This window comes from Pelobates fuscus, chromosome 9 (genome assembly GCF_036172605.1).
Source record: "Pelobates fuscus isolate aPelFus1 chromosome 9, aPelFus1.pri, whole genome shotgun sequence".
NCBI classification, from domain to species: Eukaryota; Metazoa; Chordata; class Amphibia; order Anura; family Pelobatidae; genus Pelobates; species Pelobates fuscus.
Window position 1 is genome coordinate 74,276,124 of NC_086325.1, and position 72,089 is coordinate 74,348,212.

At 39.1% G+C, this 72,089-nt stretch overlaps 2 protein-coding genes across 2 annotated transcripts; both read right to left on the bottom strand.

Annotated features, from left to right (window-relative positions):
* Positions 1-1,276: 1,276 nt before the first annotated feature.
* Positions 1,277-13,148, bottom strand: LOC134572162 (homeobox protein CDX-4-like). The gene is made up of 3 exons (XM_063430965.1): positions 12,722-13,148; positions 3,773-3,918; positions 1,277-1,483 (listed from the first exon to the last, which is right to left on the bottom strand). The coding sequence occupies exons 1-3, from the start codon at positions 13,146-13,148 to the stop codon at positions 1,277-1,279; spliced, it is 780 nt and encodes a 259-aa protein (XP_063287035.1).
* Positions 13,149-44,084: 30,936 nt separating this feature from the next.
* Positions 44,085-58,129, bottom strand: LOC134573650 (homeobox protein CDX-4-like). The gene is made up of 3 exons (XM_063433437.1): positions 57,688-58,129; positions 46,798-46,943; positions 44,085-44,315 (listed from the first exon to the last, which is right to left on the bottom strand). The coding sequence occupies exons 1-3, from the start codon at positions 58,127-58,129 to the stop codon at positions 44,085-44,087; spliced, it is 819 nt and encodes a 272-aa protein (XP_063289507.1).
* Positions 58,130-72,089: the final 13,960 nt, after the last annotated feature.

Below are 72,089 nucleotides of genomic sequence, written 5' to 3' on the forward strand. Positions count from 1 at the left end.
GTAGCATTTTATTTAACATAGCTGAGGAGTTAATCTTTGTAACAAAAGTAATAAAAAGATAAAGCTTCATAGTAAGGAAAATCATATCAATTATTTAAGGACATAGAGGTTTATATTAAAAATAAGTATGCATGTTAATTTCTTGTAACATTTTGTATCAAATAGGGACCTTGAAATCACTGAAAGGGGTACTCCATCATCCATGGCCACTTCTGCTTTTAGAAATGTTCCTGGAGGACTGAAGCTTTCAAACACTGCACAACCAGAGTTATCTGTACTTGTGTGCAAGGGGGGGGGGGGGGGGGTTACATTGGCACTCTGTTCCGGACTGCCTAATGTTAGTCCTGTGCATATTTATCTCTGTCAGCGCACACTGCATGCTGGCAACAGAAGTAATGTGATTATCCCCTTGCAGGCAGAGCCCTATGTCTTCTGTCTTTCCTCCCTCCCTGTAGCCCTCCCACCTCCTGATCCCCTCAGTTCAATTCTTCTAAGTTCCTTCCCGCCCAACTCACTCTCCTCCTCCTATTGCTCAGAGTGTGTTCATGCTCTCTGAAGTCTTTTTCTATAAGAAACCTTTGATTGGACCACACGTCCGCTGCCAAGACATCAGGAGTGGGTGTGGATAGCAGCGACTGACATTCACCTGGTGCTGGGTTTCACGTATCTGAAACCATTTCTTTTTAGAAATCATGAGGAAGGGCCCTGTTGCATAAAAAAAAAAACACCTTTAAATTGCAGCAAAATTTCAAGCTCAGATAATTAAAATATTCTTTCCTTACATGTCAAATGAGTAGAAAATATATGAAAATTAATTATTTCCAGCTATTTTTGTTTGTGCCAGTAGCCTAAAGGTCAAAGCAAAAAGAAGTACATTTTTATACTTTTTTTGAGTGCCAGAGAACAGCAGAATCCCTTGCAGTTTGTCAAAATCCAAATGTCTGTAAATTTTATTGTCAAGTTTTATATTGCTGTGTTATCTGAGCAGCATCCATAAAAGAACCCAGTGTATGGGCGCCACTGAGTGTTTTTTAGCCCGGAGTTGTAGACAATCTTCCAATTTTATCTGTCAGAGCCCCATCTTGCCATGCTGTTTTTATACACACATATATAGCATATTGCTCATTCATGCTGTAAAAGTCTATTTTAGGAGAAAACTTCTGCTTAAACTAGATACCAGAGGAACAGCTTTGCTAGTGACATAATTGTCATTAAAGTTGGTATTTCAGAAATCTCTTTGCAGATTCATTTCTCCATGCTTGATTATGGCTGTAATTTACTGGGACACTGCAACCTGTAGCATGTTGTTCATTGACTGTAATCCGTTTAATGCGAGTGGTTGAGGATATAAACCTGCAGACATGTTGGCTGGACTGACAGATCCAGAGTCACTTTGGGCTGAGCCCACACTTCCGTCAAACTGTCCTATTTTCTTAATCAGTTTTCGTTCCTTGGCACGTCGATTCTGGAACCATATTTTTACCTACAATATTAAGATGAGAAAAAATATAGGTGTGTATTAACACTTTTTATGTTTTAGGTGAAAATCCTACTTTGATACATTCACAGTATAAAAATGTTAATATAATTTAATATGGCAGTAGCAAATTCCTCATTGTTGAGTACATTAAGTAAGGAATATAATGAAACATATTCTGACGCAAGTGAGAGCCTATTTTCTAAGTAATACCTTAGAACTGCCAATATTGCGGCAAAATTATGAGTACAAAGACATAAGACTTGTTTCGGACTGAACTACAATTCAGCAGAATTTGGACCGATCAGGTGTTGTGCAGAATTCCTGAATTCTGAAGCCAATATATAAAATAAAGTAAAAACCAGGAGGAGCAGAAAAGAAATAAAGAAGTATTTTTATATTATATATTCATTAAATATGTACCGTATATACTCGAGTATAAGTCGACCCGAATATAAGTCGAGACCCCTAATTTTACCCCCAAAAAACTGGGAAAACTTATTGACTCGAGTATGGGTGGGAAATGCAGCAGCTACTGGTAACTTTCTAAATAAAATTAGATCCCCCAAAAATTATATTAATTGAATATTTATTTACAGTGTGTGTATATAATGAATGCAGTGTGTGTGTGTATATAATGCAGTGTGTTTGTATGAATGCAGTGTGTGTATGAATGCTGTATGAATGCAGTGTGTGTGTGTGTATGAATGCAGTGTGTGTGTATGAAAGCAGTGTGTGTGTGTGTGTGTGTGTGTGTGTGAGTGCAGTGTGTGTGTATGAGTGCAGTGTGTGTGTGTGTGTATGAATGCAGTGTGTGTGTGTGAGTGCAGTGTGTGTGTGTGTGAGTGCAGTGTGTGTGTGTATGAGTGCAGTGTGTGTGTGTATGAATGCAATGTGTGTGTATGAATGCAGTGTGTGTGTGTATGAGTGCAGTGTGTGTGTGTGTGTGTATGAATGCACTGTGTGTGTGTGCGTGTGTGTGTGTGATACAGAGCCTTGGTGGGGGGTGGGCATTTTTTTAATTTTTGTATTTATTATTATTATTATTATTATTTTTTATTATTATTAATATTTTTCTTTTATTTTTTTTTATTTAAATTTTTATTTATTTATTTTCGTCCCCCCTCCCTGCTTTATACATGGCCATGGAGGGGGGCTCTCATTCCCTGGTGGTCTAGTGGATGGTCTGTGTAGGAGGGAGGCTGGCAGCGAGCTGTAACTTACCTTTCCTGCAGCTCCTGTCAGCTCCCTTCTCTCTCCTGCGTTCCGGTCAGCTCCCCTGTCAGCTCCAGTGTAAGTCTCGCGGTGTGACTGCCGCGCGGAGCGTTGTCGCTCTGACCCTGCGGTTCTCGCAAGACTTACAGTGGGAGCTGACAGGGGAGCTGACCGGAACGCAGGAGAGAGAAGGGAGCTGACAGGAGCTGCAGGAAAGGTAAGTTACAGCTTGCTGCCAGCCCCCAACAGGACCGCCGGGCTTGTAATGAGCCCGGCGGTCCTTGTCTGTATTATAGCAATGTAAGTTGCCATAATACAGACATTGATTCGAGTATGGGTTTATCGAGTGGGGGTTTATCAGCACAAAAAAGTGCAGAAAAACTCGACTTATACTCGAGTATATACGGTAATATAAAAAAAATTTATACTGCTCCATCTGTTTTTCTTTCTATTGGTTATTTTTTCTCATGTGATCTGTGAACCAAAAAGTGGTAAAATATGATCCAAAATATTATATTATGTATATAGTTAGCAGCACACATATTCGCTCATTTTCATCTCTTTTGTTTTGTTTGTTCTTCAAATTTGGTTCCCTAAACAACATTTGACGAGTGTTGCAAAAAAGTTTCTGTCTTTAGAAAAAATATTTGTTAGAATTGCAATTCCAGAGGTCTAAATGCCTTTTAATTCACAACAGGATGAATTGGTCGTCTAGAATTTACTTGTGGAGTCTTATTTAATAGGTAAATCCCATGCGATCATTTATCCATGTGTGGATAAAAAGGTATTTCATTTGAAACATCTGAAATTAACTTTTGCACAAGCCTAGTTTCTATTCACTTGCGCTCACTTCTGCTAATGTCTGCACTGTGCATATGCCATCAACCTTCATAAACTAAAACAGAAAAAATATGCACAGGGGAATTAAATAAAAACAGAGGGTAAAGTTATAGTGCATTTTTTATTAAAACAAACACAAACATATCAGAAATTTTACCATCAGGCAAAAAAAAAAAAAAAAAATATTGTCCTTGAGTGGAATTATCTCATATATATGCATTAATGGACTTCACACCATACCTGCCTGTCTGACAGTCCCAGACTTATTGCAATTTCAGACTTCCTTCGTATTGTGATGTATCTGTTGGAGAGGAATTCTTTCTCAAGTTCTAGTCTCTGATGATCTGTGTATACAACTCTGTATTTTTCCTTTGTTCTGGTTTTGCCTAATAAATGAAAGAGACATTAAAAAGTGTTCCAGATCATTTGACTTAAACTCTTTTTACATAGTCCTGACACATATTTGTGTGTGTGATGATTTATTTTTATAATCACAACTTTTGCCTTTGAATGAATAATCTCAGGAGTTTGACATAATAATTGTGGCATTCTCAAAAACACCTGTATTCATCTGTTTGTCTAGGTCAGCCTAATGGCTATTATATGCCTTACTAAGAATTTTGTCACAGAATTTTGGTCTCTCTCTCTATATATATATATATATAACATGATGTATACACAAACACTGTAGATGATGCATATGAAAATGTATCTATATCAGAGGCACACCTTGGGTATTTGGAATTTGCTCGAATTGGCTGTGGACCCCACCACCTGAATGTGATGTGTGTAGTATCTGTCGGGTCGGTTGAGTGTTGTGTGTATATGGTTAGTGGTTGTGTTTGATGTGTTTTGGAGGAGGTTGGCTGAGTGTAATGTGTATGGAGGGGTGCTGAGCATGGTGTGTGTGTGGTGACTGTATAGTGATGTCCTCCTTTTCCCATATCTAATCTACCGTTAAATAAATACATTTAAACTTAATTTGTTTTTTACCTTTTTCCTGCTTACCATTTTGCAGGGAGGTGGTCCAGTGGGGGTAATAATTCCTTGTTAGCTATGAATGACTGCTGGGGAAACCCATCTGCACTACTAGAGGATACAGATCATTGTCTTAACACCATTTGGTCTGGAGCTTAGTGATGAGTCAGAGAGTAGGCTGGGAGCCCTGACATTTGTGCCTGGTGTTGCTTGCTGAGCCACAGCAGAGCAAAGGAAGTGTTTAAAGTGATCTGCACCCGCTAGTGGGTCACGGGACCACCAGAGATTCATTATTAACCTCCTCTAGATCACCAGGGATGATAGCCCCCACGGGACCACCAGGGAATAAGTTGTAATTTATGTAATGCTGTATGACAATATAGTAAATACAAATTAGTGTTTTGCAAGATAGGAGGGCATGTAGTTGATATCATTTTATGACCGCCTCTCCCCCACCTTCCCCATAATTATGATCTGTGGTGAACCATTACTGAGCTATATCAAAGACTGGGGATATTAAAATGAAAACATAGACACTAACCACTACAGCACACTGTATTCATGACAAGTGATAGGTGGTCAGACTATTTTCTTTAAAAGGTTGTACCAAAGGAGGTGCCCAGGTAAGTGCCGTTAGAAGAATACTTAACATGTGAAAGTACCTGGGGGCTTGTGGCTCTTTAACGCGGTGTCACACTGTAGTGGTTATGGTTCCTATTACTATTTCATACATGTTGTTGCTTTACTTTGTTTCCCTGTTGCAGCCACAGGGTTATTCATTAAAGGGAATCTCCAGTGCCAGGAAAACAATCCGTTTTCCTGGCACTGCAGGATTCCTCTCCCTCCCACCCCCCAATCCCCAGTTGCTGAAGGGGTGAAAACCCCTTCAGGGACTTACCTGAGGCAGCGACATGTCCCACGTCGCTGCCTGCTCCTCCCCCGCTGCTCCACCTTCTGCCTACGTCGGCCGGTGGGCGAGACTGATCCCGCCCACCGGCCGAGGAGACCTAATGCGCATGCGCGGCAATGCCGCGCCTGCGCATTAGCGCACCCCATAGGAAAGCATTGAAAACGATTTTCAATGTTTTCCTATGGGAAATTGAGCGACGCTGGAGGTCCTCACACAGCGTGAGGACGTCCAGCGACGCTCTAGCACAGAAAACCTGTGCTATAGAGCAGGAAGTTCCCTCTAGTGGCTGTCTAATAGACAGCCACTAGGGGAGGACTTAACCCTGCAAGGTAATTATTGCAGTTTATAAAAAAACTGCAATAATTACACTTGCAGGGTTAAGGGTAGTGGGACTTGGCACCCAGACCACTCCAATGGGCAGAAGTGGTCTGGGTGCCTACAGTGTCCCTTTAAAGTCTGAACTGTCGGGAATTCAAAGGGAACTTCATATTTTAGCCTAAAATAAACAGTCTGAAAAGATAGCTGATTTAAGATTTTAGACAATACCAAAATCAGTGGTAATAGTAGTGAAAGCTCAACACACTCCTGTGGGGGATCCCCTTAACCCTCACCAAATTGGAACAATGAAATACACAAAATAGGGGTGGAGCAAAAAGCTAAAATGCTATAGAGACATACATATGAAATCGATGTATATTGAGGTAGATGTAGAATCTAAAAATACAAAAACATAGGAGAAACCAATAATACAGATCAATTATACAATTGGAGGTTAAAAATAAATAAACTGGAAACACACAGGTGGGGCCAAAATAATGCACTTGGCTCTGGTGTTTAGCGCCTTTGTATAATTTGTGGGAGATCCAGCACTCTCTGTATGAAGATGAATTCCAAGTGGAGGACACGACACTTCAAATAAAGTTAAAACTAATTTATTGGTTCAAATAAAAAAATAGAAAATAAAAACGATAATAAAAACCCAACAGGGTATACGTGCTTGCAAGTGAGTGGGCATCCAAGCCGTGTTTGCCAATTCAGGCTTCCTCGTTTGGAAAATGCATTATAGCTTGTGTCCATATGAAAAGTATTTAAACAGTCTGTCAGCCCAAAATTTCCTGGGCTTACTGGAATTAATGGAACACACCATTGCGTTCTTTTGGTCTTCCGTCGCCATATAATGTATTTCTTAGTTCTAACGTTACAAGTATCGTGTGTGTAGCGTGATGACGTTTCAGAGTGTGAAGAATGTCACGTATGCAACGTGACGACGTATCGGAGTTACTTCCTTCTTGTGGAACGCAGAGTGCGTTCCAATGCTCTTTAGTGACGTCTCCTTGCGCAATAGTCCAAAAGGGGGACACAAATAGTTTTGACTTCTTGTTATAGTGGTCTTAAAGATTCCATACGAGTATAATTATGTAATTGATCTGTACTATTGATTTAAGATTTTAAATTCACTTTTTATTCGTGGCACATTTTAGCAATCGACCATAGTACAGAGATTACAAACGAAAAAATTTGTGGAGCACAACTGTAATGCTAACTCTCCTTAATTCTCTCACAATAGCAATCTGTATATAAAAATAAAACGCTTTATTACTGTATATTAATGTATAATGAAATTATACTACCATTCTACCTTGGACTTGCAAGTGCGTACATGGTTGGAGAATGTAAATGATTGTTGGATAAAAGTACTTGTTGTAACTACATCAACGCTTACACATTACCGCCCCTTGTTCTTCAACCTCATTGCTATATTTGCCAGTGAGATGTTGAGTCATTCATTTCACACTTGCACCAAAGCACTCCTTGAACTATAACCACTACAGCACTATACTGATCTTACCCTTTTTTCCCCCTTCAACAAATATATTCAGAAAGTTGTATATTTTGTAATCTCAATTGATGTATTGACACTTAGGCCCACAAGGTACAAAGCAGTTACAAGGAGATCTTATCAGAAATGTTTTTTCACATTCAGGAACACAAACCAATTGACTTAGAATGTACAAGCCCTTAACAAATGTCAGACTTCCTTTCATCTTCAGAGAAAAGGAAGATACAGAAAATAAACAATCCATCATGCTAAGCAATACACTTGCCCTCTTTTTACACTTTAAAACAAATGTCAGACATGAGTGTGTTCTTTTTGAGCTGCAACATCTAGATTTTCCATTTTTGACTGATTCATTATTCAAGATACAGTGAAACACCATAACCATTAATAATATATTATTAAAATAGTTGTTTTTAAAATGAATTGTTGAGCAAAGTGGTAAAGCTGCAACATTAATTACTTTTTACTGAAGGTTTTACAAGCTGTTAAGATCCTTAATGGTTACAACTTCCCAAGTTGTTTTAATGTCTTGTTGTTTAAAGCTTATGTAAGTCACAGATGTCCATGTTACAGTTTGGCCTTATTTTATCATGGCCTCTTGCATAGTTGTTGAGGAACCTGGCAATGGCTATCTAAAATCTGTTAAAATCTGGGATTTTGTTTTTAATCCTCTCACTAGTTCTATGTTTATATATATATATATATATATATATTTTTTTTTTTATTTTTTTTGGTGCTTTATAAATAACAATAGTAATAATATGGATTTAACAGTGGTCTGAACTGAATTAATTAAAGGGACACTGTAAGCTGATTTTAACTCCCACTTTTTAAATGAATTAAAAATATATGCAAAAACAATCATAATAAAAACCCTGACATTTAGACATTTGTCTGCAGTTTCTGCAGGGAGTTCTCACCAAACTAGAAAGTGAGTGAGCCAATCACGATGCTTATTTAACTCACTGTAGCACTGCTGAACTTTTCAAAACGTTTTAATTCAGATCACTTCAATGAGCTTAAGTGGTCTGTGTGCCTATAGAGTCCCTTTAAGTATCAACTTTTGTTTTATCAGATCAGCTGAGACTGGAAGTACCCTGAGTGCCTGACACTAAGTATCAAACCACTTGTAAATGGTGTGACAAATTACTGGACGGCGCCCATAAACTCCTGGCACAGTAACCATTATAGTGTGCTGTAAAACAAATAAATGCTCTTTTTTTTCTCACTGGTAATCTAGTCTCAGGCAGCAACTTTTCCTATTCTGAGTTCATCTGTCTGGATGATCTCCATGATTTACACAGAAGTACTTTAGACCTACTGGTATGAGCAGTAATCACCACGCACAGCCAAACAGACGTTTCCCATATATATACATTGCATAAAACGCTTCTCTATGAGAAGCATTTCCAGCATTCAGATCTGGATCATGCTGTGTGTGATGATGCCTAACATGAAGATTTTCAGTTAGTAAAAGTCATCAAGAAGTGTCAGTCCGACAGTCACTACAGGTGTGTTTATAGCTTAATATAAACATTGCCATTTCTCTAGAAAGGCAGTTTTTTTTACTTTAACATGAAAAGTGGGCAGGGTCTGTGCAACAAGAATACTTTATTTTAAAAACGAGTATTTGGTGCTTAAAGTGTTACTCTTCAGCAAAGATATTTAGATAAGTCATGGGCACTCAGGTGTTCATTTTCCTTAGGTAAACTACAATTTATTTGTGAATGGTCTGTGACCTGAAACACCACAATTTGATTGTCTTGTTTCTAAACATCATAAATAACTTGCAACTCTACAGACTTGTTTAACTGGTAGAGAACAATTGTTTTACAACGTAGAGATTTTAATGAATATTATCTGGATATACTAAGTATGCTATTATACTATTCACACAGGTCAAAACCACTAATATATTTTACTTCAGTGTTCACACAATATTTCTGGATACTTAAAACAACACTATCAATTTTGATAGTAGAACATAGAATATTTATGAAAACACATCCCTATGCAATATGTTGGCAATCCACTGACTTTCCCATGGAATCAGAAGAGACATATGAGACAAAATAAGCACTTCCTTGTCTTATTTGCTGGCCAAATTTCGCCAAAATGTGGCATTGGGCACAGCCTCTACATCTTGCTATTTTCCATCAGCAGTCATACACTACAGTAAACGGGAACGAGCATCTTTTTAAATTAAGCTTATGGCGTCTAGTGCACATGAGTAAGATGATCTATAAAGAATTCTGTGTTCTCACGGTATCCTCCATATATCAGAAGCACAGCACTGTACTGTAGTGACTTGGGCTCTTTCAAGATGAACCTACAAGCAGCTGATTCTGAGAAGGGAGAGCATCAGGTAATTATTGCTCTTCCTACGCCCCCTTGGCCGCCATCATTATGCAAGCAAACATATAAGCCTGGAGATGACTTTGCAAGAAAATGTGATATGTGCGTAGCAACAAGTGACAAAACAATGCCACCAAGTGATTTCAAGTAGGCATGTTTTTTTTCTAAAAAGTTACATTTTCCAACATGATCATCCTAGCAATAAAGGGTGAGTCTAAGCGCCAACACATTCTTAACTTGATCAAGTTGTTTTGGTTCATAGAGCATGCCTGTGCATTCTCACTGCTCATTTCCCTGACCTTTAGGAGCTAGTCCATTTTCTGCAGCCCTATCCACATATCCCTTGGCTGCACATACTTCTTCAAAACACATGTTTATTTCGAACTCAGGAGTATGCTTTCTTTAGAATTGATTATCTCCTGCTCTTTTATATGTCCAAAGAAGCCTCCTGTGTAAGAGTCTCAAACAAGAAATCAAAGCTACCAAGCCTGTAGCCTTGTCTGCATTATCAAAGAAGGGAACGTCCCTAAAATGGGTGGCAGACTGACTGACACTCTGCCCCCTCAAGGCAAACAGTAAATGCAGCTGAAGTGCTCTACGACTGATTCTAGTGCCCAGTCCATCCCTGCATCTTGAAATCTGCCCGGCAGATCTGAACTGGTAGGCAGCTTTAAAAAATGCTTTACAAGTCTCCATGACAGTACCCCAAAATGCAGGACGGTCCTTGCAAATTTGTTACTTTTAACATGTATGTGTGTATCATCATTTAAAAAAAAAAAAAAAAACTAAATTTGCACACTATTTCCATAATGCTTCTCTGTAAAAAGCATTGCCCAGAATGAACAATAAATGCTAGACAAAATGGTGATGGATCTGCCTGGTTGTAAAACTTGCAGGAGAGAAATCAGAAAAATAAAATTAGGGAATTAGAAAATAATAATAACAGCCTTGTTTTAGCACATTAATATGTCTCTAATTTTGGAAGTAATTTGTGAGCTCAGTACAGCATTTACAGAACAGATTCCTATATGTATGAGGTTTATTTCCACAATTAAACTGCAAATTTGAAATACTGTTTATCTGACGTTTTTAAATTTAACTGTTTTACCAACTGCTGCTGAATTAGTAATAAAATATTGGTTATCATTTAAAGCATTTGCCAGTAGAGAATGCCTTGTTCTAGATTTGAGGTTTAAAAGTGGACATATATGAGATGCAAAATGTAATCTATAATGTAATATTTAAACATTTGTGGTAGACATTCATTACAGAGGTTATTACACAAAAATTAAAAAACAAAAAACAAATGTTATATCCATACAGTCTAGCATTGTGCAACTGCAGATGGTCTACGTAGCCCATTATTATTATTGGCAATTATATAGCACCAAAATATTCTACAACGCTATACAATATTACAAAGGGGAAATTTAACAGTAAATGTAACAATTACAAAAGTTACATGGACAATAGATTGATGAAGAGCTTACAATCTAGAGGCACATCATTCTTTTTTTTTTTTTTTTATCTTGCTACTTAAATTATTCTACAGTTTTAAATGTGTACATGTCAACACAGAAAAATACACTGGTGGATTGCTATTTAGTTCCATTTTCTTTATAAACTTTTTTCTTGTACTTTATCAGGTTTTTTCACTAGAGTGTGGATTGTCCTGCAGTCAAAGTGAATTTCAGAATTTAGGCCAAAGGAACCAAGTAGTAAACATTAAAGGCTTGATTAATTTTACCTTTTCTGCTATTAAGGCCTACTCATTCTGTGAATTTCAAACACCAGGCCAAAATATTCTGACTGAAAACATAGCTGATTTGGAGATTTGTTTTCCAATTTGACTAATGTAGCCTCATTTTTTAAAATTCATTGTGAAGTGAGTAACCTTGCAAATATCATCGTAAACATATTGTATTATATTTGTATTAATTTGCAACTGCAGTTGTAGCTTTTAACACACTGTCTCCACACCATAGCCCGCATTTTAAATAATCTTTTTTTTATACTTGTGATTCATTCATAATTTTCTTAAAAATAAATATATTGTAGACTTTTAAAACATGATTGGCAAAAACAACTTTTTGCCGTCCAATGATAAAATGAGGAACAAGATGTTGTATTGCATATGTTAGGTTTTGATTTAGAGAGTAAATCTTACTGTATGAGAACTTGCTCACGTTTATTTATACGAGAATAATTTAAATATAGCAAAAGGAACAAACTGATTTTACAATTGTATGAATTGATATATGGATATAGTAAAATGTCTTAATTTCATTCGAAATTAAGTAATCTTTTTAGATTTGTTTTGCTCCTCACAATCGACTGGAAAATTTGGTTCTTAGATTAAAAATGAAATTTGACTTCGGGTGCGTCTGCCATCAGCTTTCTTTCCCTCTGTCTCCTCTCTTTCTTGTATATCTTCTGTTTACTTGTTAATTGGCCCAACTATTGTCTAGCCATTAATGATGCCTGTTTTAATGTTTCAGGGGACAGGAATTCATCCCTTTTTTCTTTAATCATCTCAGAGTTGTCTCCTGTTTTAAGTCTCTCCTGGTTACATGGGTTGTACTGCATTTAAATCTCAAAATTCTAATATTGAAACCAAAATAGCAGAGCTGTATGATATTTCTAATTTTACTGAATTCTGCTGTTTTGTGAATGAAAATTGCTTTGAATCTTTTGTCAGATTTCATACACTTGTAGTAAATCTTGGAATATAAACTTGGTATTTAATTTAATGTTAGACACACTGTATGTTATAACTGAGCATATTTTATGTTATAAAATCTTTTTTTCAATAAATTTCACAAATCAATCAGTTAAACCCATAATAAGTAATTTTAGGCTGACAAATCAAGAAAAACTAATGAGTTAATTTACTAAACTCCAAATTATTGCAAACTGATTTCTGAATGGCAAAATTTAGGCAACACTATCCAAGCTGTGTATAAAGCAGAGTTTGAGATTTTTTTTCCAAATCATCTGTTTTAGCCTACATTTTGCTATTCGGATTATGGCTTCTACTATTAAGAGTTTAGTGAAAACTCCAAATGTGTTTTAAAAAGGAAAGCATTTAGAGTTTGTTGGATCTTACCAGCAGGATTTGTGTGAATTGTTTTCCTCATCCAGTCATAGGGCTGGTGCCTTTGATTGTTGGAAAGGGTTTGAACTATATTCACTGAATCAAGAGGCATCGCCCCTTGGCCAGGGTGGCGCATTGAGCTATAGTCAGGAGACTCATACATCATCTGTCCAGGAGATAATCCAGATATTGGAGCAGAGCATGTGTTAGAGGGTCCAGGGCCATAACCATTCCATTCTTCTCTCTGAAACCCATAATGTGATCCCCAAACTCCTGACGAATGCCCTGAATTATCCATAATCTGAGCATTGTGGTATTCCATGTACTCTGAGTAGGTGGCATTAGATGGAAAATTCTGCATCGGTACACCGCTGTTAGGATATTTCCTGGGTCCAGGATACATGTTGTTTTCTTGATCCATAAAGTAACTCACATACATTGTAGCCAGGTAGAGTCCAACATTGTTAGATATCAAGCAATTCCTGAGATAGAATTTTGTCTTGCTTTCCTTACCTGATGTTTCACTAAATGAAGTAAATGACAACTGGAGTCACTGATCTGGTATTGCCTTGCTCAAAATGACATTTACATTGGAATGAAATCCAGGCTTTCAGGGAACTCCACCTTGCTGTTTCTCATAGTGCTTCCTTTTCCACAGTTGTTAAGGCATCCCAGTCTCCTGTCCCCTCCCTGAAAGCAATTCAGTTTACGACAGGGTAGAGTTAAACAGTACTTTGATATGAATCTAGAATTGTTTTGAAAGTAAAATTGTGATATATCATATATTTATAGTAAGTTATAGAAAAAAAAATATGAAAAGTCACTTATTATGTTTTTCTAGCATTACCTTTAGGACAAATCTTGAAAATATATTTATTTAAACACATCCTGTCCAGTATTCTTTAGGAATAGGTATTTAATACAACTTTAAAAGTGCACAGTGTGGCCTTTCTTATAACCGTGCATATTCCTTAGAAACTTGTCACACTGCTATATTTATAAGGCTAGAGTTAATGTAATTTTTGAAAGTTGCAACCCTAGTTTTTAGCTGTGACAATTTGTCTAATCAAAATTACATTTTTATTTTATTTATAACATATTTTACCAGAAAGGATACATTAAGATTTTTCAAATAAATGTAATTATGTGAAGCTTATTTGCTGATTATTTGTGGAATAATTCTAAGCTTAAAGGGACACTGTAGGCACCCAGACCACTTCAGCTAATTGAAGTAGTCTGAGTGCTGTGACCCTTTTGCACTTAGTGCTGCAATGTAAAAATTGCAGTTCCAGAGAACTGCAATGTTTACATTGCAGCTCTAAGTCTGCCCTCTGTGGTTGTCTGCCAGACAGCCACTAAAGGGCTTCTTGAATCCAAACTGTTTTTTGGTCCGTTATCTGACGCTGGACGTCCTCACGGACCTCCAGCGTCAAATTTCCCCCAAAGGAAAGCATTGAATAATGCTTTCCTGTGGGGATGTCAAATGCGTGCGGCCATTGTCATGCATGCGCATTAGGTCTCTCCTACCGGCTGACATCGGCGGGGGAGGAGCGTGGGGGGAGCCTGACTCAGAGCCGATGGACATCGGCGCTGGATTCAAGTAAGTGGCTGTAAGGGGCTGGAGCCAAGGTGGGACTTTTACCCAATGAGGCTATTAGGCCTAGAATTCTCAAATTCTGATTGCATGTGACACAATGCTCTGTGTCGTCAATAAACCTTACTGTGGGCAACCAGGTTCATTGGAAAGCAGCAGTCCCCCTTACCACAAACAGCAAAACCTTTTGTTACGTTGGTAAATGCTACAACATAAGTTCAAAACATTTTACAGAGCATGACATTCTTTGCATGGCACTTGCAAAATAATGAGCCCAAGACTAGCCTAGGAACATAAAGTGGATGTTATCAACTTTACATTGCAGAAGGGTCATTGACCAAATAAATAGGGCTAACAAAAGATAGGTCACTTTACTAAGAGGGCTTTGTTCTTATCTGTATAAACATAATCCAGATACTATCTGTTAGAAAGTGCCAATTGCTCTTCAAATATGTAATAGAATAACTCCTTGTTAGCCATGTTCCAATGGCGGAATCCATTTGCTATATATTTTTTAGATTTTTATTTAATCAAAAACCCAAACTAATTGTGCTTCAGAAACTTAACCAAGAGCTCTAAGGATCAGCTCAAGTCACAAGCTTATGTTGTAACTTCGCATCTATGATCAAGGCTGCTTAGGGAATATTCTGTTACTTAAAATAATACATTGATTTTGCAAAATGCCAAGGACTGCATTACATCTTTACACTAAATGTGCCGTTGGTGCAACGTGAGGGTTGGTGTTGTTGAACAGTGTGCGGATAAACCCCAATTTTTTTCCGGACTGGGAAAGAACCAGCATTTGTTTCATGAGCAGGTTTAATGTGATCCTATCTTGTTTAATTCTTCCATTTTCTAAGCTGATAGGTTAAACTTACTATTTAGTTCAATGAAGTGTAATGTGCAGAAGAAACACAAGGACAAGATTCACTCAAAACACACCCTGTCCACTTGCTGAGAGAGGTATTGAAATCATAGTAATAAAATGCAGATGACGATTTCCACTCTTGTTCCTAAAATCATTTGTTTGGTGTTTCTGCACCTGCTACAGCAAAGAAAGACAAAACTAGTAATTAAGCAAGCCTCAATAGGTCTGTCTACTTAAGTTGTTCAATTCCTGCTTTTTATTAAGGGTAATTCATGCATGCTTTTTTATTGCATGGGCAAGGATCCAGCAATTCTTGCATTATCCTTCTGCTTTACTTAGAACAGTGGTATGGGGTCCGATGTCATATTATCTTTGAAGAAACAAACAATATCTAATGAAATAAGTGGCAAATAAAATAAAATAAAAGTGCTGCATGGTTCCAGTATTCATTCTGACAAAGGGGCACAAAGCTGGATGAGTTAAATGGTGACTGGGTCTATAAAAAAATGGTGCTGCTTCGTATAACCCATTGTACATCGCTACGGAATTTGCTGTCACTATATAAATAATAATAATAATATAACCATTCAATGCTCAGCCCACCAGTGATCAAAAGCACCCTGAATTACTCATTCATAACCTATTTTAGAATATGAAAAAATGACTATTCTTGAATATTAGATGCTTACATTGAAACACATTCCTATTTGTTTCAAACTTAAAACCATACTAATGCTTAAAGGACCACTAGGCACCCAGACCACTTCAGCTTAATGAAGTGGTCTGGGTGCCAGGTCCATCTAGGATTAACCATTTCTGCTGTAAGCATAGCAGTTTCAGAGAAACTGCTATGTTTACTTTAGTTAATCCAGCCTCTAGTGGCTGTCTCATTGACAGCCACTAGAGGCGCTTCCGCGCTTCTCACTGTGATTTTCACAGTGAGACGATGCCAGCGTCCATAGGAAAGCATTGAGAATGCTTTCCTATGAGACTGGCTGAATGCGCGCGGATCTTGCCGCGCATGCACATTCAGCCAATGACGGCAGAAGGAGGAGGAGCTTCCCCAGCGCCGAGGGAGCCCGGCGCTGGAAAAAGGTACGTGTTTAACCCCTTCCTCACCCTAGAGCCCGGTGGGAGGGGGGCCCAAGGACCCTATAGAGCCAGGAAAACGAGTATGTTTTCCTGGCACTTTAGTGGTCCTTTAAAATCATTTTCTTCGCTCTATCAATCTTATCAATCTATCAATCTCTCTCTTTCCTTCCCACACTCAAAAGACTTGTTTTGTGTATTTATTTCAATTGGGATTTTGTCTGACTGATTTTGTTGCTATTTTAAATGTAACATATTGTATAAGGTTGATATCCTTCTACATAAAGAATTAAACATAGCATATTTTGTGGAGTTTGACTACTACAGGTATACATTTAGAGAAGACGAGTTTGATCTCTTGTGTGCACTTTGTGAATTGGAGCTATATTTTAATTGGGTGGAAATTCCAAGCTAAACATAATGGAATTCACACTTTCTTTCGCTCAGTGTTTCCTTCAGCTCTGATCACCCACTTACTATAAATTACAGTGCTACTTCCTACACTAAAATTCATAAAAGGGAAACCTCATAACTTGTATGTATGCATATGATGTAATATCAGTGTGCTATTAACACCCTCTGATATGTACACATCCTTGACTCTGATATGTACACAATATATACCTCTAATATCCTTTTTGGATAGATATCGCTTCTTGGATAGATGGTATGATGCTATCACCAGGGGAAGGCTGGCATATATAGAGCAATTGTCCCAGGCTGGACTCTACCATACAGAGTTTGTGGGCTGAAGCCTCGCAACACCATATTTTTACAGGTGGGAAGTAGATGTGTTTGGATAACTGTCAGTAGAGTATAAACTGCAATGTTGACATTGCAGGGCTAAATCCGCCTCTGACGTGCAAGTTCCCATTGATTCAATGTTTTTCTATGGGGAAGCTTGCATGCACGCTGCAGTTGACGTGCATGCGTATCAGGTCCCAAATGCTCCTATATAAGAAGCATTGGACTGGACCAACTGTGGAGGAAGCCATACCTCCTCCATGACATCACAGGTGGCAGAGAGGTAAGTAGCACAAAAGGAGGCTCAGCGCAGGAATAAGGTTTCTGATTTATCTTGCTGTTTGCACATCACCTTCCTTTGTGGGGAAAATACCACATCTGCCCTATGGAATAAGCAAAGCCATTGCTTGCTCTCTACTTGTGGGTACATATCTTACTATTTTACCACTTTTAAAGTATACGGAGAGCCCTATATTCCATCTCTGTTTTATCAATATAGCATAATGGTGAAGATTGCAACTATATTTTCCAAAGGTAGTGGATATTCCCTATATCCAAGAGTGGGAATAATTCCACTCCACACCATTTACTAGGAGAGCCATCAGAAGGCTCCTACAAATATGTGTGCACTATATATAAATATATTTATTCACCCAACCCAGTATACCTACAATACTACTCTGTATTGGTATTTTCTGTTTCTCCTGGATCAAGTCTCAGTAGATCAAGTCACCAACCTATATTCATAGGCATACTAATTTGGAGCTTAAATACAAGCTCCATACACTGTAAGTGCAGTTCTTTTATTTTTTATCCTCCTAACAAGTGACATAATACACTATAGTCTACTCCTTGTCCTCTCTTTTCGTATATACCTGAATTTGAGGTCATTTACAAGGCTCTTCCCTCTGCATACCATTACTTACGACTGGAAAAGAGGAGACTCTGGTTTGGGTTGTTCGAGCTGCCTTTGCTATTCCATAACAAGCGCTAGAAGCCTACCGTTGAAGTAAATATTAAATTTTATTTTTTTAACCCCTTGGTGACCAGACCGTTTTTCCATTTTCTTACTGTTTTTCCATTTCTGCGGTGCTTGTGTTTAGCTGTAATTTTCCTCTTACTCATTTACTGTACCCACTTTAAATGGTCGTTCTAAGGATACCATTATTTTCATCATATCATATAATTTACAATACATTTTTTAATAAAATATGATGACATTTTTTTAAAAAGCACACTTTTTCTTTTTTTTTTTTTTTAATTTGTATTTTATTGGTTTTGTACACATGGTATATATTTCTCGTTATATGTGGTATAGTAAGAACAAGTAACAATGCATTATGGTTACAAGCACAGTCATATGCGATATTACAGTCATGAGCCTTACACTCCTCAGTTATAGTAACAGTGTCATGGAAGCATATAATGGGCAACATCAGGTTCATTTATGTGCTGAGATTATCGCTTAATGGGGCTGCCTGGCTTTGGTAATCTCGCAGCCCTGAGCTATGTGTATACGGGCGGTTATGTGAGTACGGCGCTGGTTGCAGTGCCGCTTGCCCTGAGGTCGTGAGTTGCTGACAGCAGTGTACTCTCTAAGACATTGAGACTAGATAAAACATTTAAAACATTTAAAACAGTTAAATATTTGAAACATCAGTGGGTGAAAGCCGTCTAGTGGTGACGGCTCGAGGGGTCAAAAGAGTGGGCAATATCCAGCCTCTGTGGACAGTGAGTTCCCTTAGGTGTTGCGTTCCGCACTGCTCTTGCCGTGTTTGGAGACAGTCGTACCAAGGCTTTTGAGGAGAGTCTCTGGATCATCATTGGGGGTCAGAGTGAATGCCTCGGTGCCCTGATGTACTACTAGTGAACCCGCTGTGTCCCATCTGTAGCGGACCGAGTGTTCTCTTAATTTCTTAGCGACCGGTGCTAATTGCCTCCTTGCAGCAAGTACAGAGAAGGGGAGGTCACTGTATAAGGCTACCTCACAGCCCTCTATTTTCACTGTCCCCAGCGTTCTGGAGCTGGCCATAATGGCGGCTCTCGCTGTAATGTCTCTGGTTGTGGCTATGGTGTCTCTGGGGGCTCCTGCTGGTGCTGCTGGTGATTTGCGCACTCGGAAGGCAGTCACGATTATTGGGGTGTCTGTGTTGCACCTTGGGCCCATTGAGGAAACAAGCCTCCGGGCGAAGGGTAGCAGGTCTTCTTCGCTCACCGTTTCAGGAATGCCCCTCATACGTATATTGCGGCGGCGGTGTCTAGTCTCCAGAGAGACCACCGTGTTGTGTAGGCGTTGGACCTGGTCGGTGAGCTTGTCCAGCCGTTCTGTGTTGTCTTGGAGGCGGTTGTCCCTGCGTTTCTCTCTGGTCTCCACCTCTTGTACCCTCTGCTGGAGGATCCAAATTTCAGCCTGGGTCTCCTTTAGGTCAGCCTTCCAGACTTGTCTGAGGTCTGTTAGCAGCCTTTTGATGTCCCCCTTTGTGGATGGGGAATCATCATCATCCGAGTCGGACATGTGAGGGGTGTCCTCGGGTTGGAGTGATGTCTGCGAGTCCCTCTCGTCCTGGGACTCCTCGGAGGTCTCCTGCGCCATGTGTGGTTCCGGCGCCATCTTAGCAGGCCGCGCTTGAGGAGGCCTCTGGAAGGCGATCCGAATGTCGGGTGCCGCGGGTCGCTCCACATGGATTATCTTTTTATGTTTGCGCCCCATATTGTCGGGTGGCGGGTAAGTTGGGAGATTCTTTCGCTGAATTTTCTGTGTTTAGCCTCTTTATCCGTGGGGCCGAGACGGAGCTCCACAGATATGCGACCGTTCAGCTCCGTTGTCGGCCACGCCCCCTCAAAAGCACACTTTTTCAAGTTTTTTTTTTTGCAAGTTATAGGACTATAAGTGCAAGTAGGACATTGCTGTTTCAAAATATATATATTTTTTAAATGTATGAATAGTGACATTGTAACACTGTTATCTGTCATAAATCTCTGAATCACACCTCACATGTATATATTTTTTTTAAAGTAGACAACCCAGGGTATTTAATATGGGGTATGTCCAGTCTTTTTTAGTAGCCACTTAGTCACAAACACTGGCCAAAGCTAGCATTTATTTTTGTTTGTGTGTTAAAAATGCAAAAAACGGGGGGCGGGGCCTGACACTCATGGCGATCGGACGTACCTTGCATGGGCTCCTCGCCTGAACACGACCTTAGCCCGGACTCTGGACACATCTCGCCTCCGAAATGCACCCGGTGAACACATACCGGAGCTACAACGGGGCAGGCTCGAGTGGCAGCGGCTGGGGTCGAGTTCCGAGGTAGAAGGTACCGGAGGGGACGGTGCGGCCTAGTCGAGCTGTGGAGCGGGAGGGACGGCCGCTCTCCCAATCTAGCGGGTCCTAGGCTGGTGCTGAAGCCTCCAAGAGCCCCGTTACCCCCCCCCTTGGGACCGGTGGGGGTTATCCCGGTCCCCACCAGGCAAGCCTGCACTGTTCCCTTGTGCAGTCACACGACAAAGGCAGACAGATCCCACGAGGCCACACTAAAGTGGCCGACAGCAGTGCAGCAGATCCAGAGACCAGAGTGGCGTGCAAGACTCACCCAGCCCGAACCGGCAAGGTGGGGGATCCCACGAAAAGCTCTCGACCTCCATGCTAACCAGCCTTGGCAAAGACCCCAAGACACCCAAGCACTAAAGAAGCCTGCATACTCCTGCACTCCCACAAAGCAGTGGCACTCCCAGGACCCATCAACTACCCTGAAGCCTGAACCACGGAGCTGCACCTGGAGAGCACCCAGTGACACCACTCCCATGCCCCCACTCAACACCGCGGCAGATCGCTCCATGGCATGGGGGCACCTCAGGTATCGTGCCCATACTCACCCAACAGCGTGGAGAAATGATGGGAACGGACCTCAATTACTGCACTCAGCAGCGGGACTTTGGGACTCTGTAGCCATGATAGCTATCACACAGGGACTATTCCCACGCACAGGGAATGCAACTGGTCGGAGCTGGCAGTGACCCCAGCCTGTATATCACTATTAAGGCACACACAGCTTACATATATCAGAGTTAACCCCACCTGTTGCCGCGGTGGCTGCAGACATCGACACGCACACACCCTCTCTGATAGAGCTAAAGTTAAAGCTAATGTTTAGGATAATGCTTAAGCTAATGTTCAATGAGAATGCCACTTTGGTGCTGACTTCCTGCATTAAGATGCCGAGGGCGCACTATGCCTGGTGGAAACTTACTCTAAACGTACTCTAATAAGCGTGTAACCCTCTAATTATACGCCATAGTCAGTCGGAAAAATCACACTGTGTACCTAATGAATAGTCACTTATAACTGACAGGTTGCTCTATAGCTTGAGGAAACTTCGTAATATAAAATTAAAGAATGATCTAAGTAACTACGCATGCGCAAACTAAAAAATCGTGCTTGTAATCCGTATGTCTTGACTCTCAAAAATCAAAAAATGTGCACTGTTTTTGATGCCATACCATTGTTTTAAGATGTTTACGTATTTGTCTGCACCAGCTGTTGTGGCAGTGCAAACGGTTGTTACCACCATGCACGAATAAAATAAAGAATTTAAAAAAAAAAAAAAAAATGCAAAAAACGGGGGCGGGGCCTGACCGCAGAGCTGAGAGGACGCTTGCCTCAACAGCTCCGGTAAAAGAAGACAGAAAAAGAAAAAAAACTACTAAAAAGGGCGACACAAAGGCCACTCAACGCAAGAGGACACCGGGGCTCACAAGTAGATACCCACTCATATGGCCACCGGTACTGGAGACACCACACGATGGCACAACACAGGGCCCGATAAGGGAAGTCAGAGAGAGGGACTCAACTATACCCCCAGACCCCACTCCCAAGATGGGCAGGCATCGGAGACAGGCCGCCCCGAAAGCAGAAGCATGGAACCTCACTAGGAGCAGACACTGCCCGAAAAAGACCATCAAGGTCCAGGGGCAGCCTGCGAGCAAACGCCAAAAGCTACCTCGCCCGCTTGCTATGACCCAGCACAGGCCCCAGAGGGGTACAGCCCACCTTGATCGACCGAGAAGGCGGTGAAGCACGAGGCCTAACATGGCGGATCGACCACACTGGAAAAGGAGCAGCCCGCGACCACACCAAGCAGAGGGATCCCCAACCGGGACTATACAATACCTACCAAGCGAGTCAGATCCCCACACTGGGACTATTCTCCCCCGCACTTCTGGACCACTGAAAGCAAAGCGCAGATCGTCATCGGCTGACTGTCATAATACACATTTTCTGCTTTGGTTCCGTTTGCTTTCAATATTCGCTGAATCTACCAATGTAAAAATATTACATAAATATGCATGAAGAATTTATATATTTATATATTTGAAGTCTACATGTATATTTATGTAATTATGTATATGGACATATGTATATTTTGTATTATTTTTATTTATTTATATATAGATACATATATATATAATTTCATTTACCGCATATACTTGAGTAAAAAGCCCCCCTCAGCTTATATTCGAGTCAGGGTCTATATTATGGCAACTTACATTGCCATAATACAGACCAGGACAGCAAGCTGTTAGTTACCTTTCCTCCAGCTCCCCAGTGTAAATCTCCCGAGTCCCGCGGCCGTCAGACGCTCCGCGTGGCACGCAGACCGCGAAATTTACACTGGGGAGCTGGAGGAGCTGCAGGAAAGGTAGTCAGTAAGTCATCAGTAAGTAACATCTTGCTGCCACACCCCCCCCTCCCCCTCCCCCCTCCCACTGCTCAGTACATGCCACTGGACCACCAGGGATTAAAATATCCCCCTCTCTGGCCAGGTAACAAGTAGGAAGGGGGGACACAAACACTACACAAACACTGCATTCATTATATATGCACTACACAAGCACACACACTCTGAATTCATTATACCCAGTGTGAATTATATATATATATATATATATATATATATATATATATATATATATATTAATATCACAATACAGTCAGAATAAAATAACATATATATATTAATATCACATTACAGTCAGAATAAAATTACATATATATATATTTCTTTTTATTTATTATTTTCATTTTTTTTTAAATTAGTTATTATTTATATTTTATAATGTCCATACAATATATATATATATACACGTGTGTAATTTTAATTTATTTATAATAAGAAAGAGAATGCACACCAAAAAAAGTCACAATAGTAACTTAACCTGGTTTAATAAGTCAATATCAGATAACAGGCAAAAATAAACAATTATAGTTAAAGTGACAAAATAGGCACAAAACATAAATCAAAAATTAAGAATAATTACCAAAAGTACTCACAAGCCTAATAGAGCAGAAACAGGACACAAAAAATAACCCCCCAATGTTTCGGCACCTCCTGGTTGCCTTTATCAAGGGTATATTATATCTAGATTTACCACAATTTCTTTATAAAGCAATAAATCACCTGATGGCCATCAGTATGGAGGAGGAGAGCCGAAACCGGAAGTGACATCATCACTTCCGTCCTCGGACACATCCACTTCATAAAGCATACTTGTAAATTATATACATAGAATAATAATCCACCCACATAAAATTCTAACCTCGTGGCAGCTTGTCATATGTGCAGAACAAAAAAAAACAATCCGTAATCGGGCACCCTAGCGCGCATGCGCAAAGAAGATGTGCAAATTGCCATAGAGGTTACAGGCAAAAAAACTCTTCACTCTAGCCGCGCATGTGCAATGATGCGCTAGACGCATAGAAGTTCACACGCGTGCGCACGAGCATGCGCAATAACAAAAACTCGGCAATATACTTGCAGAAGAATCACTGTTAACATAAAATATATTACACATGCAAAACAGATCCACCACGCAGCCAATATTAAGCATGCAAAGGGGCACAAAAAACGATAGAATATGACTACATAAAAAATAAATTGTGATAATAGTAATCATATTGATCAGAAAAAAGGAAAAGTGGTGCCTAATATCTAGGGTTGCTCATAATCAGGGCCGGCCTTAGGGGTGTGCGAGCTGTGCAGCCGCACAGGGCGCCATGGAGCAGGGTGCACCCTGCGGCCGCATAGCTCACACGGCAGGGGCGTATTAGCCGCGAGGCTAACAAGGCATTTGCCTTGGGCGGCATTTTCCAGGGGGCGGCAAAAAAACGCCCCCAAATGCCCAAGGCAAATGTCTTGTTAGCCTTGCGGCTAACAGACATGCTGGGCGGTCGGGCGGCGCTGGTGGGCGGCACTGGCTGGCTGGCTGGCGGGCGGGCGGCTGGCGAGGGAGCACATCCTCTGAGCTGTCTGCTCAGCTCCCTCGCGCGCCGCCGAGTGAGGCTGGGAGCCGGAATATGACGTCATATTCCGGCTCCCAGCCTCACTCTAAGGCGCGCGAGGGAGCTGAGCAGACAGCTCAGAGGAAGTGCTCCCTCGCCAGCCGCCCGCCCGCAAGCCAGCCAGCCAGTGCCGCTCGCCCAGCAGCCACTGGACCACCAGGGAGAAAGAGACCCCCCCCTCCAGCATTCCCAAAGGTAAGGAGGCTGGGGGGGGGGTTTAAATAAATTTAAAAAAAATTGTTAATGTGGGTGAGTGTGTGTGTGTCTGTGACTGTTAGTGTGTGTGTCTGTTAGTGTGTGTCTGTGACTGCTAGTGTGTGTGTCTGTTAGTGTGTGTGTCTGTTAGTGTGTGTCTGTGACTGTTAGTGTGTGTGTCTGTTAGTGTGTGTGTCTGTTAGTGTGTGTCTGTGACTGTTAGTGTGTGTGTCTGTTAGTGTGTTTGCCTGTGAGTGTGTGTGTCTGTTAGTGAGTGTGTGTGTGTGTGTGTGTCTGACTGTGTGTGTGTGGCTATCTGCCTGTGTGTGTGTGTGACTGTGTGTGTGACTGTCTGCGTGTGCGTGTTTTCCCTCCTTGTAAATCTCACATTTGATGATGGACCACAGGTTCTCAATGGGGTTCAGATCAGGTGAACAAGGAGGCCATGTCATTAGATTTTCTTCTTTTATACCCTTTCTTGCCAGCCACGCTGTGGAGTACTTGGACGCGTTTGATGGAGCATTGTCCTGCATGAAAATCATGTTTTTCTTGAAGGATGCAGACTTCTTCCTGTACCACTGCTTGAAGAAGGTGTCTTCCAGAAACTGGCAGTAGGACTGGGAGTTGAGCTTGACTCCATCCTCAACCCGAAAAGGCCCCACAAGCTCATCTTTGATGATACCAGCCCAAACCAGTACTCCACCTCCACCTTGCTGGCGTCTGAGTCGGACTGGAGCTCTCTGCCCTTTACCAATCCAGCCACGGGCCCATCCATCTGGCCCATCAAGACTCACTCTCATTTCATCAGTCCATAAAACCTTAGAAAAATCAGTCTTGAGATATTTCTTGGTCCAGTCTTGACGTTTCAGCTTGTGTGTCTTGTTCAGTGGTGGTCGTCTTTCAGCCTTTCTTACCTTGGCCATGTCTCTGAGTATTGCACACCTTGTGCTTTTGGGCACTCCAGTGATGTTGCAGCTCTGAAATATGGCCAAACTGGTGGCAAGTGGCATCTTGGCAGCTGCACGCTTGACTTTTCTCAGTTCATGGGCAGTTATTTTGCGCCTTGGTTTCTCCACACGCTTCTTGCGACCCTGTTGACTATTTTGAATGAAACGCTTGATTGTTCGATGATCACGCTTCAGAAGCTTTGCAATTTTAAGAGTGCTGCATCCCTCTGCAAGATATCTCACTATTTTTGACTTTTCTGAGCCTGTCAAGTCCTTCTTTTGACCCATTTTGTCAAAGGAAAGGAAGTTGCCTAATAATTATGCACACCTGATATAGGGTGTTGATGTCATTAGACCACACCCCTTCTCATTACAGAGATGCACATCACCTAATATGCTTAATTGGTAGTAGGCTTTCGAGCCTATACAGCTTGGAGTAAGACAACATGCATAAAGAGGATGATGTGGTCAAAATACTCATTTGCCTAATAATTCTGCACTCCCTGTATACAAATTGAACAACATAATACTATCCACTCCATTATCCCATAGGATCCAATATAGTCACTGTAGATCACTACATATTTCATGATCACTCTTCAGAAAATTTTGATCAGAGGGATTTTTTCACAAGATCCATATTTCAGCATGGAGACCATCCAGAAAGGTACACATGAAGATCTAAATAAACAAATGAAAATAAAAACAATCAAGATATAAAAAACTACACACAAGCGAGGTGGATACCCATACTATCATAAGAAGAGTCACAAGAATGGGGAAAGATCACGTTCTTCATTGAGGCCTTTGGGATATAAAGTCTGTAACTCATATATCCAATACAATTCACGTTGTTTCAACGTCAATTCTCTAGATCCTCCCCTAGCCAGGGGTTTCACCATCTCCAAGACCATATACCTTAACTGAGATACAGTATGTTGTTTCTCGGTAAAATGTCGAGCAACTGGGTACTGTGTTTTTCCAGTCCTAATACTGCTTTTATGCTCTCTCAATCTTGCAGTAAATTTCCTAGTGGTTTCACCTACATACGCTAAGCCACAAGGACACTTGAGCATGTACACTACAAATTCCGTTTGGCAATTATGGAATTCCTTAATAGGATATCTCTTGCCAGTTCTCGGATGGACAAAATGGTCCCCAGTGATTACACCACTGCAATTAATACAGTGCCCACATCTGTACATACCCACTGGTGCCTTGAGCCATGTTTCATTTGCAGCCGTGGTTACTTGTAAGTTTGCATGAGTCGGTCCCGGAAGTTTCTGTGCCTTTTAAATGAGAATAATGGTTTCTTATCAAAACAAGACTGTAACTTAGAATTAGATTGTAGAACATTCCAATGTCTATTCACAATATGTCTAATCTCTTGTGAATGTGTTGAGTAAGTCGTCACACATGGAATGCCAATATTTTTAATTCTTATTTTCTTAGTTAGCAATTGCTCTCTAGATAATGATTTTGCCCTGTTCTTACAATCAATTAAAATCTCAGTCTCATATCCCCTACTGGAGAAAGCTGTTATCAAATCTTCAGCGCGTTTGTCAAAGTTATTGTCTTCAGACACAATGCGTCTTGTCCTGACAAATTGCCCATAAGGTAGGTGTTTAATGAGATGTGGTGGATGAAAGGACCTAGCATGTAAGTAAGAAGCACGATCTGTAGGTTTTTGGTAAAGATCGAAAATTATATGCCCATCACCCACCTCCATTGAAACATCCAAAAAATGCTTCCTCTGAGCATCAAATTCAATCATGAACGATAGAGTGTCTAATCTGGTGTCCAATTTTTCTTTAAAGAGAAGCAAATCTTCAATGCTACCTGTCCAAAGAAAGAAGATATCGTCTATGTAGCATAACCAATTGACAACAAATTTTTGAAACAAAATATCAGGATATACAAAGGTCTCCTCAAAAGCTGCCATAAATAAATTGGCATATGATGGGGCCACATTGGACCCCATCGCTGTACCCTGTATTACTATTTATGTTGCTATTTGAGGGAATACCAGTGAGGATTAGCACCCAGATGGTTATGCTTTTTGCTAAATAGTCTCTCCATACTTTGTTTATTGTATAATTTTAATTTATTAACATTATATTTTATTTTATACATGCAGGAAGACTGCTTGTCAGTTCAGGCAGTCCCCCTGCAAGCAGCACTATGGATGCCTATTGCAGCCATGTGACCGCTCTTTCAGAGTGATCACATGGCCTGCGGGGGGCCAATTTGCCGAGGGGGGACTGTCTGACAGCCCCCAGAACGAGAGGAATGCAGATCGCCGGCAGGGGAACGGCGGCGATCGGATAAGTAATTAGAAATGCCCCGGACTATCTTTGGTTAGCCCTATGCTAACAATTCATCGTAGTAAGGTGGACACCCTGCTTGTTGAGTATCCCCAGTTGATTATCTCACTCCATATTGCACAAGAGATATGTCAAACTCTGTGCAAACAGACCATGAGTAGCCTCTATTTTGCATCTTTGTTTTTTTAAATTGGTGCAAAAACCAGGAGTAAGGATTGCTTTATAGACACATGCTTGAAATAAAAACAACATAATGACTATTTAAAAAAATAAAATAAAAAAAAAATACATTTTAGAATTTCTTTACAATAAATATTTAAAAATGTTGTTAAGAATTTATGCTTTTTTTTTGTGACAGGCCCATTGTAAGCAATCCTGGAGAATATATAGCACAAAAGAGCTACAAGCACACCTAGATATAATATTTGACAATTCTTTCTTGAGTTTTACTTCCATTATGCAGAATACTGTATGTAGGAAAATTAGTCGAATCACTTATTTTTTTTTTTTCTTTTTTGCTTGTCTATCACAGAATAGATCTGTTGAGTCATAAATTGTATACCTATCCACTCTTTTTATCCTTGGGCTAAGTTTCAGAGTCCAAGCACTTAAGCAACTAAGGAAATGGCTGATTTATTAACCATTTCTTACTGTTGCTGCAGGAATAATAATACATTTCACACTTTGTTTGGATCTTTGAATGGTGGAAGTGCAGTGGGAGTACTTTTCTTTCAATTATCAGGATTACTGTAATTTAAAATGGAAAGCAATTTACATTTAGTTTTTATTGCATTTATTGAATATCCATGTGAATGCTGCTCTCTCTGCCTAATAACATTGCACCAGTTAACTGGAGATCAAATGCTAAAACCAGTCGAGGTCCCGAGATACAGAATCTTAACACCCTCTGTATCATTACTGCCGAAAGTGGTTAAAATGCTTAGAGTGCTTTCTTTTTTTTTTTTTAAGTTGGATTTACTAGCAGTCCAAGTTGTCAATCAATTTGTATTATTTAAGTCAATCAGTAGGTTCATCTTTGTATTACATGCACTTCTTTAATAGTGAGTAAGAGGGTTAAATGCACTTCTTTAAGAATGAGGAAGAGAACTAAATGCCCATTGTCCTCACTTGGCCAGCTACTTCCAAGTAATTTATACTTATCATAATATGGCCCCAGATACCACTGTCTGCAGCAACGCACACAATGGGCCTGTCAGAATAGTGATGTGAGTTTACAGCCTACAATCCCTGTACGCTAGTTGCCACTCTTGCCATATATGGTAGAATTAGGCACAAACATAACATTTTATCTTACTGGTTTAAGGCAGAAGGGAACTATCCCATTGAGGACACATTACAGAAATATTACTGGCCTTTTACCGCTAAAGCTGTGACCTTAAGGAGGTATTGTGTTTTAGAATAAAATCTCAAGTTGAACAAATACTGTATATAGGAAAAACAAGTTTTGCAAGGAGCACAAAGAAAGACCACGGAAAACTTTTGACTTTCTGTGCTTTGTTACAACCAATAGATATAGATATCATAGTAAGATAACAGACACTGACAGTATCTACCTGCTTTTATCCTTACATTAGCACATCAAACAGTTGCTCTTTGAAGTTCTTCCACTGCTATTTTTATGAGACTTTTGGTCATTGTCTTAGTTAGCTGCCCAGTTTTTTTGTAACTGCTGGCTATAACCAGCTCCTACTAAATGGTAGTTTAGCTCTCAGTGGAAACTGTACTTTTAAGAATAATATTAACTAGGCTTTTTGAGTTAGTAATGGTCACACTATGTTTGTTTCTGTTTGAAATGGTTGAAAATTAAGGATAACTTTTATTAAACTGTATCTTTAGATGCTAAATAAGCTGACACTTGGATAAACGTTTACATGGAGGATGTTTGAATTCACACCTATGATTTTTGGGTTCTCGCTTATTCCCACAGAGTATAAACTTTGCTCTGACATATTTACTTTCTTGCCCTTTACCTTTAATTTTTTAAATCATTTTTCTACGTTCAATTATAATAACAACAAAACCTAGAATTTGCGCGATATGTCCATTCAATCATAATTTACCTCTGTCATATTAAAGGGACACTCCAGGCACCCAGACCACTTTTGCCCATTGGAGTGGTCTGGGTGCCAACTCCCACCACCCTTAACCCTGCAAGTGAAAAACTGCAATACTTACCTTGCAGGTTTAAGTCCTCCTCTAGAGGAACTTCCGTGGTCTTAGAACACGAAAAGTGTTTTAAACAGCACTGGACATCCTCATGCTATGCATGAGACCTCCAGCGTTGCCAGAATTGAATAATGCTTTCCTATGGGGGGGGTCTAATGCGCATATATATACCTCCAGTGCAATCATTTTCTTGGTGTAAACTGTAAAGCCTTCAAAGTAGCAATGATGTTAGTGCACCAGACTAGCTCAGAGGGAAATTGAGAGTCCTCCTTCACCAACAGGGAGATTACACATGTTATTAATTAGTCAATTTGGAGCGTTAGTGGCAGCTGCTAAAAGTAGCAACAGGCTTGGAACTAGTCACTAAATGTTTCCCATAGACAATAATAGGACTGGTAAAAAGTATTGTGTATGATTGTATATTGTTGATCCTGATGAAAGTCCCAAGCAGGTGACTGAAACGTCGATCTCTTCTTTCTTCATGTGAAATAAAATTTGAACCTTTTGGATTTGGCTATTTATCTGCCCTGGTCTTGCAATATACAGTATTGGCGCTTGTGTGCAAGGATTGCGGCAAATATTGTATATTTAATTTTAAAAAATACATAATTATGGCAAAATAATATATCAATATACAAAAGGAATGCACTATGTGTATATATCGTGTGTGTGTATGTATGTATATATATATATATAAAAATCCAAAGTGTTCCTGCACGCTTGAAGTATCCCTTAAAAGTCGGGTGCTAGCATGCCATGGCTAGTTTTATGTATCCATCCAAAATAGGCAGGAGCACTCACTTGTTAAAAGTCCAAAATTTATTAGAACATCTTTAAAAAACGATCAACGTTTCAGTCCTGCATAGAGGACTTTCATCAGGATCTTTGAAACAAGTGAGTGCTCCTGCCTATTTTGGATGGATATATATATAAAAATAGACATTGTAGCTCTATTAGTCCAGTGATGTAGATGTAAAAAACATATAAAATTTGTATCTTGTAATACCTTTTTTATTGGACTAACATAATTTTTTAATGACAAGCTTGTTTTTTGGTTTTTTTTTCTCCCTCTCCCCCCTCACTCTGATCTTCAGAAAGATATTTACAACCCTCTGCAAGAATGTTGTCTATTTTCTATCAAACATGTGTCTTATCTGCTCTCATGTCGCTTTAACCCCTGTATCACAACTCAGCTTTGAATTCTCTGTGTCGTCTTGCTCAGAAATGCTTCCGACTTGATAAAGGGAGGTTCTCCTGAAAGCGTGTCATTAAAACAATTCTGTTAGTCCAATAAAAAAGGTATTACAAGATACAGATTTTCTGTTTATATATATATATATATATATATATATATATATATATATAGCATTCTTATTGTATATTGATATATTATTTTAACATACCGTATATACTCGAGTATAAGCCGACCCGAATATAAGCCGAGGCCCCTAATTTTACCCCAAAAAACTGGGAAAACTTATTGACTCGAGTATAAGACTAGGGTGGGAAATGCAGCAGCTGCTGGTAAATTTCTAAATAAAATTAGATCCTTAAAAAATTATATTAATTGAATATTTATTTACAGTGTGTGTATGAGAATGCAGTGTGTGTGTATGAGAATGCAGTGTGTATATGAGTGCAGTGTGTATATGAGTGCAGTGTGTATATGAATGCAGTGTGTGTATATGAATGCAGTGTGTGTGTATGAGTGCAGTGTGTGTGTATGAGAATGCTGTGTGTATGAGTGCAGTGTGTGTGTATGAGAATGATGTGTATGAGTGCAGTGTGTGTATGAGAATGCTGTGTATGAGTGCAGTGTGTGTATGAGTGCAGTGTGTTTATGAATGATGTGTGTGTGTGTATGAATGCTGTGTGTATGAGTGCAGTGTGTGTGTATGAGAATGCTGTGTGTATGAGTGCAGTGTGTGTGTATGAATGCAGTGTGTGTGTGTATGAGTGCAGTGTGTGTATGAATGCAGTGTGTGTATGAATGCAGTGTGTGTGTATGAATGCTGTGTGTATGAATGCTGTGTGTATGAGTGCAGTGTGTGTGTATGAGAATGCTGTGTGTATGAGTGCAGTGTGTGTGTATGAGAATGCTGTGTATGAGTGCAGTGTGTTTGTATGAGAATGCTGTGTATGAGTGCAGTGTGTGTATGAGTGCAGTGTGTGTATGAATGCAGTGTGTGTGTATGAATGCTGTGTGTGTGTGTATGAATGCTGTGTGTATGAGTGCAGTGTGTGTGTATGAGAATGCTGTGTGTATGAGTGCAGTGTGTGTGTATGAATGCAGTGTGTATGTATGAATGCAGTGTGTGTGTGTATGAGTGCAGTGTGTGTATGAATGCAGTGTGTGTATGAATGCAGTGTGTGTGTATGAATGCTGTGTGTATGAATGCTGTATGTATGAGTGCAGTGTGTGTGTATGAGAATGCTGTGTGTATGAGAATGCTGTGTGTATGAGTGCTGTGTGTGTGTATGAATGCAGTGTGTGTGTATGAATGCAGTGTATGTGCATGAATGCAGTGTGTGTGTGTATGAGTGCAGTGTGTGTGTATGAATGCAGTGTGTGTATGTGTGTGTAATGCAGAGTGTGATGCAGAGCCTTGGTGGGGGGGTGGGCATTTTTATTTTTTAATTATTATTTTAATTTTTTTGTTTTATTAAATTTTTTTTTTATTATTATTTTTTTATTTTATTATAATTTTTTATTATTATTTTTATTTTTTATTTTTATTATTATTAATATATATACACATTTTTTCGTCCCCCCTCCCTGCTTGCTAGCTGGCCAGGGAGGGGGGCTCTCCTTCCCTGGTGGTCCAGTGGATGGGCACTGTGTAGGAGGGGGCTGTGGGCGCTGCAGAGAGATGTTACTTACCTTTCCTGCAGCTCCTGTCAGCTCTCTCCTCCTCCGCCGGTCCGTTCAGCACCTCGGTCAGCTCCCAGTGTAAATCTCGCGAGAGCCGCGGCTCTCGCGAGATTTACACTGTGAGCTGACAGAAGAGCTGAACGGACCGGCGGAGGAGGAGAGAGCTGACAGGAGCTGCAGGAAAGGTAAGTAACATCTCTCTGCAGCCCCCACAGCCCCAGTCTGTATTATGGCAATGCAAATTGCCATAATACAGACAATTGACTCGAGTATAAGCCGAGTTGGGGTTTTTCAGCACAAAAAATGTGCTGAAAAACTCGGCTTATACTCGAGTATATACGGTAATTATGTATTTTTCTAAATGAATTATAACTTGGGAGATCTGCCTGACAACCCAGGTAGTTATGTAAACTGCCAGTATGGTCATGTGATTGCGTACACATTTCGTACATATGACGCGGATGAGCAGGATTTGCTGAATGGGGACTGCCTCGGTTGTCAGGCTGTCCCTCCAATCTAGATCGCCATGGAAGGGAAGTGTCTGGGCTCCCAAGAGGGCTCAATTGTTGGGACATGCTATGCCGCCCTAACAATGTTAAAGTCCTCCTTTTGCAGGACAGCACAGCACGCCCTAACGCCGTTAATGGGTTAATTATGCCATTGCTATATAAACACATACTCAAAGCAGATACAAAGAGAATATATGCAGGGTTATTTACTAAAGTTAGAATTCAAGGTGAATTCTGGCCTTATATTTGAAATTCACTTTGAATTCTCACTTTAGAAAATAACCCAGCTAGTTATTGAAAGTGAATGCAGGTAAACTATACCATTATTTAACCCTAAAATTGACTCTCCCATCAAAGGATAATAATACTAGGAATTATTGCTGGCTAGCACAAGACCTAGTTAGCTCATGGTCACATAAAGGAACACTCTAAGCACCATAACCACAGCACAACTTTATTTATTATGGTACCACGAGTTCACTGGTGTCCCACTATAGTACGTAGCCAAACCGCTTAAAAATGGTTTGGCTTCTTAACTGGGGTCTGCCAGGGTGAGCTAAACACGGCAGTGCATGCACAACTCATTGGCTGAGAGTGTCAGCTGACAGTCAGTGAGGTAAGCCCTGCACCACTGGCTTATCTTCATACATCTGGCTACTTTGTACCAGTCCTTTAGTGACTAGATCCAAGCCTGTTGCTACTTTTACCAGCTGCCACTAACGCTCCAAATTGACTAATTAATAACACATGTGTAATCTCACTGTTGGAAAAGTAGCGACAGAGGACTCTCAGTTTCCCTTTGATGAACAGAGAGTTGGTGTGATGTATCTAATATCATTGCTACTTTGAAGGCTTTACACCAAGAAAATGATTGCACTGGAGGTGTATATTGACTCAACTCTACAATACTGCGAGTCATGCAAGTAGTAAATGGTATAGATCTTGCAAAAGATATGCAAGAACTTTCCCCCATAATGAATGGTTAATAATGCACGGATTACCTCCATGGTATCTAGCGACCCTAATCTTGGAAACAACCAAAACAATACCAAAATGAAATAGCTGCTGTTTAGGACTATATCTCCCTCTAATCTCATGAAGCAAAGGAAGATGTATGTCCTAGTTCTGCCCATACAGTAAAGTCTTAACCCTAGAACTGCCTAAGATGCTACACTATACACTAACCCATACATTACCTTAGCAGCCCTACATTATACCCCCATACTCAGTCAATAATCATTAACCTCTAAAGTACACATTAACCACACACTATACTTAAACTAAACATCAACCCTTACACTACTATAAATCGAGCAATTAAACCCTACTCTTCCCAGGGGCTTACCTAGAGCATTTGGCACCCGGGGCGGCTCCTTATTTAAATACACACACAATCACAGACATACACCTAATCACAGACACACAATCTTAACGACAGAGATACACACAATCACAGACACACACAAAAATCACATTCTTACACACATTTAGTAATTAAGAGGTCCACCCAGCTTCCCTACGTTGCTCTTGGATCTTCCCCATGGTGATTAGCGGTTGCTGCTGGGCTGGGTGCTCTTCCTGCACAGCTCACTTGTGCTCCCAGTAGTGATGCCGATGCCAGGATGACATCTTATCCCAGCTGCCGGTTCACTGCAGGACGCGCACTAACCTCACTGCCTCCCAAAATATATCTGTCCTTGTCCCTTGTGTAAAAAAAAAAAATTGTTTGTGACAGTGTATGTATGTGCATTGTGTGTGACTGCATATGTAATTTGTGAATGTGAGCCTGTGTGTAATGAGTCTATGTGACAGTAGGGGAACAGTTGTATGTGCCTGGGTGGGACGGAGTAGATTGGGGTCTGGGACTTAGGGTGTGATATTGCATGGGGGAATAGGGCAGGGAGGGTGGGGGATATAGGGCAGGGGGTAGGGTTATAATGGCGGGGGGGGGGGTATAGTAGTACCTTACCATTTAGGAGGGTGCAGGATCAGCAGGGTCTGTCTCACCATTTGGTGGCTGCTCTGGGGTTATAATTTGCTCATTTGAGCAGGGTCCTCTTCAACCTATTATTCCTGTAAGTTTTCTTGTAATTGTCTTATTTATTGTTACATCCCCCCCTCAAAATATTGTAAAGCGCTACGGAATCTGTTGGCGCTATATAAATGGCAATAATAATAATAATAATAATAATAATGGCAGTGAGGTGGGGTTATAGGGCAGGAGGGGTGGGAGTATAATGGCAGGGGGGTTATAATGGCAGTGAGGTGGGGGTATAGGGCAGGGGTGTGGGGTTAAAGGGGAAGAGGGGTGGGGGTATAATGGCAGGGGGATGGGGGTATAGGGCAGGGGGTGTTATAATGGCAGGGAGGTGGGGGTATAGGGCAGGGGGGATTATAATGGCAGGGAGGGTGGGGGTATAATGTCAGTAGGGTGGGGTATAGGGCAGGGAGGGTGGTGGTGTAATGGCGGGGGGTTATGCAGTGGTGGTGGGGTACAGGGCAGGGAGAGTGGTGGTATCATGGCAGGGGGGTATAGGTCAGGGGGGTTATAATGGCAGGGAGGATGGTGGTATAATGGCAGGGGGTATAGGGCAGGGGTGGTATAATGGCAGGAGGGGGTATAGGGCAGGGAGGGTGGTGGTATAAGGGCAGGGGAGTTATAATGGCAGGGAGGGTGGGGGTAAAATGGCAGGGGGTATAATGGCAGTGGGGGTGGGGTATAGGGCAGGGAGGGTGGTGGTATAATGGCAGGAGGGTTTATAATGGCAGTGGGGGGTGGGGTATAGGGCAGGGAGGGTGGTGGTATAATGGCAGGTGGGGTTATAATGGCAGTGGGGAGTGTGGTACAGGGCATGGAGGGTGGTGGTATAATGGCAGGGGTGGGGTATAGGGCAGGGGGTTATAATGGCAGGGAGGGTGGTGGTATAATGGCAGGGGGGTGGGGTATAGGGAAGGGGGTGGGTTATAATGGCAGGGGGGTATAGGGCAGGGGGTTATAATGGCAGGGAGGGTGGTGGTATAATGGCAGGGGGTGGGGTATAGGGCGGGGGGTTGGGAGTATAATGGCAGGGTGGTGGGGTATAGGGCAGGGGGGCTATAATGGCAGGGAGGGTGGTGATATAATGGCAGGGGGTAATGGCAGGCGGTCTGCCGGAGCTGCGGGAGAGCAGGAGGTACAGAGCCTGGCACCCCCCTACTGAGTGGCACCCGGGGCGGACTGCCCCCCCTTAGTATGCCACTGACTCTACCTTAAAAATAACCTTTGACCCCGCACTAACCATTATCCCCAATTGTACCTTAACAATAATGCTAAACTAATCCTAACATAAAAATATTATGTGATATAAAAGATACATAGCGACAGATAATTTATTATGGAATAATAATGACATCCTTAGGTTCTAGAGACATTTAAAAACCATTCAACCTTTGGTCTCATTTATTATAATGTCTCTAGAATTGGCATTATTTCTCCCATAATATGCCATTATCAGTTATGGTTTTTTTTATTAAGGGACTAGATGACGAGGGTTATTCAGATTTATTATTAAATTGTATTTTACTTATAATGCACTTTTATGTAAAGCACTATGCATATATAATAGTTTAAAAATGGTTGATGAGGTTATTTTGGAGTGCCATTTTTAGTCTGGAAGTCATGGCTTCAGAAGAATTGCAATGGATGATTTACCGCACAGTCCAAGATACCTCCAGGTGACAGGCTAGATGAATGCTTGTCATAGTTGGCTAGTGTCTGGCTATGAGAAGGAATTTGAAAAGGTGCAAACAGCAGGGATATCCTCCAATGGAGAAATAGAAGATTGTCATTACCTTTATGGTGGGTAATCTGTATAATGATTCACAGAAAAAATGTTAGTGTGAGTTATGAAATGACTGTAATCAGTGAATGAAGTGTAAAAGACTGTGCTCTTTTGCCTGTTTTTAGAAATATTAGTCACGTAAACACTATATGTTTGACAAATCAGAATGAATTGATGTGGTTTCCTCCTGTTTCTGTGAATGAGAAGAATTTTGGAATTATGTTGCTCAGGAAACTAGATAATGCAGCAAATCCTAGTTCACCTACAAGTACTGTGGCAGAGATACTCACACTCACAGCTAGTAGGGACTATTAGCTGCCTCTGCAAAAAGAAGTTGGTAACAAGGCAAGTAAAAGACATAAAAGGCTGTAGTTTTTTCAAATGGTGTTAGTATTAGGGAAGCTTGGACTGGAGTACTATTAGGGTCCAGATGAGAAACAAGACAGGGTTAAGAATTATCATAGACAGGAGACAGGTCATAGGTCAAAAACTAGCAATTACAGTGTTGAATATATAAAATAAGGCATGTCCGAAAAGCAATTTAAAAGAGCAATGGTTGCTGGGTTAACCAACTAGTCTAGCAGACACCTGGGGAGAGCTCATGTCTCTCAAGTATTACAGCGGAGAATAACAGGTTACGTTACAAAATATGTCTTTAGAGTCACGTAAAAAAATGTAAAAATAAAAAATAGTGATGCTAATTTTCCAATTAAAAACAATGTGGTTGTTGGGGAGTCATTTCGTTAAATGGTCACTCCAAGGACCACCTCAGTGCTTTGGAGTTGTCATGGTGCAAGGAGTCTGTTTGCTCAATATTTTGGTATGAAAGAGATATTTGAGGTTCCAGCCAGTGGTGCACCTCTACTAGAAAGAAATATGGTGTGGTGGGGCAGAAGGCCCTGAATCAGGACTATTAGTAAGGCCATCTGCCAAGCTAGGTAATAATAATTAAAAGCTTCTTCTGGTAATTCCAAAGACAAGCAATGAGATTCAACACACTATATATGGGTTTGGATATGTTGCTTGGGAAAACGGATAGAATAGATTACTGATCTAAAGTGTTGTTGGACTTGATGCAATGAATAAACCTCAGAGAGGTATAGTAGTCTAGGGCAGCGACTCCCACCCCCAAGCATACAAACCAGTTCCCCCAGGGGTATATGAAAAACATGGAATAATGGCGGAACTACCGTCGGTGCAGTTGAGGGCAGAGGACAAGCAAAGGAGTCTAGTGCAGAGAAAAAGAGGAGATGGGACAGGGAAAAATGTATCAATTTGAAATAACCGCAACTATATTAATTACAAACATTTTGCGAATATGAGAAGACAATTTATGGAAATGAGCTTCCAAGAATTACACAAGTGAAAATACATTGTGAATTACTGGTCTAGAGCCAAGGCCAAATGTGCCTGAGGTAAGCAGTAATGATAAAACAAAGCTATTTCAGTGATATGGAGAGCAGTCTGAATGTGCCAAAGGCAAATAAACCACATTAGGCTACTGAGGAATCAGAGGAGGCAGATATTATAATGGCAAATTTGGTTGACTGTCTTTTGTCTTCTCCAAAGGGTTGCATTACACGTGTGGAAATGGCTGGAAATCAGAAGTAAAAAAAGCATAAGCTGTGATGGTTAAACTTTGCAGAACCTATCAATGACAATACCGCCTGAATCTCATATGTTTTCACAAGCAACTATGATGTAGGCACACAAGCTAGTTAAATTACAAACACCCCTATCGTAGGAGCCACACTGTTGGCAACTCTCCTAAGGGCCCAGCGGGTCACTACAACCAGGGGTGTTGATTTGTATGAATAGGATGTAGATATAGGAGTGGTTTCCAAGACAAGAATTTTTGGCAACAAATCAATTTCAATCAAATCACCAGAGCCCAGCAAACCCAAGACTCCAGGAATACGAGAACATCAGGTAAATCAAGTACACCAACAACACCATACATGTGACTCTAGCCTCCAGAATTCAAATGTCTCATATTTCAAACAAATTGCTTAAGGCTACTAGTCATCACAATGTCCACTGTGTACAATGGTGACTTTAAAGTGTTTTAACGAAAATTCCAACTACCTCAAGGGATGTCCACCCTCTCAGACCTGGATGAACATTACCATGTAGAAACTTCTGTAAAAAATATAGGAGGCTACAGGATATTTTTTTTTTTTTTTTTTTACAGATTTCTTGAGCAGCAGGTCAAACCATGTCCTCTGCATTGCGTCCAGTACATACCATGGGACACCAGCTGCTAACAGAATGACAAAGCAACCTGTATGTCCCATAGGTACTTTCTAATACTTCCTTTACTGACCACACATGAGGGTGTAGCTGAATACCTGCTGGGACCTTGAATGTTGGGTTAACACTTTTAAATGTACATAAAGGAGAGGAACATATACACTTATACAGCATGCAAATAAGTAAAGGGTTTTTCCCACCATTCCTTATATAGCTTTATTACTTTAATCTGAGACACTTGTTAGATGTATTCATTCTTTTTTTGGGGGGGGGGGGGGGGGGGGGGGAGGGGTTAGAGGGGATGCGTTCATGTACTATTTGATCAGCCAGTAGAACTTTTTTCCAAAGTACATTGTTGGCCCAACATAAATATATGTTTGTCACACCTTTTCCTGGTTCATTTGCAAAGTGTGGTCTGTATCCTTTGGAAGATCAAATATTAGAATATGATGTTAAGAAAAAATATGTATATGGATTCAAACCATTCAGATTAGCCCATGAAATTAGAGAGGGATATTATCGAATTGTTAGAGCAAAGGCAATTCTTTTAAATTTATAGGTTCAAAATATTTTATTCTAATAGTTTAAATATGGTAAATGTTTTTTTCTCTCATCTCTCTCTATAAATGTTATTTATAGAATGTTACTAGTACACAAATACATAAGTAAAAATATAAGGATATAGTTTGGATTGAAGCATTTTAGCATTGGTCTATTTAATTTTTTATTTTTTTACAAAAAATATTTAGTGTTAAGTATGTTAGATTTTATGTTTTAGTGTAGGTTATGTTTTAATGTATTATATCCATTTTGCATTAAAGTCTGGGAGTCAGCAGTTTGGAGTGTTCATTTTTTGTGTGCACTTTTGAGCAAAGAACAGGCATCTTTTAATACCTGGGGGGTCCCCTTTGTCAGTTTGGGCCCCAGAATGACAGGAGAGCTATGAGCGGCAGAGGTGTACCTAGAACATTTGGTACCTGGTACAACTTTAAAGTGTAAAAAAACATCAACTTTTTTTAAATGTATTTAGCACTGAGCAGTGTTTGTGTGTTTGAATGTAAGCATGTTTTTGTATGGAGAATGTGTGAGTAAATGTAGAGGTGCGTTTGTATGTAGCGGTGTCGTTTGAATGCAGGCATGCATTTGTGTGTAGTGTGGTTTTTGAATGCAGTGGTGTGGTTATATGTAATGGTGGTATTTTAATACAGAGATGTGTTTGTATGTAGTGTTGACGTTGGAATGCAGGGGTGTATTTGTGTGTGGTGTTGGCGAGATGCTAAGTTAAATGCAAATGCACATACACACTGACACACATGCAGATACAGGTACACACATGCAGATACATACACACAGTCACACATATATACACTGACATACATGCAGCTACACAGACTCAAACACTGACACACATGCAGATACACAGATTAAAACACACATACAAATACAGACACAGAGATACAAACACTGATACACATACAAATACACACACAGAGACACACAGGCTGACACACATGCATAAAATCAAAATGTGCACATTGTCAGCCAACCTCCTGTTTCCTAGCTGAAACCTCTTAAAGTTGCTCTTTGTTTAGCAGATAACTTCCCTATTTGCTATCCTTATGTGGGATTGACATATTTAAGGTGCTATCTGCTGAACAGCACCCTAACTTTATATCTTTAAATATGGAAATCTCACATAAGGTCACCCATTTAGGGAATTATCAAAAAACAGCTAAAAGATCAAAATTTAAAAAGCCAGTGTTTTCTTTTAATCTTTCAGTTGTTTAGTAAATAAGTCTCTTATTTGCTATCTTTATGTGGGATTTGCATATTTAAGGACATTAAATAAGGTGCTATATGTTAAAAAGTGCCCTCATTTGGTATCCTTAAATATGGCAATCCCACATAAAGGTACCAATTTAGGAAGTTATCTACAACAGCTGAAAGATAAAACTTAAGAAAAGCTGTTTTCTGAATGTTGATATTTCAATTGTTTAGTTAATAACTCCCTTATATCCTTATGTGGAATTGCCATGTTTAAGAATACCAAATTAGTGAGCTATCTACTAAACACATACACATTTGTATATACACACACAACCCCACACATAATCGCAGACACAAACACACACTATCACAGACTCACACACACTATCACAGACCCACACACACACAAACAATCAATCACAGACTCACACACATACAATCATATACGCATCTATACACACAAACACATACACACACAATTTTTCCAAGTTCTGCATGCCATTTTAACCATGAATGTCATAATACTGTTCGTTTATGGAGTTTTAGAAAGTTACAGGGTGAAATATAGGACTTTCCCCTTTTACTTTTCTCATATTGAAATTTGCCAGGTTGGTTTGCTGGGCCTGTGTTGCCTTTGAGGCCGTATGGCAGCCCAGGAATAAAAATTACCCCCAAAATGGCATACCATTTGCAAAAATAGACAACACATGTTATTTAAAATGGAGTATTTTTTTTAGTAGCCACTTAGTTTTTAAACCCTGGCCAAAATAAGTGTTTATATTTGTTTGTTTTTTCACAAATAAACTGCCCTTTCACCGTTGAACTCACCAGCATTATATGTTTTACTGCTTTAAAACACTTATATTTGTGTCCAGTAATGTCTCACAAGTACAACAGTACTCCTGTGTACAGGTTTCATGTTGTTTTGAAAAGTTACAGGGTCAAATTGAAGACTTGCCCATTTCTGTTTTTGCACATAGAAATTTGACAGATTGGTTATGTTGTCTTTGAGACCGTATGGTAGCCCAGGAATGAGAATTATCCCTGTTGTCGCATACATTTGCAAAAGTAGACAGCTCAAGGTATTCAAAAATTGGGTATGTCCAGTCTTTTTTTAGTATCCACGAAGTCATAAACCCTGGCCAAAGTTAGCGTTCATATTAGTTTTTTTGCATGTTTCACACACAAATGGCATTTTCACTGGTGATCTCATCGTCATTATACTTTTTATTGTTTTAAAACGGTCATATTTATATTCAGTGAAGTCTTACGAGTACAACAGTACCCCCATTTACAAGTTTTTTGGAAAGTTACAGGGTTAAATATAGGACTTGCAAATTATTTTCAATGGACTTTCTGCCTACGTTGTTCAGGCAGGTCCCTCAAATTGTAAATAATAAATCATATAATTATGTAGAACGATTACATACATATGCACATATAATTTAAATATATCCTGTTCAGGGGGCTGCCTGACAACTCAGTGCCATGTGATCGTGATGACATCCCGATCACATGGCCACAATAGCAGGTTTCAGAATGCCTACAGGGGGACTGCCTGGCATGTAAAAAAAATTACTAACTACCAGGCTAGCTAAATTAATAAAAACAGAGAATATGAGAAATTAGCTAATAGTTAAATGAATATAACTTGACTTCCAATACATGTATAGAGTAAACATTTCCCAAAATCTGTTCGCATCAAAGGTGATTGTTCATGCTGTGGTGATTTTCAGATTTGTTATTTTCCCTTTGGAAACTGGAAAATATTGAATACAGAACCTAGAAAGAATCCCAGCACCTATTTTAATCCAAGTATTTGATAGTGCTGCAGCCAAGCATCCTAGGAATTCTTTCTATAGCATCTTGCAAAAATAAAAATGACACTTGTCCCACATTTACTTTACATTTTATTGCTATATTCAGAAATTCTGATAGCGTTTTCACGCTAAATAATTATATTTACATTTGTTTTCTTTGCAACACATCATTTGTTCTTTTGAAACACATTTCATTTTAAACCAGGTTACTTTTTCTTTAGATAATTTAGTGGTGTTCCGTATCTTCCAATTTGTCAAGCACAAATACAATAAAAAAACACTCTTCAAACATGTTACTTCCTTTGGCCCTACACATTTCTCTCCATAGGGCTGACCTGAAGATGAATGTATGCAGATCAGTGATACACCCAGTCTTAGTGATCAATGGCTGACCTACTGACCTCTTTGTAGTCACCTGGGGCATGACCTTTACCCAGAGACTACTTCCCTACGTTTTGTATGAGTAAAGAAAAGTGGGCTGGATGCAGACAGGAAGATGTCTTCTCAATACATTGCTCTGCAGGGCTCTTCAATGGGCTGTACGCTTGCCCTGGGTAGATCTTTTTTTTTACTTTTTCTCTTTTTTTTTTTCTAAGAGGGCTATTCTATGAAATAGGTCGACTTTTTCAACTGAGGTAACACATTGTTTACACTTTTCACAGCAAAGCACAAACCTGAGGTAAAACTGGCAAATGCTTTTGATTTTTAATAGACAGAGGATCGTCTTGCGTAGGCCAGACAAGTAAGGCAGCATCTTTGTGTGGATTATACAAGTATTAAAGATGGATGACCACACACGAGTACAGTTAATACATATTATGGCATTATTCCATATATTTAGCATAAATCTTTCACACAGCATTGCTTGTGTCATCAATTCCCCTCTGTTAAGAGTTTTTTTTGCTAGAGGTATAATTGTATAATGGGGATTCAATGCTTTCTCGGGATATTGGATAAATGGACCCACATTTTCATCCGCAGTGCATACGACAACGTCTTCTCTCTTAACGGAGTTATTTGTTCAATATATTACATCCAAAGTGTTCCGCTCATATTGTGACTGTGACTTCTGAAATAATCCCATTGGGCTGCAAATTATTCAGAGCATGCTGTGGTGGTGGTGGTGGTTGGTAAAAAGAGTTTGGTATAGAGTCACACATTGGGTTCGGACTGGCTGAGCTGGAATCACTCTGCACAGAGCCTGCACCCTCAAACTGATTCATCTTCTTTTTAAAAAGCTTCCTTTCTTTGGCCCTGCGGTTCTGGAACCAGATTTTTATCTACAACATAAATAAAAAATAAGTCAATGAAACAGACATTTAAATAAAACGTTTATTTTTCATTTTATTACGTTTTGTAGTGATGAACAGAACATCTTGAAATACGGTGAAATGTTACGTAAGTGGTCTTGTAGTCAAGATGAAGTTTGAAGCAAGGGGACTGCATGTAAAAGGCAGAGTAGATTGTAAGGGAGTGTTGGAGAAATAGAATGACTAATGTAGAAGCCAAAAGGAGAATGTTGTCACTATCATGAATCTGTATCACAGATGGCGTTAGGTTTAAGCTTCCTGAAGTAGGTGAAGAAGCCAAGGAAGCTAGTAAGTGGTAATAAAAACAAGGAGATTTCCAGAGGAAAATAAGAGTATTTGAGTTGAATTGGGGACGTGAAAAGAAGGGAAGAAATAATAGATGGTGTCAACTCTTCAGAGAAGTAAAAATGAGACAATATATTGGGGTGCAGTGTTAGTAAGGTATCTGTAGGTTTGGGTACAGACTGTAGGACCTTACCCTATAGATGTTGGGGTGTCAGTGTAGAGTCTGGCTAAGAGGTATAGTTGATGATGAATGGTTGGTGGAATAAAGGAATCTGGAACAGCTGATTTAACATGGATGAATCTAGTTATTACTAGAAGTGTAGTGATTTATTCACACTTATGTACACACAACACAGCTCGTAACTAAGCCCAAGAAAGCATGGCGTTGATGGCAAACATTGTGGTATACATTACAAAGCATTATATTTTATGCTGCCCATTTACATTTAAGAAATCTTTATTTCTCTTCTGCAGTGAGCCAAAAAAGATGGAAATAGAGAATTTAAAAAAAAAAAAAAAAACAGAACTGTTTTTTAAATATAATATGTATACTTAATTACTAAACTTTATTACTATATAGTTGTATTTAATACATTTTACAAAAAAAAAAACATTCATTGACTAACAGGGTTATTCACTAAAGTAAGAATTCAAAGTGAATTTAAAAATTAAGATCAACATAACTGAACTGGGGAAATTCTCTCCACTGAGCTTCTCACGGGGTGCAGGGAAAGGTTAGTTTTACTTTCTAGAACTTGTCCTTCATGGCCGCCACTGTTGGCTTCATGTCAGTCCTCTCCTACAATACAACACTGACATGGGCTCCTGTCAGATGCAATGCCAGGAGCCCATGTCCAATGCCAGGAGCCCATGTCAGTGTTGTACTCTTGAGCATTCCATGTGATCCTCCATAGACAATGCCTTTTTCCTCTCAGCTGGCACTAGTGGGGGCAAATGGCAGAACCTGGTGGTGGTAGCTCTGCTTTTTGACAATTTTTGTTAAGTGTAGAAAATATGCTGAGAAAAAGTAGTCCCTACTTTGTCTTAGTACGTTTTTTGACTGTGACACAGTCAATATGAATATTTCATAAAGATAAAATGTTTATAAAATACTCATTTTTGGGGGAGGGGAGTGCAAATTTGCAATTCACTTTAAATTTTCACTTTATTAAATAACCCTTTCACTGTATATGTCTATAAAAAAAACTTTAATTTTGGGAAGTCTTTACCTACTTGAGTACATTTTGATTTTTGCTGATTAATTAACTTCCCTTGTAGGATATTCTGCACTTTCAATAGTCTTTTTTTTTTTTTTTTTTTTTTTTTTTTTTTACTTTCTCACATGCATGATGAGCATCTAATCATTTTTATAATGGATTGTGCTGCTTAAGATTGCATTTAAAAAAATAAATACAAAAAATAAATTCCCAGGCACTCTAGTGTTAAAGCCGCAACAGAAAGAGCAGCAATGTTTCGACCTCCACAGAGGTCTTTTTCAAGCTGACAAAGACCTCTGTGGAGGTCGAAACGTTGCTGCTCTTTCTGTTCCGTTAAAATCTGCCTGCGGCTTTAACACTAGAGTGCCTGGAAATGTATTTTTTTGCCTTGATGTATTGGGATTGCTGGTCCTGTTCCAGAGCACCGGTGGCTGCTGGGGTATGAGTGTGGTTCCTACAATCAGTTTAAGATTGTATTAACTGAATGAGGAATTGTAGAGACTTGACAGGGAAATTTGAAATGTAAGTCTAAGCAGCCAAAGTGTACAATGTCTCAAAACTCAGCACTTGTTGCAAGCTATTGTCATTCTCAGACCAGTGAATAAATCCATTTATAAGTCCTTAAATAATAAATTCAAATACATGTACACACAATGAATTAATTGATCTATTTTACTTTAGTTATACGTAAGAAGCTTTGCTTCTGAAATCTGGAAGGATTATTGACTAAACTCAGAAGTCTTGGGGGTTGATGAAGGAATTTCAAATATTCAGCCAGAATAGGTGAGCCTTAGAAAATAATTGTATTGAAAATTTGTGGAATGAATTTATTTTTTTGCCTAAAATATAAATACCAACAATTCCCTTTTTAGCGAATAACCTTATGCTCAATTCACCTGTTGTGGGCAAATGGAATGTTTAAATGTTTGTGTTTTTACAGAATTGTATACCTGTCTCTCTGAAAGTCTTAAGTTAGCAGCCAGTTCAGTTTTTCTTCTGATTGTGATATATCTGCTGTAGTGAAATTCTTTCTCCAACTCCAACCTCTGGTGGTCGGTGTAAACCACACGATATTTCTCTTTAGTTCTTGTTTTACCTGTTAAAATAATGTTGAAATAATTAGGTTATTTGCCCGTGATGACCTCATCTGAATACTACGCTATTTCACTATGAAAATAAAGCTTATCACTGCTACAAACAACTATTTTTTGTTTTTCTGTTTATTTTTTTATTTATGATTCCACTCTTTAAATTGTGATTTGGCAAGGTTTTTGTAACATTTAGGTATACATAGTAGAATTGGAAAACCTCCATCTAGCCCATTTTAGCTGAAAAAAAGTCAGTTATCAACTACCTGTTTAGCTAATAGACTATTTAGTGGTTCTTTAACCCCTTAAGGACACATGACATGTGTGACATGTCATGATTCCCTTTTACTCCAGAAGTTTGGTCCTTCAGGGGTTAAAGTGACAAGTTTATATTTAATCACTAATCAATAAACGTACATCCAAGTGAATTTAAAAGTACCAACTATATATAGAGTTTCAAAGAAGAAAATGAACAGCAATTCATTGTGGTGCAAGTAGAAGGCCCAGTTTAATTTGTGGATAGACAGCCCTCAAACCATTGAGTTGTGTTTATTGTACACTAAGATTGATTCTTGAGTTCCACAGGAATTAAAGGAATATTCCAAATAAAAATAAAATATTCACTATTTATTAGATATACCCCAAGAAAAAGAGATATTCGCCTTCTTCCCCAGAACCAACTTTCTGTGGCTTTCTATTCATAGACTTTCTAATGCAGCTCAGCTGAAAAGTCTTTGCAAGGCATTTGCTGCTTATTTATTTTAACTCCACTTAGCTAGACTACCAGGAAATAACAGGGCTGGTTGTCTGATTGACAGCCCGGAGTGTAAACATGGTAAGTTTATAAATGTGCCAATTTCAATTGAAATCTGCACTTTTTGTGAAATGTAAAAAAGTTGACACACTCGTCACACATTAAGCACTTCAGCAAACTAAAGTACTTCAGGTGTTTGGAGTGTTCCTTTAAGATGTTGGCGACATGACATAACATTTTTAAAGGCATACTCCAAGCACCCAGACCACTTCTGCCCATTGGAGTGGTCTGGGTGCCAACTCCCACTACCCTTAACCCTGCAAGTGTAATTATTGCAGTTTTCTATCAGACAGCCACTAGAGGGACTTCCGCCTTCTTAAAATACAAAAAGTGATTTAAGCAACGCTGGACGTCCCCAAGCTTAGTGAGGACCTCCAATGTCGCCAAAATTCCCATAGGAAAACATTGAATAATTCTTTCCTATGGGTAGGTCTACTGCGCATGTGCAGCCATTGCCGCACATGCGAATTAGGTCTCCCCCGCCGGCTGACATCGGCGGAGGATGAGAGTAGGCAGAGCCTGACCAGTGCCGAGGGACATCGGCACTGGACTCTGGTAAGTCACTGAAGGGGTTTTAACCCCTTCAGCAACTTGGGATGGAGGGTGGGAGGGAGATGGGCACTACAGGGTCCTGCAGTGCCAGGAAAACAAGTATGTTTTCCTGGCACTGGAAAATCCCTTTAAGGCATATGTTTGTAGATGAACCAATCTCGCAAATGTTATGATTTCGTAACAAAATTTTTTTAGATAGATACTGTGGTTCAAATTTGCATCTGCATTACAAAATTCAGGTAAAGTAACCTAACAGTGAAAAAACAAACAAAAACAACTATTGATTCATAGAAAATTGTTGCTTATCAATGACCTATATAACATTTGAATTAAGTTACCACATGTAAAGTGCTCTGGAATATGTTGTCGTTATACAAATATTGAAATGCTAATAATAATAACACTTGTGTTGCCAAATACAAAAAAAATAATAATCAATTAAACATGTGTTTTGTCCAGGTCTCCCTACCAATAACCCGATAGGAGAGCCAAGCTCCCTCCTATCCACTCTTCCAATCTCTGTCAGTCAAAGCGCAAAATGTAAACAGTGTGTGTGGAAGCCCATGTTCCCTCAATAACAAGTGAGCTGCAGACGTCCTCTCTAATTGCAGTGACTTAAAGGATCACTATAGTGTCAGGAAAACTAAGCGGTTTTCCTGACACTATAGTGCCCCTTCAGCAGCTTACCTTTTTCCAGCGCCGAGCTGCCTCGGCGCTGGTGACCTCTCCTCTCCGCCGACGTCAGCTCCCTCTGCCGACGTCAGCGGAGCCGAATCGTGCATTCAAGCTGTCAATAGGAAAGCATTTCTTAATGCTTTCCTATAGACGCTCTGCGTGATAGAGGCATTAAAGGCCTCCAGCGTCGCAGATGCGCCTCTAGTGGCTGTCCGGAAGACAGCCACTAGAGGCTGGCTTAACCCTGCAATGTAAACATAGCAGTTTCTTTGAAACTGCTATGTTTGCATCTTCAGGGTTAAAACCTGAGGGACTATAGTGTCCCTTTAATATAACTTGCTATAGCAATATGTGGCAGACCATGATTAATATTTAACAGTGGCAGCCCCCAGTGCCCACTAATTATAGGGAAGGACTCTCATAATGGCCCCTTTTATTTCAGCACCTCAAGAATGTGACAATGTAGGTAATATCATGAAAGTGGGGTTGAAAATGCTAGCTCTCTCCTCTATATTAATAGTATATACTATTTAATTTCCCCCCCCCCCCCTCTTACAATATTATAAAGCGCTGTGGAATATGATGGCGCTATATAAATTGCAATAATAATAATTATTATTTTTCTCATTTTATATTTATATAAAACTATTTTATTGTTCAACGCCTGCTCCATTTAATTCTATATTTCCTTTTATTTAATGGACAATTAAAGCACATAACTGCACATGCCTGAATGAATTCCATTCATTTTTGTTTTACTCTATGCACATACATGCAAGCATGCCATATCAGCATGACACATATGCTGTGCTTGTCCAGTTTGTTTCAGTGTGAGGTCATGGACTGTCTGATTGAAGTGGTCATCCCTGAAGGCTAAGCATAGCATATCAGATCTCTGGTTTGCTTCAGGAGAAGCACCTGTTGAATGGATACCTTTAATTTTAAATGTATTTCAATTTCTAATTAATGCATAATAAGCATTTTAATATATATTTTACTGTTGAAGAAAGTTAGGTTGCTATGAGATCTGTCTTCAGGTGAACTCTTGTGAGACAGGATGTGACGGTTGAAAAGAAAAAAAAAACTAAGAAACAAACCTTAACAAAACTGTGAAGATAACAAACAAACAAAGCATTACCTACATGTTGTACATAATCAGAAGGTTTCTATTGCCTTTGATCTTTCCCAATTCCCTTTGATGTGCATTTGGAAGCATACAGAGGAAAATAGATCACTAAATTGGTTCTCTAAATTCTATTGAGGTGCTAATGTTAAGTTAAAAAAGACAAAGGAGTTACAAGGTGATCTTATCAATTGAACAATTTGGGTGAGCAAGAGCCTGAAGTATTACTCAGATTCCCTTTCATGTCAGCGAAAGTACAGAAAGACTTATTTGTAGAACAAAAATGTATAACAAGGTAATAGCCTTGAGCACGGTACCGAAGATTCTAAAATATAAAGAATCCAAGCTGTTCACCAAGTTCCTGAATCTTCCAATCTGAATTTATGGGTCTGTTTTATAGGACACATTAATAACATAGTATTTAATCCCACAGTTTATTGGACTGCATGCACTTTTTTCAGAATGTTCTCATTGATAATGAGTGAATGGGGGTGATAAAAATGTAGCATAAATTGAGTTTTAATTCTCAAACACTGAAATGAAGCAAAACAAAAATAGCAAAATGTATGCCAAAATAGCAGTTTTGAAAAAAGGCAGAATTTTGTAATTTCGATTTCAATTTGCCACCATGATTGAAGTGTATAAATGAACTGTCTATATGGAAAAAAAATCCTTTTTTCTTTTTTAAACTCACGAGTTAAAACATTTAAATTAATGGGCCGCTTTAAAAAACAAAACAAAAAAAACAACCAAACATTAAAAACTACTTCAAACATATTATACACACCCGGAACTAGCTGTTTTTACTGTTCTGAAAAAAAAGTTTCTGAATGAACAAAGCAGCAGTTTTAATTGAAAGATAAATATCTACTTTTTCCCCATGCTTCTAAGGCCAATCGAGCACTGGACAAATAATCAGTAGAGTGTAATTCTTTGTATTTTGATTAGAAATATTGCCATTGAGGGATTCTGTAATTATGATAATAGATTGAAGTGTGAGTGGGTAATACATATCTCCAAACCCTTGAAATATAATTTCCCCCCTATGACATCACTATTATTTCCCCCTTATCTATAGTTTATCTTGAATTGTAGAGTTAAGAGTTAAGGTAACATATGGGTTAATGGTTGGCGTTACTGTAATGTATGCGTTTATGTTTAGTGTTTGTGTAGTGTAAAGGTTAATATGTTTTATAAGATTAATGTTTAATGATAGTGTTATATGTTAGGGTAATGTAAGATTTAATGTGTAATCTGGTTTGTTAGGATAATAAAGTGATTAAAGGAACACCTTTGTTTACCATAACCTCTTCATTGGAATGAAATTACTATGGTGCTAGGAGTTCCGGGCTCCAGATTTCGCATAGGTGTTAAACCACTGAAATGCATACGGTTCTCAAGCCGTTTTGTGAATGGGGAGCTTCTGATTGTCGAAGGGCATCAGCTGACACTCTAATCAGCAGAGCTCCTATTTGAGATTTCCTGTTTGAAGAATCCAAGGGAAATGGAAGGACAGAGAAAGAGCTGGAGAGAAGAATTTGGGGTAAAACCGTACGTGAATGGTTTAACACCTAAATGTAAACTGGCACCAGGCACCTCCTGTCACCATAGCAACTTTACTCTAGTGAATTGTTTAACCCTTATATGTAAACTGGCGCTAGGAACTTCAGGTCACCATAACATCTTCGCTCCAATGAAGTAGTTATGGTGCCTGGAGGTTCTTTTAATGTGTTTTGTAGTGTGTTTGGTCATTGTAAGCTATTTCAGCTGTCATTAAAATTAGGTTTTCACTTTATTTAAGTGAAGTTGTTCAAGCTGTATTGACAATGTGAATTAAGCAGTAGAGATAGAGCTTTGATTTATAGGAAGTTTTCTCCAATTTCATGATTATTGGCAGCCATAGCATTTCATATTAGTTAAATCATTTTATTGCTATTAAAATCTGTTAAGAGTAAGATTTTTCAAAAGTCAAAGGATTTTAATAAAGTACATACTGATGCACTTATCTAGTTGTCTATAGTACTGCTATAATGATACGGTGGTATTGAAACCCAATATATCAATATATTTGAGTCATGTAAAGTTTTGACAAAAAACATATGATGTGACAAGTTCTTTATGCGCCATATTTGTCTTGAATTGGTTTGATCAGAATTGGACATTATTATAAAATCTATAGCTTATCTCACTCTTCCAATTGAATCATATTATTACTTAATGTCTTGGGCAAGACACTGAACTATATATATTTGCCTACCTCAAATCCTCATAGACTGTAAGCTTGCTTGAGCAGGGCCTTCTTCAACTCAAGATACCCTTTCTATAACTGTTAAGTACTATGGAATATGATGTTGCAATACAAATAATATTAATATGGAATTTTGCACTCAGACATTGAAAGAAACCTTTCATTCCGCACAATGTTTTCTCTCAAGCCTTCTTGTTAGTTTCTCTCAGTAAACGTATGGAGTGCCCAATTAGGAATAGTCAACCTGTGGAGCTGTAGGTGCCAGAGCTCCCATCATCCTAAAGCAGCAGGCTACTGAGTAAACCTGATGGGAATGATAAATTATGCTTGCCTTCCAACTGACTGGACCATTGAAAGCTTGTGTGGATGGATATCAAAATAACCAGTGTCAATTCCAAACTTTTTAGACACAGAACTTATAAAGAGTTTACATAGCCTACTTTATTAATCAATATTTTTTCATTTATTTTTTATTTTTGACAAGTTATTTGTTGTAATAAAATACACCACATCCTATTTTGGACCATATATTATATGTATACTGCTTTATGCATATCCACCAATAATCTTTCTGCGACTCCCAAACCAGATATGCTGCAATAATTTAAAGTATACTTATAAAGCTGAAATTTGAAATGTTAGCTCGACTGGAGAAAGCATTGGGCAGCAACGAAAATAAAAAAAATTTACTGTACAAAAAATGTAATATGTATCGTATTTATCAAGGACAGATTTGTAAACATGGAGAAAACTTGTACCTGTTATATACAATGACCTGCAGAGCTTTTGAGACATCTTTTCCTACTTTTTAAATACAATTGTTCAAATATATCCATGGAATCCTTTTACTGACTTTATGAGTTTCCTACTGGTCTGAACAAAAATTACTTCCGCCCTGTGGGAAATAGCCCTTCAGAAGGGTCAATTGCTCTGTGTTTATTTATGACACCTTCCCAAAGTTGTCAGTAGTGTTTAGTCTTAAAATTCCTTTTGTATCATTTCCAAAAACCTGTGGTTCTTTTGTGGCATGAGCTCAATATGTCCTTTGTGGAAAAGGTCCAGAATATCTTGGATTCTTTCTTCCCATGAGCATCCCCCCCCCCCCCCCCCCTCCAACTTTTTGTCTATGTATATTGCTTTATAAATAGTAAACGATTGTCCCACAAATAAGTAGTGTTAAGACGCTTCTATGAACTACATTCCAAACAACATTTGGGATTTCCGTTAATATTAAAGATTTTAAAGGCCAGAGTTATAAGAAAGAAATCTCAAATATCTAAGTAGGCCCAAGCTTTACAGGAACACAAAGACGGCATCAGTGTATACCTTGGTCATAAAAAAACACAAGGCAAGTCTTCCATAGGCAATAAAAGGGAAAAGGCTATTTTACTAGCTGTGAAAATCAGCACTCTGTCTGGGCAATATAACCCATAGAGGAAAAAAGGAAGATATAGAAAGACAAAGCTGAATATCAAAGTGAATAGGGGAAGAGGTGTGAAAAGGCCATGCTACCTCAATGACAGATGGGTCTTAAAACCATGGACAAGGGGAAAAAAGCAGACCTCACAACTGGTCTAGAAAGATACCATCATTAGCATGAGAAGCACTTTGACTGCACTGACTCCTTTAAAGGCCCTTCAGGACTGGGATTTAAAAAACCCAAAAGAAAACTTTGTTATCTTAATAGCCCTGATATGATGTTGGTCTTGAGAGGGTTAGGATGTTAACATCCAAACAGTTTTACGTACTTGCATATAAATGTGTTAAAGCAGACCTCTTAAAGCCTGTAGGAAGTAGTTTTAAAAAAAAGAAAAAAAGATCATTACATTTGGGGGAAAAAAACAGGTTTGAAATTTAGAATAATCAAAACAAAATCAAACAATTTATAAAGGAACGTAAATCTGTTGTGCTTCTTACACTACCTATCTGTCAGGATGACTGTCCAAAATCTAACGACTACTTCATTGATTGATACAAGCTAGCAATCCTGGTATAAATGGTCTGTTGTTGCAGGGCTACATTTTGAAAACTGGTGTTTTTTTATCATCCTACCTCATTTTCTAAGGCGAATTTCATGCCTTATTTGCAGCTTGTTTAATTTTTATATCCGCTAGCACTTATTTTTATGACTGGTGCAGTTAACAGTAAACAGGAGCTGGTTTTGACAAGTGCTTAAAATGCCCACTGTGTAATTGGCTTCATAGTGAGTAGGGTTAAATCCATTACTAGTGTCTTGTGCTTTGATTGTCTTAGTACACGATATAAAACTGGAATTGGTTGCTGCTATTTCTGGATGTTTCATTTAATGCATCTAAGTATACACTAATCATCCAACTATGTGGCTTTAACTAAAAGCCTTTTGCCAAAACTTTTGCTATCTTCAGTATTAAATAAACGACTTGGTACTACTGCCCACACTCCTCATAGAATTGCTGGAATAGGGGACCAATTTACTCTTACTAACTTTGAGAAGGTTATATAGCCTGGACTTTATCATTAATAAAATTAGGGACCTTTTCTATAGGCCCCACTTACCAGTTTGTGCTTTTCTTGACAATGATCACTCACATTCTCATCAATATATAGAATACTGACATTTATAGATAAGTTACTTTACCTTATATACTAATTAGAGTTTAAACTAAAATCAAAGCAACCTTTTCTAGAACACTAGCACGCTTAGAACTCATATGTACCATTAATAATAACAAGGAAATTTATACCTTTATTTCTCTATCATGCTCCCCAATTTTCCATCTTTGGTGGCATTTCCCATGAATTAAAATATATTTTTCTTAATTTTCAATTTGTTTTAAAACCATAAATCATCAAAAGTTGAACATAATCCTGCTATTTTCCTACTTTATCGTACTTCTATCCTTACCAAAAATACAAAAAAAGAATACTTCATCTACATATAGTTGCTAAACCTTGAACCTATTTTTGGAAGAATTCCACTCCACCTTCTTTATGTGCTTGTAAATTCTAGGAAGAGATATCAAATGTATATTACCAAAAAATACTTCTCCTTCGTCTACATACTGTTGCTAAGATGTGAACCCATTTTGTGGAGGATAACCTTCTTTATGTGCTTGGTCATTCTGGGAAGAGGTATCAAATGCATATTACAATTAAAATGTTTCCTCATACAGTAGATATCAGTCATACTATTCGACAGATACTAATATTGCATAATATTTATCACAAATATAACAAAGTTTTTAACTGTTCTTGCTTCCTCATATCTGCTTTGTGCTGGTGTTCATTATTTTATGTCGAAAAATGTTTTATATTTTTCTAGGTTCAGTGAACAATAGTTTTGTTGTTCTATTCTTATATAACTTGCAGGATTCATCAAAATTTGTGTTAACTTTTATCAATATTGGTTCATTTCATGTGATTTTAAGCTCTGTACGCACAAATAAAAATATATATATTTATATATTTTTTAAAAACTATATATAATAACTAACATTTACAGAAAGAACAGAAGCAATATTTGAGATCCCGTCTTGGACAGGAGACCAAAACATCTCATCATTAGCTTGTGTTTTCAAATAAAATCAAATTCTAATATATTGCAGAGTATGTAGACTAGGTCTATACATATGTATATTGTTCCCTATTACATAATGTATCTATAAAAACAGCACTAATTGTAACTCGTCTTAATAGCAATGCAACCTAGAAAAGTGCTGAGTACATTGTTATGCTATATATATATAATAAGCATAGATCCTACTATGTATAACTAATGCACCATCTTCCACCCTTCTAGTCTTTGCTTAACCACCAGAATGCTGAGTACGCTTGTTATATTATGCTAATAAAATATATGCAGAGACTCTGTGTACATGTACACTAAATGGAAATCTGTTAGACGGATCAGGGTGTTGAATTATATAAAATGGTCAGGTTCTAAATGACATCTGTATAGGAAACTATCACATAGTAAATTTAGTTAAGATTAAAATTATGATTTGACTAATATAACCACAGAGAAAAACAACCAAAAATTGTGCTATGGTCCCTTTTAGTAAACTATGGATATACATCTATGTTATATTTTGATAAATGTAACTATGAAATCAAGAACCTTGTGTTTACTGCCTCTTTAAGTAAACCACTGGTAATATTATGAAGCATTTAATTATGATTAATTTTCAACTCTTAATAATTTTTCAGCGATTAATATTGTTATTTGTCAGTGTTTTTTAAAGGACCCCATACTGTATGCACAGTTTTAAACTATTTTACCCACTGTGTTCATGATTTGTGTCCCCCAAAACCAAAAAGTAGCAGGACATGCATTATTTAATGATTTATTGTAGTGTAACTAAAAATATTTTTTTTGGTCTCCAATTTCTATATATTTTATAATATACGTGCACATGTCTTATGGGAATCCCCAGAATCTTAGAAATAGAATGAAAGAGAAAATTGCAGTGGAGTTTGAAATTGATGGTAGAGAGATATAAAAAGCATTTGTAAACCTGTTAGGTTGTGACAGCTGAGTTTCGGAAATGACAAAAAATAAACTAAAAAAGTTGCTAAAAATCATTTAAAATGCTAAATAATCTAAAAAGTTGCTAAGAAAATAAATAAGGGCAACTGGGATATTATATCACATTGCATAAATGATGTAATTTCACTCTATAGTTAAAAACAAAACAAAAAAACACAACCCTAAAAAATTTGATTTCTATAATAATAATATCACACTGGGAGCTATTAAAATTATAGTTTGATTGCAGATACAGGGAAAAGGATAAAATAGTGGAATTGTATATGTTATCTAGCATATCATTACACATCTGTGAAGAATATTGCATGATCTGCTTTCCATTTAGCTTGTTGAATAGTGAGTTAAGTGCTGGATTTTTGGTTCTGTCCCAATATATCAACTTACCTAATCAGCATAATTTATTAATGTTGCTTTAGAAATCATGCATGTATCATTTTTTCCAACTGTGCTAAGATAGACAAATGGATCACGTGTACCTAATAGGGACATTCTGTTGCAAGCCTACATTTTGTGATTATTTCAAAATATAGAAATGTATTTTTTCAGCTAACTGGTTATAATAATAAGCTGTAGCTTACCTCTTTACCTCTCTGATCACCTAATTTAAATAACACAAAGCCTTTTATGTATTTTAGGCCAAAGATCAAAACTAATATGTAATAATGATATTTTACAAGAAGAGATGATAAATACCTGGAAAAGTTTTCCAGCAGAAGTGGGTAAGGATAATCAAAATAAATTAAATAAAAGCATACAATATAAAATCTTACAAATGTTATAGTTGGATAATAGGATAAAAATAACATTTAACTTACCTGTAGAAGTGGATTGCACGGTTTTTCTCATCCACTCATAGGAATTTTGACTTTGATTACCGGGGGACATGGCAGCTGCATGATTTGAATCTACAGAATGTAAAATCCCAGGTGCAGAAGAATGTGGAGAAATGTAGCCCATAGAACTATAAGCAAATTGGTTAGCTGGTAAATCAGAAGATTGTAAGGTACACGTGTTGATCGGTGGAGCAGCATAGGAATTATAGTCCTCTCGTGGCGATCCATATTGAGACCCCCAAACTCCTACAGACTGTTCTTGGTTATCCATATTTGGCACATGGTGGTAAGCCACGTAATTGATATAGGGTGGATTTGATACATAATTCTGTCCTGTTTGATGGTGGCTGTTATTGGATCTCACAGAAAGTGGATACATACTACCGTCTGTATGCGAACCGTGGCGGCCACACGCACTGTTCATAGCTGTGCCAGTCCGCCTGTGGTCATCTTTGTCCTTGAAACTCTGAAGGCAACCTCTCCTTCCTTTCTATCTACTACTGGTACTATAAATGACCCCTGCTAGTCTTGGAGTCTGTTTACTGCACATTACTAACAATAATGTGACCAGTGCAGGCAGTAACAGTTCACCAGGGCCCTGTCTGATGTCAGAGATAAACTGCCTGCCTCCAAAATACATTTGCATACAAATGAAAGGCTGGACATCCCAGAATCATCACCTTGTTGCTACTTTCAGTGCTTCCTTTTTGTCCGGAGCCTTAATGTAAACTTTCCCACATACACTAATCCCTGTCAAATCATATTGGACTACTGTCTCACCCCACCAAGTGCAGAATAGACCATAATTTGAAAAACAAAATTAAAATAAACATCTAAAAACAAAATTAAAATCTAACACACATAAAAAAAATAAGATGTGAATGCTGACTAACATTTTAAAAGTTACCATTAATCCCAAATTAAATACATTATTATTAGCATTTATATAAAGTCAACATACTCCGCGGCTTTTTAGAATTGGGATATTTGACAAGTAATTGAAATACAAAAATTAACAGAGATAAAAGGCGAAGAAGGCCTTGCTCAAACAGGCTTACAGTCTATGAAATACAGCGCATTGGGTCGGGCACACAGTGGAGTGTAATAGTTAATAAAATTATTGTGCTTTAAATCTCAGGGTATGTCACAGTCTAAAATGGACGAACAAAAACATCAAGACACATTATGTAGGAGAAACTGTTCTAATAAAAGTCACTTAGAACATGGGCCACCATCTTGATAGCCAGCATTATTTTTATTTATATAATTGTATTTAGCAACAGGGTTTATGAGAGTTGTCCGAATATCATATTTTCAACATACTCACTAGTCTAGTCTAATGTCGGATGGATTTACCTCTATTTTCCAGACTTGTCACCCTCTCTATCTTGCGCCATTCAACATCTATTTGCAATATGTCTTTCTGTATGGCAGTCACAACATTTGAAATACCTTTATGCAGTAGATAATGCCCCAATTTACAACTGTTGAAGCCAACTGCTTTGTTACATTGATTATGTTTTCCATCTTCTCCCACATTCAATCACTCGCTAATTCCTGCCACTTTCCCTTAACGTACATCTGTAATGCATATATCTTTAACAACAACCAAAACGCTAGTCCGTTCTCTTGTAAGATCCCATCTGGATTACTGCCATTGGGTTATAATTGCCTTGCCCTTTTACCACCTTCTTCCAGTCTGTCATGAGAACCTCTGCTTGTTAACCAACACCCCAACAGTTCCTGAATAGAGACTTGCTCCTCTCTTCACATTATTTCCTCACACCACTGTTTCCAGGACTTCTTCCTGGAATTCTTTCACTTGCTGTATCAGACTCTCCCCCCACAATACATAACTCTGACCTTTCTCTAAAAATTCACCTATCTGGAGAAGCATACCTACTTCCCATCTAATCTCCCATACAGATTCCTAAACTACCAAGCCTATCATCATCTCGTCACTTTAGATATAATTTACTACCACATATTGCCCCTCACAATCATACTTTCCTCATCCTTCAAATCGCACACCCTCTATGAAAACCACTTCCTGTTAGTCTGTAAGTTTGAAAGAATAGAGCCAGTGTTCCCACTAATTTTTAGTAGTTGGTGTGCGCAGGAATATTTTTGAATGTAATTTTTTTCCTGTTACAGAAGTATGTGCCCACTGAATTATTTTGCAAATGTAAACCTGAAATAGTTTCAATAATTTTGTGGCGGCCTCTCTCTTGGCTAATAAAACTGTATTGCCATGTTTGAGTATAATACACATATGATTGCAAGCTATGTTATTATGCCTACATGCTACATTGCCTACATATATTTTAGTTTGCCTCTATTTTATTATGCCCTCATCATGCCACATTGTTTTATTATGTCCACATGATCGTCCATGCCACATTGCCTCCGTTTTATTATATCCACTTGATCACTTTGCCTGCACTACCTTGGCTGTGCAGGCTGCCGGGACACAGGCTGGCCGCTGATGAATCTACTCTTGCTCCTTAGTGCACGCTGCGCAACGCTGTTATTCTCGGATACACGCCCCATAAGATATATTAACATCTTGTAGAAGAACTGCCGAAATTCAGAGAAGCATGCTGTGCATGTTATCAGGTTGGAGTATAGTTACTCCTTGAATGCCTACTTGTGCATACAAGGAGTAGCTATACTCCAGACCTCCAAGGTCTGATGTGTTGAAGAGAAGTTTTTAGGGTGTCATTTTTTTTTGGCTAATTCATGTGACATGTGCAAAGTTGGAGAGTTAAATCTTACCCCAGGTAAATTAGAGCAGGGGTGCATGCAGAGGATAGGGATAAGTTGCATTTGAGAGATATCCAACAATGGCAAACTGAGTTTAAAAGCAGGAGATTGCAACTGGAAGACGTGCTGTGTCGGGCAAAAAGACGGGGAGTTAAGAAGAGCACAGTGCGGTGTTTGTCACTCTCCTTCTATACCCAAATAATTGCATTTATGAAATCATTATAATCCCATTAATTTCGCCTGGCATTTAGTAGAGTAAAGTCATCCGTTGGTGAATGTTATTGAGCATGGCTCTTTTTTGGAATATGATAAAGGAAAGGAATCATGTTGTGTGGCTGACTGGCTTAATGGCCAGGTAATTTAAAAAAAAATATTTATGCATTTAAATGATGTCAGCTGGTTATTGATTATTTATTGATTGATATGTTTTACTACACCCTGTAGTAAATGTCATGGCCTTAGCCCACCTGAACTTGTGTCTGGCTCATTCCGTAATTCTGCTTACTTTGCACATGTCAGCATGAGATTGACCTTTCTAACTCTTGTCATTGACTGTACTCTGTAAAATCTAGAGACTTTATTGCATGAACATCTCAGGAGGTTAGCTGTTTATAAGAAGCCAGAGCTACTATGTATTACACCTACAAACAACAGCCAGTCGCGTAAATCACAGGTTTTTCGTACTATAAAGATTTATTGAACAATTGTGGCTATATGATTAATTGTTGGACTATTTGTGTTTAGAAGAGGGTGTGATAAAGTAGCCACAGAGTGTAAGCCTATATATCACAGAGATGTAACACATAGCTTTTGCATGTAAAGGGAAATGTTATAAAAAAAAAAGTGAGTTAATAAAAATGAAGGCTACCACCAAAAGAACATTACTGAAGATATGTCATGCTTAACAAGGTAATTCATGTAAGAACTGAGATCACTCAACTAACATTAGCAACATTGGCCATTTACTCTAAAAGCAAGTTAGTTTCATTAATGGTAAACCCGGTGAATTTATGATTTCCACTGACGAGGTCAATGATTTTGATCCGAGCTGTTGGGTATTTTCATTGTTGCCTTTTAGATAATTGTACAAGGGATACAAATAATGATATAAACCATCAAAAGATTTGGTTAAAAAGCTGCTCCCAGACATAAGAGGGCATAGGCTAATTTTATGAGACCCTAGGAAAAGAAATTCACACCCACAGCTATCTCTTTTGTTCTCTTTGCTTTCAATCTCTTACAAGTTGCTTCCGTCTACTAAAACACAATGATGATTTAAAGTCTTTTGTTGGAGCAGTGTTACTCCAGCTAATCGTTATTACATATTTCTTTCAGGAGCTATAGCAGAAAACGATTAATATGTCAGGTTTTCTCTAGAGTAATGTGCATTCTATTGCCTAATTGATGACGATGTATGTGTAAATAGGTCATATAATGGTAGGATAAAAAGGAAAGATGTATTTCTGTTGCAATTTGTCTTTTTTTTTTCATTAATAGTTTATTGGCGTTTTGTTTTTGAACAAAGATACATCCAGTAATATACAATCATGTTACACAATCATGTTATACACTTAGAAACAACTAGGTGACATGGTTTCAATTGATGCCAAGGTATACAAAACACAGGAAGACAATAAAAGGACAAGAGTAGAAGAGAAAAAGAGAGAGAAAGAAGGGGAAACCGACTTATTCACAACAGTTCAGTACACTGTGTCATACTTCAAAGTTGTTGATGCAAATTCTGATACCTAGCTGCGTTAACACGATGTGATAGCAAGGATGTTTGTTCCCAATCTAGTTTTTTTTATTTTTATTTTTTGATTGGTATTTTTGGATTGGTAGTTTTCTTTTGTGTTCCTCCCATGGTGATCATATGTTGTCTAGCACGTGCCTCTGTCTAACGTTTTGTGCCCCCATAAGCTCCATGCTGTGGTATAAGTCCACCCTGTCTTTCAATTTTTGTATGGATGGTGAGCGGGTATTCTTCCAATCTAGGGCTATAATATGACAGACAGAAAGTGAGACAAATTTGCGTAATGCCCTTTGGGCCTCGATAAGCTTTTCTGCCTCTAGCCACAGTGGTCTAATCTTTACGCATGCCTACCATAAATGTAGCATGGTTCCCTCCTCCACTCCGCATCTCCAGCATAGTGAGGGCACTGAAGGGTAAATTTTATATAATCGCGTAGGGGTTAAATACCACTGATAGACTAGTTTACGGTGCGCTTCCACATGGTGGTAGCACTGGGTCACTCCCCTGAGGGCATTCAGAGATTCTAGCCAGTCATCCTCTGTGAAGGTTATACTGCAGTCTGTCTCCCATTTCTCTTTATAGGAAAACCACTTTGATGGCAATGTGCCTTCTAGCAGTTTATAACAAGAAGAGAGCGATTTGGGCCTTAATGGGTACTTCCAACATCTATCCATGAATAGTTTTAACTGGGGTGGAACTTCCCGTGGGAGGTGATGTAGCCAGATGGGACTGTAGGAGGCCCGTTATCTGTATATACATAAAGATATAGCTGGGCGGTAGGGTAAACAGGGATGTTAGATTTGGAAACGTGTTGATAGAATTGCTGTTTAGCAATTGTGAGATTCGAGTGATCCCCATCGCACGCCATTTGTGGAGTTGTAACCACGGTGAGAGTGCGTCAAGGGACATTAGGGGTGCTTCTGGTAGATATAGTTTTTTAAGACTGTACCCATGTATTGTTTTGTCCCAAACGCTTATCATGAGCTTGGTGGTAGGGAATAGGGTTGGGGCTGCTCGTCTGTAAGGGGAGGGTGTCCAGAGATATTCTATGAGAGAGGGATCTGCTCCGCGTTGTTTTTCCATATCCACCCAACTCAATATCGCCTCCGGGGCATGAATGGTGGCCACTGCCTGTAACATGGCTGAACTATAATATAGTGAGATGTTCGGCACTCCCATGCCCCCCTTCCTGGTAGATTGTTGCAGTACAGTCAGTAGAAGCCTCGCATTTTTGTTCACCCATATAAACTGTGTGAGTATGTTTTGCAGCAGCTTGCAATAGGAAGGAGGAATGGAGACTGGGGACATTCTGAAAATGTATAGGATGCGCGGTAATATTATCATTTTGGTTGTGTTAATCCTCACTGCCCACAACAGGGGCACCGCTTTCCATTTGCTGAATTCAGATTTGCACCTTTGTAGGAGTGGGGTGTAGTTGTGTTTAAATAGAGTCAACGTGGTTCTAGTGAGATTAATTCCCAGCTAAGTGATGTGGGATGTGCACCACTCCAAAGAAAAGTTGGTCATGGCTTGGGATTTTGAATGATTTAGTTTATAGTACGAGATTAGGCCATATGTATTCAGAATTGAGAGAACAGCCTGCAGGGATTGAACAGGGTTACTTTTAATGTAAGGATGATGTCGTCTGCAAAGAGTGATAGCTTGTGGTCCGTGTTGCCTATGGTGATGCCTTTTACTTTGGAGTTTTTACATATGGTTCTAGTGAGGTGCTCTAGAGAAAGGATGAATAGAAGGGAGGAAATGGGGCACCCCTGGCAGGTTCCGTTAGATATAGGAAACGGGCGAGACTGAAAGCCTGCAGTAAGTACCCGTGCAGTTGGGTGGTTGTACAGTGCCATAATACCCCTTATGACACTAGAGGAGAATCCAAACCTATCGAGGATTTTGATCATATAACCCTATTTTAACCTGTCAAAGGCCTTCTCTGCATTGAGCGCGAGGAGAAGGCCCTCTGCTCTGGTGTCTTGTAAAGGATCTATAAGGTTGATCAGCTTTCTGGTGTTGTCCGAGCCTAGTAACAGCCGCGCACAAACCCAGACTGGTCGTTCATTACTAGTTTAGGTAGCAGTGCAGAGAGTCTGTTGGTAATCAGTTTTGCGTACAATTTGGTGTCGCTGTTCAGAAGAGATATGGGTCGGAAGTTGGCACACTGAGTGGGGTGTTTGCCAGGTTTCGGGAGAGTGGAGATGTGCGCTTGTAACATTTCCTCAAATAATTGCCCATTCGAAAAAAAAAACTGTCATTGAATAGTGTGAGAATGTGAGGGGAAAGGGTGTCTGAGAACGATTGGTAATACAGATTGGTTAGCCTATCAGGTCCTGGGGGCTTGCCAGAAGGGAGTTTGGAGACAAACTGCATAATCTCTTCTGTAGTGAAGGGAGCGAGTAAGGCAGTAATATTGTCTGGGGAAAGTCTAGGTAGATCAGTCTTATTTGGAAGGAGTCTATTTGGTGTGGGTTGGGATTTGGAGTTTACGGGTCATTTTTTAGATTGTAAAGTGAGCCACAAAAAGAGGCAAATGATGGATTGATGGTCTATGATTTTGTTCCTGTTTAAAGGGGGCCAGATATGCTATCCTGTAATTGGCCAACTGTTCTTTCAATTTGAGTGCTCCAGACTTATTGCCATGTGCAAAGTATTTAAACTTAAATCTCTTAAGCATGTTTTAGAAAGTTCGTATTTCCGTAGTAAGGTGCGCAAGGTCCTGGATAATGACGAGATATTGTTTCATCCTCGTCTTTTTGGCGTAGCTAGCGTGCTTTATCAGGACACCACAAATAAAAGCCTTATGGGCCAGCCAGACTGAGGTGAACTGAACCTCTGGAGTGATATTAGTTTGTAAGTAGGTTTGTAGTTCATTTTGTATTGCTGTAACTACTTTTAGGTCTGACATGAGCAATTTGTTAATTTGCCACGTGCCCGATCCCCTGCCCGCATACGTCTCTGATATGGATATGTGTATTGGTGCATGGTCGGACCATGTGATCAGGCCAATGGATGCCAATGGATGCCTCTTGGATTTTAGGGAGCATGGAGGAGTGCGAAAGAAAACCGCAATTTGTCTATTATTGGCGTGAGTGATTAAAGGTTTGTATCATCATCGCATTCCAATAATTCAGTTCCTACATCAATAATATTTCTGTTTTAATTTGTAATCCTTAATCTTGCTGAAGTTTCAATGCCTGTTGGAAGAACAGATCTTAGCATAACATTTTTTACTAAATGAAAATAAAATATTTTAATCCTAAAGATTGTTTAGTTTTGGGAGTCAGTCTTCTATCAGAATCAAGCTATGAAATGTATATGGGATTCTGGTTTCATTTCAAAATATAACACAATCATGGTGATTTAGAATAAATGACCAACATATTCAAAATCTTCTATAGACTGATATACTCTGAGAGTGGTTATATAAGTTTAAAGATATATCTATATTCCTAGAAAAGATTGTTTACCTCTAATTATGCTCAGCTATAGGTTGTCATATACATTTCCAGAATTGCACTAAGTTAACGATTCCTAGATCTACAAAACTATGCAGTCCATGGTTGGTCTTTGCATCTTTGCTCTATTAGGATAGTAACCTTTGGGTTGACATAAAAGGCAGTTTTTAAAAACAGGATCATTGCTGAGGGACAAAAAAAGTGATTCCAAGTCGCCTAGTCCCTGGTTAATTTAGTATTGGGATAAATACACCATAGCCGAAATAGTGAATAGGTGAAATTGCACACCTAATACTCACAGTAGTGTTGTCTTTCTTGTGGGCCCAAGTGTTATGTGAACGCTGACAGCTCCTCACCTGATAAAGGTCTCAATTTAATATTGTTGTATAAGTGCTCCAAATTATTTAATATTTTCAGATACATTTTTAAAATGATTTAACACTATGAAAAATATTTTAATTGTGTATTATTGTGATAGTTTTTAATATTCTCATGTTTTTATATGATACATATTTAATATTTTGAAAAAAAACTAATGTTAAAAGTTTATTAAAAAATATAAACTTATCCAACAAAATTAAATGAATATTAAATGGCCAGAATATTTCCTCTTTACCTAACCTATTCCACCTCTGATTGTGTACTGCAAGAACAGTTGTGGAATTACATAGAATTTGCTGGGATTGGGAAAACGTTCAATATTTTGTATGTTACCCAGCCCATAGACATAAAAACATTAATTATTAATGGTGTGCATTGTGACCCATTATAGAAGGATGGTCAATGTTTGGTGGGGAGTCAATACAATTTCTCGAATTTGCCCACCAGATCTTGTCAAAATTCAATTTCCCTGTAATTGTCTGTATTACTGTGCCCTTGGGTGCCATAGATGCATTGGATGGTGGTTCAGAGTCTCAGTGGAACTTTAGTCCTCAACTTTTTGAATATCTATCTATATATTTTTATCTGTACCCATTGTACAGCGTTACTGAATTTGATGGCGCTATATAAATAATAATAATCTAACCTTTGTACATGTTGTGAGATGTACATACAAGGACATTCAGCAGACACATGTTACACACCCAGTTGACATCTATGATACACGTCAATGCTTTCTGTGAAAAACCTTAAGCAATAAAGTGCACGTGATCATGTACACATACTAACTATAAAGAAATATAGTACTACTTCCTTTTCTGCAAAATGCATTGCACCTGTGTTTATTCAGAGGAGAAAATGTATGCACAAACCAGCGCCACCTGCTGTCCAAAAATGTGTACCTCTTAACAAATGCCACCAAAAAACATAGTCTTCTTTACCTGACTTTTCTACCAATATATTGTTTTGCGTTAAATGCAATCTGTATTTTGTCTTTGAAAAATATTTTTAAGAATCAGACATTTTATTCTCCCACCTATTCCCTCTGTTGCATACAGTTTTACTAAACTGTACGTTCTTACTAAAGAATAAAGGAATAAAGGACCTGGTGGAATACACCCAAAGTTATTAAAAGAGCTTAGTGGTGTACTAGCAAAACCATTAACAGATTTATTTAACCAATCATTGTTAACAGGAGTAGTCCGAGGAGATTGGAAGTTGGCGAATGTTGTGCCCATTCGCAAGAAAGGTAGTCGGGCAACTATAGGCCAGTAAGCCTTACTTCAGTAGTGGGGAAAGTGATGGAAACCATGTTAAAGGATAGGATTGTTGAACATCTAAAAACACATGGATTTCAAGATCATAGACAACATGGGTTTACTTCAGGGAGATCATGCCAAACTAATCTGATTGATTTTTTTTGATTTGGTAACTAAAATAATAGATCAGGGTAGTGCAGTAGACATTGCTTACTTAAATTTCAGTAAGGCTTTTGACACTGTTGCGCGTAGAAGGCTTATCAATAAACTGTAATCTTTAAGTTTGGATTCCAATATTGTTGAATGGATAAGGCAGTGGCTGAGTGACAGGCAACAGAGGGTTGTAGTCAATGGAGTATATTCGAAGCTTGGGCTTGTCACCAGTGGGGTACCTCAGGGATCTGTACTTGGACCCATTCTCTTTAATATTTTTATTAGTGATATTGCAGAATGCCATGTCTATTTGCTGATACTATTAAGATATGTAACAGGGTTGATGTTCCAGGAGGGATAAGCCAAATGGCAAATTATTGAAGTAAACTAGAAAAATGGTCAGAGTTGTGGCAACTAACATTTAATGTGGATAAGTGCAAGATAATGCATATTGGGCAAAAAAAACCAAGGGCAGAGTACAGAATATTTGATAGAGTCCTAACCTCAACACTTGAGGAAAGGGATTTAGGGGTGATTATTCCTAATAACTTAAAGGTAGGCAGACAATGTAATAAAGCAGCAGGAAATGCTAGCAGAATGCTTGGTTGTATAGGGAGAGGTATTAGCAGTAGAAAGAGAGAAGTCATGCCCTTGTACAGAACACTGGTGAAACCTCACTTTGAGTATTGTACGCAGTACTGGAGATCAGGGGCGTGCCTAGAGCATTTGGCACCCGGGGCAGGTCCTATTTTTGCCCACTCCAACTTTAAATGTAAAAAACAACCAAAATGTTTTTTAATGTATTTAGCACTGAGCAGTGTTTGTGTGTGAATGCATGCATGTTTTTGTATGGAGTATGTGTGAGTGAATGTAGGGGTGCGTTTGTATGTAGTGTTGGTGTTTGAATGCAAGCATGCATTTGTGTGTTGTGTGGCATTTGAATGCAGTGATGTGGTTATATACAATGGTGGGGTTTGTATGTAGTGTTGACGCTGAAATGCATGAGTGTAGTGTGTGTAGTGTTGGCGAGATTTTGAGATGTCTGCACATATACACATACACGGACATACACACATGCAGATACATATACACACACGCAGAAACACTGTGCTCTGCATGCTGGCATCTGACAACACATTTGCATATACTTTACATTAGCCACCCAGATTTCTTGTTGTGGGCTGGCTGACACCTCTTAACTTCGATCTTTGTTTAGCAGATAACTCCCCTATTTGCTATCCTTATGTGGGCTTGCAATATTTAAGGACACCAAATAAGGGGACTATCTGCTAAACAGCATCCTCATTTGGTATCTTTAAATATGGAAATCTCGCATACGGGCACCAATTCAGGGGATTATCTACTAAACAGCTAAAGGATCAAAATTAAATTACATTTCTTATTTTCAGTTGTTTAGTAGATAAATCCCTTATTTGTTATCCTTATATTAGATTGCAATATAAGGGAGCTATCTACTAAACGCATAGACAGAAATACATACAATCACACACATAATCACAGATATACACAAACACAATCACAGACCCACACACATACAATCACAGACACACAATCACATACACACACAAACATTACATACATACACAAATTTAATAAATAAGAGGTCCACCCAGCCTCCCTACCTTGCTCTAGAAGGGCTGGAGTGGATCCTCAGTCCCTGGTGGTCAGTGGTTGCTGCTGGGATCTCTGTGCTCTTCCTGCACAGGTCCCTTGCACGCCCTGTAATGATGCAGAGGCCGCGATGACACCATATCCCGGCTGCTGTCTCACTGCAGGGCGAAGACCGTCAGACACAGTAAGATGCACACAGTCCCACACACAGTCACAGGCAGACAGTCACACATACACACACACACACACACAGTCACAGACAGTCACACACACACACGCAATCACAGGCAGATAGTCACACAGGCAAACAGTCACACACACACACACACAATCCAAGGCAGACAGTCACACACACACACACACACACACACACAGTCACAGGTAGACAGTCACACATACACACACAGTCACAGACAGTCACACATAATCACAGGCAGACAGTCACACACACACACACACACACCATCACAGGCAGACGGTCTCTCTCACACACACACACACACACACACACACACACACACACACACACACACAGGCAGACAGTCACTGAAGGGGAAATCAATCAATAAATTGATTATTTTGTGTATCTGCCCCTGGCCAAATTAAAGAAACAGTGCGTGCACGCTCCCTGAAGTAATTCACACCAGACACAAGTTTCAGGTTAATGAAGAACTTGAGGAATGTTTATTAGAAGGGGGTGGCATGCACCTTATAAAGCAAGATTACATCATAGGCATAGTCAGACATAACATTGATTTATACATCAATAATTGGTTAGGGGTTAAGTGGTTGATTTATTGCTCGTCCTACCGGGTGTGATGTCACTGGCATCTTGCGGGTCTCCCCCAGATTCCAGCGCCATCTTGTTAGTGAGGGTGTTATTCGATGACTAAGGGAAACTCCAATGGTCATCAGCCATTTTAAGTAAATCATATAAAACGATAAATGCTGATTGAGAACTATATAAAGTAAATAGACATTTTACTAGTTTAAAGAAATCAGGATAATATTTCATTTCCACAACAGTCACCAAATAAGGGAGCTATCTACAAAACACATACACAGAGATACACACAATCACTCACATAATCACAGATATACACAAACACAATAATAGGCAGGCAGTCACACAGTCACACATACACACAATCACAGGCAGACAGTTACACACACACAATTACAGGTAGACAGTCACACATACACACACACACAGTCACAGACAGTCACACACACACAGTCACAGACAGTCACACAGACAGTCACACAGACACACACACAGTCACACACACAGTCACACATGCACACAGTCACAGACAGACAGTCACAGACAGACAGTCACACACACACACACACACACACACACACAGAGTCACACAGACAATCACGGGCAGACAGTTACTCACACAGTCACAGTTAGTCACACAGACAATCACAGGCAGACAGTCACTCACACAGTCACATATAGTCACACACACACAATCACAGACAGACAGTCACACACACACACACACACACACACACACACACATACAGAGTCACACAGACAATCACAAGCAGACAGTCACTCACACAGTCACAGATAGTCACACAGACAATCACAGGCAGACAGTCACACACACACAGTCACAGGCAGACAGTCACACACACACACAGAGTCACACAGACAATCACAAGCAGACAGTCACTCACACAGTCACAGATAGTCACACAGACAATCACAGATAGTCATACACACACAGTCACACACACACACACACAGTCAAAGACAGTCACAATCACAGTTACACACAGCACACACTCTCTCACTTACAGTCAGCTTGGGCTGGAGTAGGAGTGGATCCAGTCCCTCCTGTGCTGGAGTTGGGGAAGCAGGGACTCCATACGTCATATTCTGGCCCCCGCGGCATCAGAAAACAGCCTGCGAGGGAGCAGATCAGAGAGATCAGAGTTCCCTCGCTGCCTCGGAATCCAATTCAGCCGCATGACTCCCAGCAGCCGCACCAATGAGAGACCCACGCCAGCTCTCCAGGTAGGGAGGCTGGGTGGGAAATTTAAATTAAATCTATATTATTAATTACTGTGAGTGTGTGTGTGTATGTGTGTGTGCATGTGAGTGTGCCTGTCAGTGTGTGTGTGTGTGCATGTGAGTGAGTCTGTCAGTGTGTGCATGTGAGTATGTGTGTCTGTCAGTGTGTGTGAGAGGATGTGTGTCTGTGAGTTTGTGTGTGTGTGTGTCTGTCAGTGTGTGCGTGTGCATGTGAGTATGTGTGTGTGTCAGTGTGTGTGTGAATATGTGTGTGTGTGTCTGTCAGTGTGTGTGTGTGTGTAAGTGTGTGTGTGAGTATGTGTGTCTGTGAGAACACTAAGGGACAGGGAAAGGAGGGGGAAGGGAAAGGAACACTGAGGGACAGGGAAAGGAGGAGAGAGGGTAGAGGAACAGTAAGTGTCAGAGAAAGGAGGGGACCATTAAAGGACAGAGAGAGGGGCTGGATGTGAAAGAAACACACAGCGGGGCTTGAGAAGGAAAGAGACACACACGAAGGAGCTGGGAAGAGTAAAAGACACAAAGGGGCTGAGAGGAGTAAGACACACAAAATGTGGGAGGATGTAAGAGTCATACAAAGAGGAGAGATAGGAGACACACAAGGGCAAAAATAGGAGATAAAATACACAAAAGGGAGTCAGATATTTAAAAGACGGGATAAGAAACACAAAGGGGAGGTTAAGAGGCACACAGGTGAAGATGTTTTTGGGGGGGCGGAAAAATGCATCTTCGCCTATGTACCCAAAATTCTTTGCACCGACCCTGATATTCAGAGAAGGGCTACTAAACTGGTTGATGGATTGCAGGATAAAACTTACAAGGAAAGGTTAAAGGAACTTAACATGTATAGCTTGGAGGAAAGACGAAACAGGGCGGATATTATAGAAACATTTAAATACAAAAAAGGGAATCAACACAGTAAAGGAGGAGACTAT

What these genes read in the sequence shown, in the direction of transcription:
- LOC134572162 (XM_063430965.1), bottom strand. Translation starts at nt 13,148, where the DNA reads ATGTATGTGAGTTACTTTATGGATCAAGAAAACAACATGTATCCTGGA. An exon ending in AATTCACACAAATCCTGCTG is followed by an intron (nt 3,919 to 12,721) that starts GTAAGATCCAAC and finishes TTCATTTATTAG; the next exon opens with GCAAAACCAGAACAAAGGAA. An exon ending in TGGGACTGTCAGACAGGCAG is followed by an intron (nt 1,484 to 3,772) that starts GTATGGTGTGAA and finishes TTAATATTGTAG; the next exon opens with GTAAAAATATGGTTCCAGAA.
- LOC134573650 (XM_063433437.1), bottom strand. Translation starts at nt 58,129, where the DNA reads ATGAACAGTGCGTGTGGCCGCCACGGTTCGCATACAGACGGTAGTATG. An exon ending in CGTGCAATCCACTTCTACAG is followed by an intron (nt 46,944 to 57,687) that starts GTAAGTTAAATG and finishes TTATTTTAACAG; the next exon opens with GTAAAACAAGAACTAAAGAG. An exon ending in TAAGACTTTCAGAGAGACAG is followed by an intron (nt 44,316 to 46,797) that starts GTATACAATTCT and finishes TTTATGTTGTAG; the next exon opens with ATAAAAATCTGGTTCCAGAA.